General features: G+C 34.8%; 1 protein-coding gene across 2 annotated transcripts; it reads right to left on the bottom strand.

Annotated features, from left to right (window-relative positions):
* Window positions 1-24,733: 24,733 nt before the first annotated feature.
* LOC149791796 (cyclin-dependent kinase 6-like) lies at window positions 24,734-59,520 on the bottom strand. Of its 2 annotated transcripts, XM_089970301.1 has the most exons (8): window positions 59,350-59,520; window positions 56,919-57,206; window positions 37,273-37,408; window positions 34,011-34,178; window positions 31,571-31,680; window positions 30,311-30,361; window positions 27,138-27,273; window positions 24,734-25,326 (listed from the first exon to the last, which is right to left on the bottom strand). In XM_089970301.1, the coding sequence occupies exons 2-8, from the start codon at window positions 57,149-57,151 to the stop codon at window positions 25,165-25,167; spliced, it is 996 nt and encodes a 331-aa protein (XP_089826427.1). In that variant the 5' UTR covers window positions 57,152-57,206; window positions 59,350-59,520; the 3' UTR covers window positions 24,734-25,164. The 2 variants fall into 2 exon arrangements, with proteins under 2 accessions (XP_089826427.1, XP_089826426.1); XM_089970300.1 differs by having other exon boundaries at window positions 24,749-25,326; window positions 56,919-59,491.
* Window positions 59,521-72,089: the final 12,569 nt, after the last annotated feature.

Below are 72,089 nucleotides of genomic sequence, written 5' to 3'. Positions count from 1 at the left end.
AGCATATGTTGGCAACTTTATATGGAATAGAAAATAGTTTAGAACTTAGCGCTGTCTTCAGAATAAAAAAGTATTTGAGGTTTTAAATATTCAGTAGAAGTGAAGTAATTCTTCATTTTTCATCTGGATTCTGGAACAAGCCGCTCCTAAATAAATACCTTCTCAGAAGACTATCTCATCTCATTCCGAAGACCATCTCATCTCATTCAGAAGACAATCTCATCTCATTCAGAAGACAATCTCATCTCATTTTGCACTTTATCAATGCATCTATTTCAAACAGTTCATCTGTGTATTATTTAGCTTTTGAATAAACATGCCAGTATGTGTATATAAATTGTATTTGCCTTATAACACACTAAAATGTTATTAGTTAGGTAACATCTATACATTGCTTTGCATTGGTACTATGTTGCTTAGACAAAGCCGAGACACAGTTTGGATTCTTTCGAGTTTCACATATATCTCATATACTTTGTTTCATCATCAGTCCTTTCTTTATCATTCACCGACATCCTAAATACACAATGGTATTCGAGGTATTTCAATCTACTAGCGTATGGCGGGTTTCAGAGAGAGAGAGAGAGAGAGAGAGAGAGAGAGAGAGAGATTTAATTATCACGACTGATCACAGATGTGTTTATACTAAAGTAACTGAGGACTTGGTGTGTCTGTTGGCTGTCGCTGCTAAACGGCCGCTAAGTAAACTCTGATTTATGGTGCATTTTGTATTGAAATGAGCACTTGCAGAAAAGAGAGAATACTACTTTCTGTGCAGATTGTTTGCTGAAGTTGGTTTTGAAAAAGACTATAGTGCAAAGGTAAAATTTCGTTGCTGTAGGAAGGCATTGTTTTCCATCGTTGCGGTCAAGTCATACGCTGTGGTCGATCCAAATCTGTATTACCAGAGATTTCAAGGTTTGCCTTCAAGTGTACTTTACTAAGCAGCTTGTTTATCCTTCTTAGAACCCACAACAACTCTTGCACATAGAAGTAATTTAGAACTTAGAAGTAATTTAATAAAGTTACTTTTCAGGGCGTTATGTTGCGTTAATGGCATTCATTATTGTATTTCCTGTATTTTTTTCAAACTGCATAAATGAATATAGATTTGAGACTGATATGACGCGTCGTCAGTTTATCACAGATATAGTTTCGCCAATGCTTGCCACAGCTCGGTCTTCGGAGAATCTATTAACATGTCCTTCTATTTTATAGCTAAATGGAATCCCAGATTTTGCGGCCAGTCCATTCCGTGACTGACTTAATGAGACGACCTTTAGGATTGTTTTCGTCAGGCCAATTTGAGCATAAATCAACATATCTTCCATCGCAAAGATTCAAGTACATTTAGCTATATAGTCAGGTTTCTGTATAATAATATATGTATTCAATGTGTTTGTTGCGTGGCATTCTTTGCTAATTTTGACTTAATCTTCCAACTCAGTGGATAGCATCGCATGCAAAAATAGGGCATATATGAATCGAAATATATTCCTACTTCTGCTTAGTTGCCATAATGTATCTCTTTTCGGTAGATAAAGGTAAATTTGATGCATTTTTTATACACATGTATTCACTTTGTCGCAACTATTCTTTAAATTGTTATATCTCACAAAGTGAATATTTGGTCTGTACAATGAGATGAGGTACTGCAGTACAAGTATGGTGATTTTTATAATCAGACTATTTACGTTCATATTTCAACCAATCTACTGCTTGTAAAAGATCGAAATTTAGAACATATGTTATAGGTAATCAAGTCAAATTTAAATATTTTTGCAAGTTAAAACCTTTGGCATTTATAAAGGGTTTTACTTTAATCTTTTGTGTTTTTATTTTTTCGACCATTGTGTACTTATATAACCTAAATCTTTAAGTACAGAAACGTTATCCATTTGCAGTTTGATTTTCAAACAGATGAAACATTAACATTATGCAGGGCTGTAAAATGTCATCACCCTTGAAACAAACTACAAGAAAAATGAATTTTGGCTCTCATGAGTTGAAGTGACATTACCACGCTTTTTTCAAACAAAATGTTTTAATTTCCCCAAACCACAATACACTCTAAATCCGTTTCAAACTTCATGGCACTGGTACAAAATGAGATAAGAAATGTATACCTAACAGCATCGTCGAAAATACGGGCTTTTAACACAGAGTCAACGGACAAGAAGGCAAATACACGGCCAGTGTACTTCATCCCTTTAATGGTGTAATAAATAACTTTCTATCAATTTGCTATGAACCTCACGATGGGAATTTTATGAATTTGTTTTTTATCGCAATTACCTTAGGTGCAGGATCTCTCTATCGATGCATTTCAAATGTCTACCAAATTATGCTACCATGCTTTCCTGTGCGATATATATATATATATATATATATATATATATATATATATATATATATATATATATATATATATATATATATATATATATATATATATATATATATATGTGTGTGTGTGTGTGTGTGTGTGTGTGTGTGTGTGTGTATTTTATATCTAGGCCCTGAGTTTCTTACTCAGCCTTTTTAATCAGAGGTGCGTAAATTGTGTGTTTGATTCCATATGATTATTAGGGGTATTATATAATGCTGACAGCGCCTTTTTATGTACATATTATGTTAGAATAAATGCCAACGCAGTGTCAAAACAACGAAGCTGAGAAACAGTCAATTTACAAGACACTAGACAGAAATCCATTCAGAGACGAGTTGATTCACTGGAGGTCAAATGCAATGGCGATGGATGGACGGTTTGAATCAATGGAAATGAAATAAAATGCCATGGATAAACCTAGTAACTCACTATACCCAGGCATGTGAAATTTAAGATATTTTGATGAAGGTGGAAGTTTCACTGAAGATGGTGAATCTACGAGTGATCCCACTTGCTAAATCGTCGGAATGTCTGTTTACGGTAAAACAATGTTTCAAGTGCAAGTTTTTTATGAAACGGTAAGCTTCGTTGGCTCTTCATGGATGGCGACTTCCTCGAGGTACGCTTGAAAAATGGAGGCCTATGGCTGTGTGCACGATACAGTATTGGAAAGTTGGTAAACAAAACTATGGATACAGGACTCCTTCCCCAGACATGGCACCAAGAAAGCCGTCTGTATATGTCTGATGCCGTCTCCATGTATACAATAATGAACACTAACACCCTTCACAAAAGCGCCATAATTATATTGCTTTGGTTCCACCTATACGTGAACTAGAGTGTGCATTAATAGTTTTCTAGAGACGGCTGAATCAGCAAGCATGCAAGAGAGAGGCCCTCGAAATACAGACAGGAATGTTTCGGAGACTGATGAAGTCGATACTCCTGGTAAATTAACAACCAATGTAATAAATAGAGAACAGGCATGTGCAGACTCTGAAATGGGTTGCTGATCAAGATCCATCGTCCGCATAACAAACATCAATTAGAAAACTGATAAAGAGTCACTTTATCGAGACGGTTGGGCGGAAAGAAAGAAAAGGAATTTATAACATATTACATGATTATGTATAATGGAGAGGGAGGGGGCATTAGATAAAGAATGTTAATGATATTTTGATGCAATATTTGTTTTCAACGAGATAAGTGTTTCCTAGGAAATCTGTGTGGAATAATCGTCTTTGAGGGGCTATTGATGCTTGTACATATACTCATCCACGAAACCAAGCGCATATATATATATATATATATATATATATATATATATATATATATATATATATATATATATATCATATGAGATTTATGAAACAAGTAATTTCTCTTTTAGACCTCCAACTCAACAGGTGGCATCACCACCAGCAAACATTCATAAAAATATGTTTTACTTAATGCAACAATCGTTAAGCAGATGTGCTCCTTAATCTAAGAGAAAGAAACAATAAATACAAAATACTAATATAACTGAGGGATATGAAAAATAAACAGAAATTGGAAACAATCAACAATATAAAGTTTGGGTTTTTTAATTTTGCATTGGCTTGCCTTTACGAAGTATCTGACAGTTTAACAATTCTTTTGAAAACAAATGAGGTTAGAGAGAAAAATATTTTTATTATTAATCACTAATGATATTTTTTTTTAAATTAATTGCATATTGCAAAAAATAAAAATGCAAAAAATAGAACTTGATGCCAGCTGATTTCACATTATGAATATAACGTTAGTATCAAATGAAATCTACATGTAGAAATCATGTACAGAATGAGATGGTATAAAGCAAACATAGTCTCAAAATTGGACTCCATGTCTTTTTAAATATCACTTATTTTTCTGCTATTTTCCAGTCTAAAGAACTGGCATGAAGGATATCAAAGATTTGCTCACTGCATTAGCAACATTCTTAACTGCCCAAGATACAAATTTCAAGTGTGGTTATGTGAAAACTACTATTTCTTAACATTCTGAATCCAAGGATATCAGAGCTTAATAGTGTATCTTATTAATAACTATTATTAACAATTAATAATTATTAACTTATTATTATATATGTTAGGTAGATCAACATAAATTCAATGCGTCTTAGATAAAGCTGTATTCAATTTGATTATATCATGCAAGTGTGTTTCCATTTGCATGAAACTGTGTCATAGTCAGAGGTATAAAAAGTGCTGAAAAACTTTGTTCTATTATATACAGTTGACTCTGCAAATGGCGCTGATCTGATCATTGCAGCAACATTTCATGGCACTGATAGAGAATTTTGTAAACATTTGAACATGACTTTTTTAAAAACCTGTTAAAAGTGGTGGTTACTTAAAGGAAGACCCTGGTATGGTATTTTAAGGTATAACGTATTAAGTGTTATCTCATAATATTGTGTTTTATTATTATATTGGTCCTTGTTCCAGAGTTGAAATAAACGATAGCATTTTAAATATGTTCCGGTCCAACCAAAAGGACATTATATCTTAGAAACGATGGATATAGTTTAAATATTCGAATCATTATTTCATCATTGAACTACATGTAGGTTGAAATGATGATGTAGAACAGGAGTGTGCAATAATTTTCGTCACTCCACGAATTTTGGTAATTCGTGACTGGACGCACATTTATACTTCCGAATTAAATTCAAATGTCATTTAAATAATTTTCTATCAATGCAATGAATTTTTGCTAAAATGATCAGATCAGCGTTATTTGCAGGGTCAACTGTATATAATAGAACAAAGTTTTACGGTGCTATTATATATATATATATATATATATATATATATATATATATATATATATATATATATATATATATATATATATATATATATATATATATATATATATATATATTGTAATGACAGATCATTACCACGCACGGTCTTTGATGAGATATCATTCCCTCTCAGAGTCTGCTGATTGACTTTTTAGCTTTGGGACAAAAAAATATAATGTCTGATATATCTTCGTCAAAAATGTACAAATTTTAACTGCTACATGTTTTTTTTTCTTTTCCTACACAGATATAAAATATAATTTGTTCATCTATATCAGGGGTTGGCTATTACGAACTACGGGCCGGATACAACCCGTCTAACATTTCTATTTTGGACGCCATTAATCCCAGCGATTGAGGAAACAACTGGAGTTTTTCTCCATTACGGCTAACATAAGTGTTGGATAATTGTATTTTCAACTACCTGTTATTAAGTGTATTTATTGTGTTGTGGAAAGAACAAAATGGGGTCTTTATACAATCGATTGTGTGTATATATATATATATATATATATATATATATATATATATATATATATATATATATATATATATATATATATATATATATATATATATATATATATATATTTTGCTGTACCTTAAAAGTTGTCCTTGCTATTTAATATTACTTATGTACATAATAGCTTATAATGTAAATATACCGATCGTAACTTGTTATCTGTATGCAATATACACACTCAACTGAGTATGATTACGGTATTTATTATAATGAAAATCAAATGTCTTCCTAGTGGCAGATGAATGTTTAATGTTACTGTTTAATGATTCCTTTATTATATACTCAACTGCAAAAGAAGTATCACTGAACACAACTGAAAGCTTCATACTGTACATTGATTTATCAAGAACATTTTTGATGTACCGTTTAGTTTGCACGTCAGTTAGTAATTAGTAGTAGTAACCAGTCAGTTTTACCATTCCTAAATAACAATAATGTCAAAAGCTAAAATTTTACAAAGTTTCGTACACATAATGTGCATCATAACTATACAAAGCATAAGATGAGAATCGGTAACTGTCTGAGCCTGCGCTGGAGCTCGAGTTTTGATTTGCTGTTTTTTTTTTTAGATTGGTGGTGGATCGGCAAATCAATAATGGTTTTAAAAAAGGTTAAGATTCTTTCGATTGGTTGAAAAAAATCTCAGGCTCAGATTCACGTTTATGACCTTTGTGATCTTCAGGTCATGTGTTATTTCAACTCACTTTCACAGTCAAAGAGACTAGAAAACAACTTGATTTAGTCAAACTTATTTTCTTGGTCCCATTAATTGTTGTAGTAATATCAATCATGTGTTAAGCCACATCATGTTAAGAGGCACGTGCTGTACGCGAATATGTTCATAATATGGTATGTTTTTTATGCATGATACGATTGACTGATTGCATGAAAATGCTAACCGAGTCATAATTTTAACATTTGGGCTACACAGGACTAAACCGACATTTCCAGTATGAAAAAAAATGATTTACTCGTGTCTTACACTTCTTCTTGCCTTAAATTTCTGAAATTCATTTATCATTGAATTTCCGGAAAGTAATCAAGGTAAAAGCAATCCTGAGAATAAATCTCATTGTGTTATTAGCATGAAATATATATATTTCTTAAAGAAAAATGGCAAGTATATAAGGATTTCTTTTACTATCATGTCGATGGCTTAAACTGATTAAAAGTTGAGTCATTCACCTACTCAAATAGTTCTGATAGCTGTTACGATTGACTCAAATTCCAATGGTTTTGCCATGATGAAATTATGAATAACAAAATCTACTCGCATATCCAGAAGACAAAAAGATATATTTTCATATCAAATAAGTGATTTTCTTGTATTAAGTGGCACCGATCTTTTTTTGTTGAGCATAATATTCTGAGCAAAGGCATGTAGTACAGTGTAGGTTTACCCTACAATAGTTGATTGATGAAATTATTCTATTTAACGGTAATATATTTATACCATGTCTGAGGCTATGTTTCTAGAGAAGCGAACTGTATGTTGTTGATGTGTCTTTTGAATACTGGCTGAGGACCTAGTTATCAGTCTTGTATAATGTTTTCCCAGGCGTCTTTTGCCTTTTGCAATTTTATTATTTTATGACAATAAAGCATCCTTAAATTAATCATTGTTTCTTCAGAAACATATATAAAGGGTAACTTAATGTTAATTTGTCCTTGTCCTATAATGCCGCAAATAATTAGAACAAAAATTTCATCATACCTCTCTCTCTCTCTCTCTCTCTCTCTCTCTCTCCAGTAGCCTAAGTGGTTAGAGCGTCCGCCTCGGATGCGAAAGGTCGAGGATTCGAAACCCGGTTAAGTCATACCAAAGACAGACATAAATATGGTACTAGCAACTGCCTCGCAATGCGCTCAGCATTAAGATGTTAGGACTGGTCGGCCTGGTGTTAGGATAATGTGACTGGGTGGAACATGATGCCATATGTCTGCGTCATGATTCCCCAGTGCTAGACATCGCTATAAAATGCCACACTGCAGACATCGTAACGATATGACTAAAATTGTTAAAGCTACATTAAAAATCTTAAAAAACACAAACTAACTCTCTCACACACACACACACACACACACACACACACACACATAAAACACTCGTCTCCAAACAAGAATACCGTCTTTGCCATTATCACTCAAAACAGTAGCGATTTCATCCTTTCTGTGTGTCAAATTTGTTCAATATTTAGCGTGGCGTGAAAAATGTTACAGTAGGCAACAATAAATCTTTAGCTATACATTAAATACGTAATGGCTTTCAATGAATGCCTTGAATCGGGGAAACAAAAAATAACATTTGAAGAATTTGTCAGAATAGACGACTCTTCTTGGGGAAGTCAAAATATACCAATGTATAGCCTAATTTTGTCAGTTGATTTCAAAATGCAGATAGGTCAAGCCTTTTTTTTAATTTTTTTTTATTGTTGTTGTTTTACTGGTCTCATGTCTATGGGGTATAGACAATTTTGTAACATTGTTTGTAATAGTCTCCAGGCGTGTGCAGCTACACGTGATATATCTTAAATTTATGACATACAGCAAATGTTACCACAGTCATTCGACATTGAGTATGACACTACTTTTTTAGAAGTAATGAATGAACAAAAATGGCAATGCATATGTCTGACATAGAATTCATCCTTGTCTCCAGAAGCTCCTAAAAATGGTAACCTCGAGTTAATTTCTCCTTGTCTTAAAATATCTCAAAGTAACAGAACAAAAATGGTGTCTTATTTTCTGTCCTTTACCACCCCTTTGTACCCTCCCCCATATCTCTCTCTCTCTCTCTCTCTCTCTCTCTCTCTCTCTCTCTCTCTCTCTCGTAATGTTAATTCGCTGTCTCCTTTTATATCACAATGTTAATTCCATTTCGCTCTCTTTCTCTCTTCGAAAATATATATCGTTCTCATCATGAAATAATAATAATAATAATAATAATAATAATAATGTTTGTACGATCTGTAGCCACCCTCTCTTAAAAACTCATTATAGGGGTAACTTCTTTTCAACCAAACCATATAATATGGGCTTTATGTACTGTATTCATTTGATAATAATTACTTTTTAGCACTTTGTTCACAGTAGTTAAAAACTCCATTCATATGGCTATGTCAATCAATAGGGAATGATCTGTGCTACTAGGGAGAGTAAACTCTGTCCACTACTCGCCTTTAGTATGTATATGTGTTTATCTGTATTATTATGAAGTGATGATAACTTTTGTACAATATGCTTGCAGTGGAAGATAAAAATAGTCCAGAGTCAGAATAAAGGTCAATAGAAAAGAGGATTTTTGAATGTTATGAGTATATATTTTCTTTAGCTCGGAAATGAGGTGTGCATCGATGACCAAATGACACTGCACCATTTATTTGGTGGGGGGAACAGCTTGATTTTCGTTGAACCGATAGATTTTGTTTTCTCCTACCTCATTATAAAGTTTGTTATTTAATACTTTTGGATATAACATGGTAATAAGTATGCTTTAAATCAGAGCAAAATATTTTTCTAGCAATTTGACAGTCGGAATTGTAAAACAAACAAAAAATCGAGGTCTCTGCCCCTGAAAATGTGTTGGTCCCTAATATAATTACGGTATGCCGTGGTACGCATAGTCCGTTCTTCCGCACCCCAAGTGCCAGTCGTCTTCAAAGTTGTGTAACTGTAGATGCCGGAGAACTCCAGTTACTGTGAAGAAACCATTTTTATCGTTTCAGCTAGTGATCTTGGCTTTCGACATTTTATAAACAATATCGACAGGGTTATACGCAAGTTATGCACATTGTTTGGTAACTGTGGCAGGTAGAAACACGAAATTATTGATCAGAAATAATTTCTTTCTTTCAGTCCCAGCCATATTTTTTCTACAAATAATGGTTCTTGCTTATTCAAAGTGCAAGCCATCTGCAATGTTTGGTTATTGTGGATGGTGGAAAACAAATTATTTGTGCAGAATCCATTTTTGTAACAGACAAATGGGTGGATGGACAACATCAGAATATGTTGCCATATTCAGCAGACCAGCCTACATAATCATGTGAAGAAAATGGCATGCATAATAGTAGAGAAATAGACATATGTACACATCAGCTATACCAATAAATGTCACAGAACGAAAGAGAAGGCAAGCATACGATACAAATACAAAATGGTTACGGTGATCTGGAAATTTTGCCAGTACGTTTCTTTGACGTACAGAACCAAATGGTCGCACACATCGAAAATTTAAGATCAGTGAGTCAGTATTTTTTTTCTTCTTTATATCATTGGATATATTTCGAAAAATTTAGACAAAGCGTAAGATCGGAAACTTCTATTTGCAAATTTATTCTTTTTCACATACGTTTACAACAGTACACAGAAGCTAAGGAAAACCACGGTAGTTTACATTTTATCCGATCGATGGCGTTCTGTTTTACAACGGATTCTCCTATGTTATTTTATGAAAATAATAGTGCAACTGTCCTTTCTTTCCGTTCATATATTTCTAAAAATGATCAATTGTATCTGTTGGCAAAAAAAGACTGATAAAATCTACCTGACTTAACACTCAATATTTCACTATTTAGAGTTTACATTGGCATCCTTAAAAACGACGACTGCCGTCTCTCTAAACACGATAAACATACAACGTGCCCGTGCCTATCAAGCTACAGACATATAGTATCGATGAAAAAAATAATAATTTACAATTCGTATTACAGAAATTAAATTCACCGGAACTCAGATACAGTCAAGATTTTACTCCACACCTTACGTAAACTGAAGTAAGTTAGTTTATAAAAATAAGCTCCAGCCCTAACATATCTTAGATTTGTGATGAATAAAAATTAAAAAAACGTCTGCCTCTACGAGACAGAGTTCAATACTTTCACACAAATAGATACAATTGCATAGATCGGCCTGCCTGCTATCCCTCACTCATCGAAGAGTACCATTTAGGATCCTCGACCTACAAGCATCCCGAAGAGCTTATTCCGAGTTATGCAAGTTGACCTAAAATGTATGGCTACCAGTACAAGGAGAATTTTATACCATGTGTACAGTAACAGGACTGAAACTGAACTGTAAAGAGTAGGTCTAAATTTTCTGGAGGTTATTTCTGGCTGAATGGTGAAAATCTTCATGTTCTACCGAAGAGCTTTATGACTGACCTTGACTCTCGCTCCAGTGGATTAAATGACACTGATTGGCCCACTATCACCCACGTCATCTTTAAAATGGCTAACGTCAACTTCTGCTAAAAATCCTCCTTTCGTACGAGGCAGCACGAGATTCTCTAGAATGGAATGATCGTTTCATGACGTTAGATTAGTTGTATTTGACTTGTCCACGACACACGCACCCTGTGGAAACTGTTTACAATGTGATATAGCAATAATTTATTTCTGCAGAAATCATTTTCTTCTGTCAGTTTCAATGACCTCGAACTCTGACTTTTTTATAGGCGAAAATATATAAATTTCTTCAATACCCAATCGCAAGCTATCCATTTTTGTTTTGTTTTTGTTATACAGAACTAACGTTATTGTGTACAAAATATGTTTCATTTCAATTACAATGACCTTGACGTTTCATACATGATTTCATTTTAGGAAAAAAAATTGAGAACCCCAGTACACTGAAAATCCTTCAAAACAGAAACTTGAAAATGGTATAATCACTGTTCTGTCTTGAAAGGTTTTGCTTTACACTGTTGTTCCACCTGTCTGCGTGGGTTCGAGTCGAGGATTCGGCCAATGTGGATATGTGAGAAAGCTTGCCAGTAGCTTCTCGTGGGTCGGTGGTTCTTCCCGGGCTTTTTCCAGGTTCTTCCTCCACCATTAATACTGGCCGCCATGCATAGCCTATCGTGTACTGAAAATTGGCGTTAAACCCCACAACAACAACAACATTGTTGTTCTCACAGGTGCCATCTAAGGGAAAGAACTAGACAGGCAAATGAAGATGTTGCTGCTTTGGCTTGTGGAAACAAAATTAAAGAAAATACAAAAGACAAGATACAAAGTTACAGTTTATTTACAAATTGTAAATGTATATGTAAAGCATACAAATAAAATGAACGCAGTTCTGAGAAAGATTCCTTATGGAAAGTTACAAAATTTTATTAAAAAAAGTAAGACACTGCACCTATTCTTGGTAAAACAGTGCAATACACAATATTAATGCATGTATCAAACTTCAATACATTTCTAAGCATTAAAATAGTACTTTATGGCATTTTTAACTAAATTCATAAATGACGGAGTCCTCAGGACTCTTCAGTTTTCTAAAAGAGGTTTCTGGACCTTGAATCCAAAGTTCCTGGATTAGAAAATGTAGCAAGAAATTTTTTTAAGTGCCAGGTCCCTAGGACCCTTAAGACATCTTAAAGGGGGTGTGGGTGGCTCTCTTGAAAGAGACTTTAGTAGAGGACACAAGATTCTTGCCTCAAACAAACCCTGGTTAAGAGTTCTAAAACAGGGTCTCTAAATTCAATATTGTGTGCTGATGACAAACGCTTGTACAAGGTACAAGTTACTTTCATCTTTAGCAACATTCATGGATACAAAAACATCCAAGATTTTAACTAAATTGGACCTTGCTAAAAATACAAGTTGTGTGTGCGGTCCATTGGTGAGCCTAATGAAAGTACATGTACAGGACTCACCAATATGATACCAAATGTACCAGGGAAAAATCTGAAATATTCATGAAAATTACTGGCCGCATTTTGTAGCAGGAGTCTCGTTTATTTTAGTCTATATTTTACTTGTGTTTGTTTCTTCGCAGTAAAGTCAGTACTAAACTTTATTCAAATTTTAAAGGTCAACATGTAGAATTAGCATATGCACTGTGGAAGCACTGAATATTTGAAGCATATGAAAGAACAAGCAACATAACTGGATTTGAAAACAACAGTCAACAACACTGTCAAACATCTATGATGTTGAAGTGTGGCACAAACATAACTAAAGTGGAAATGAACTGAGATGTGTCTTGCAACACTTTCTAATAATTCAGATGAATGCACTTTTGCATAGTTGCCATATTTGTCCAATAATAAATCCATGCTTGATGATAAAGTCAATCCTATTTGTACAAAATTATGGCAGGTATTTATTATTGATATATTTGTCCGATAAGAACCCACCTTTAACATTTCCAAATTTTGTTAGATTGGCCCCATAAAGATGATCACAGTAGAAAATATGTATGCATAGATATACAAATGAAAACTGAGACAACTAGAAACCTGAAAATTACAATAATTTGAGAAAATGAATAATTTGTGACCAGCTTTCTTTTCTTTCCAAGATCATTTCATTTATTATCTACAATTTTAACACTACACCTATGGCATACTTGAGCAAATTGTTTAACAATCTGGACTAAATTAACGTATTTCATTCCTTGAAAGCTGTACAAAAATAAATTTAATCAAAAAAATTATACACCAGTATCAGGAGCTATTTTTACTCTGTACATTTATCTACAATAGATCATATGTCCAATCAATCATCTTAAAATTTCATGTTTAAACTGTGCAAATGAACAATGTTGCTAATTATATCATTAACAGATGTGTGGAGGGGTGGGGGTATATACTGCTGAATGTTTACTATCACATATTTACCTGGTCCGTTACCATGACCCCTACATGCCAAAAGAAATTTTTAACTTTCTTTTGCAATTCCATACAAATTTACAGCATTAAAAATAACCCTAAAATATGGTCTCATCATATACCATGTTAAAGGGTAAATTCACATACAAGGTCTGAGGGGAACAATCAGCTGTTAACATCTTGAATGACCAGGCCAAGCTGGCTTTGCCACAGGACACTTAGGAAATTTGACCAGGCTTAGCTGGATTTTTTGTCACATGTGACATTCAGGAAACTGACCAGACTGACCTGGCTTTGTCACATGTGACATTCAGGAAACTGAAAAGGCCAAGCTGGCTTTGTCATGTGTGGCATTCAGGAAACTGACCAGACCAAGCTGGCTTTGTCACATTTGATATTCAGGACATTATCAGATAAGCTACCTTAAAAAAGTTGTATAAAATAACCAAATGTATATCATGTCATGACTGAACATCAGAGCTGTGCACTGCATGGTTAGTTGTGATATGATACTTGGGTGGCAATACATTTCAGGATACATATCATATAATTAGAATGCAATACAGGAGTGACAATGATATATGCAATACAGGAATGACAACGATATATGCAATACAGGAGTGACAATGAAATATGGAACACAGGAGTGACAATGAAATATACAATACAGGAGTGACAATAAAATAGGCAATACTGGAGTGAAACTGAAATATGCAATACAGGAGTAACAAATGAAATTTATATCATGAAAAAACTCATCCCCCCATGTCCATTTATCTTTGCATATAATGTCAATATTACTGTGTTGGTGCTATTATTAGTAACACATTATCGCTGTGTAGATTCTGTGTATGGCTTTGTAACTCCCTGAATATCTATATAATTATTTGACCCCTGAAACCCAAACATTTCCAGAAGGGAGCCTTAAAACAGCAAAGTGGTTTATGTTTAAGATTTTGTCCACCATTTTGTTCTTAGCAAAGTATTACTGGAGCAGGGTTTTTGTAAATGTGCAAACTATATTCCATACCTGAATTTATAATAGAATATAGAAATGTTCAACATATAATTCTTTTATCACGTTACATAATATTTTAATGTTTCATCATAGAGACTGATGATTTCTATTGCCAAGTAAGAAAACTAGATAATAATATACAAAACAACAGAGCTAAGTTGTTGTTGTTGTTGTTGTTGTAGGGTTTAACGCCATTTTTCAGCACACGATAGGCTATACATGGCAGCCAGTATTAATGGTGGAGGAAGAACCCAGGAAAACCCAGGAAAGAACCACCGATCCACGAGAAGCTACTGGCTTTCTCACATACCCACATTGGCTGAATCGGAGACTCGAACCCATGCAGACAGAGGTAAGATGGCAGTGATCCGTAACGGAAAGCGCTTTAGACCACTCAGCCACTCGGGGCCCCACAGAGCTAAGTTGTTAATGCCTTGATGAAGATACAAGCTCACCAATTTTTAATTCTTTTCTCAATTTATGTTTATCATGATCCATTACCTTCAAGTGTTACTACATCAGTGTATTGTCACACTTGCAATGTGTACTGCAACAATCCAGTAGTATTATGGATATCAATGTTGACAGACAAGTAGTAGTACAGATATCAATGTTGATAGTCATGTAGCAGTACAGATACCAGTGTTGATAGTCCTGTAGTAGTACAGATATCAATGTTAATGGTCCTGTAATAGTAGATATCAGTGTTGACAGATCAGTATTATGATAAATATCGATGTTAATGATCCTGTAACAGTAAAGGTATCAGTGATGATAGTCCTGTCACACTACTGATATCAATATTGACAGACCAGTAGTATTACAGATATCATTGTTGACAGACCAGTAATATTACAGATATCAATGTATATTTTTTTGTGGTAGTACAGATATCAGTGTTAATAATCCTTTAATAGTAGATATCAGTGCTGATAGTCCTGCTGCAGTACAGATATCAGTGTTGGTAGTCATGTTGCAGTACTGCTATCAGTATTGATAGTCCTGTCACAATACAGATATCAATGTTGACAGACCAGTAAGTATTCTGATAAACTTTTTGAACCGAACAAACTGTGCACATCAGTTATTTTCCAATCCTTTCTATAAACACTGATGTCACATCACCAAGAGTAATCCCAATACTTCCCATACAAGCTGATGCTATATAATCAACAGTAATCCAAATACTTCCCATAAATGCTGATGTCACACAATCAACAGTAATCCAATAATTCCCCTAAATGCTGATGTCACACAATCAACATTAATCCCTATACTTCCCATAATAGCTGATGTTATATGATCAACAGTAATTCCAATACTTCCATAAATGCTGATGTCAAACAACAGTAATCCCTATACTTCCATAAATGCTGATGTCAAACAATCAACAGTAATCCTAATACTTCCCATAAATGCTGATGTCACACAATCAACAGTAATCACAACAGTTGCCATACAAGATGCAATTAACAAATCCAGTCAACCACATGAATGTAACATCTTTGTAGTAATGATTACTGCTGATCAAAATATTGGTAAACAAGCTGATTTCTTTGTTTTGAGACATAAATGAATGACCTTCTACAATGTTATTTAACATTTACAAACATTAAAATTCAGCAAGAAAACATTAAAATCTCTATTGCAAATCAAGATTTGTTTGGGACATGGGCATATATGTGAGCAAAATTTTTATACAAGTAAAATAATTCTGCAAAATGCATATGCCATTCCCCCAAGTAATTTAGAATTGGGTTATTTATTTCTAAAGCCTACAGAAAAATTTATTTATCGTATCTTTTAATGAACGTCTTGTGCAACCTTGGACTGAAGCTAACAGCATCTCTGTTTATATATTGTAAACCAATCTAACAGAAATTAGAAACATGCATACCTTGCAAAATGGCCTACTGTACAGTAGCATTTTTACTGCCAAAAATGATATAAAAATATAAAAGCACAAACTGCCGTAGCTAATTTATGAATCAAAATCATTCCATGATGGCAGTGTTGTGTCTTTGAATACTGTTTGGGAAATATCAGCATGACACTTGGAATCTCAGTGTACAAACTTTAAGCATATAGTACTATTATTGTGACAATGTTAAATGCAGAAACTGATGAAATAAATGACTTTCAAAACATTCAGCACAGGATCTCAAAACTGAAGACAATGCCACTGATAGATGCATCAGAATGACAATATCTATATACATGTCCAGTCACGAACAGCTGTCAGAATGATAGCACATATATGTATGTTTTGTCATACACAGGTGTATTGATGATACCTACATGTCCAGTCACACAGAGTTGTCAGAATGATAACACATATATGTATGTTTTGTCATACACAGATGTATTGATGATAACTACATGTCCAGTCACATACAGCTGTCAGAATGATAACACATATTTGTATGTTTTGTAATATTCAGATGTCTTGATGATAACTACATGTCCAGTCACACACAGCTGTCAGAATGATAACACATATATGTATGTTTTGTCATACACAGGTGTCTTGATGATAACTACATGTCCAGTCACATACAGCTGTCAGAATGATAACACATATATGTACGTTTTGTCATATACAGGTGTCTTGATGATACCTACATGTCCAGTTACACACAGCTGTCAGAATGATACATACATGTCCTGTCATACACAGGTGTCTTAATGATAACACCTACATGTCCTGTCATATACATCTGTCAAAATGATAAAACCTACATGTATGTTTTGTCATAAACAAATAAGATAATAACAATATATATATTGTGTAGATTTTTACACCATTTAAAGTACAGCAGACTTGTGTATATATGAAAGGCACAATAATGAAAAATCTGTTAAAAAAAATCATTATAAAGGATACAAAAGTGGTACCTTATAAAAATGATCACTGTATAAAAAAAAGTTTTAAACTACAACGGTATTCCTATGATTTTTAATTAGTTTCACATGTAGATTGTTCAGTATGGGTAATGTACAAATAGCATACATAACAATGTACTTTATTTTGAAAATATTTTTAAAAAAACATACCCAAACTAGGGCTACTCCAGTTAAATGTATATGGTACCCAAGGAAATAGACTTTTTAAAGATATTTTCCAGGATAATCTTATTTCTCAAAAGGTTCATATGAATGTTTAAAAAAATTATAAATTGCATATAATGGTAACTACTGCACATTACAAGTACCATCCCAAGATCATAAATATGTTTTCCCTGATGATCATTTCATAACGAGATTATTTTATAATGACATTACTGGACATGTTTTGTAATAACAAATTGATGGGGTGTTCTAATAACTGAGAAGATAACTAAAATGGTATATTCATAAGCAATATAAATTTGTATATTCATGAAAATATGACTGTAGCATCAGTCTTCAAGATTCTGTACAAAATTGTATTAACTTTGTTACTTATCACTGAATTCTTATACAAACACAGATTAACTACAGTATATACTTGCTAATGAGTCTGGTACAGCAGCAAACACAGACCATGATTAGGCATTGCATATAATACACCTGTAGATCAGGGTCTATATTGTTTTGTTATACTGATCAGTCCTAATAAACCATATAGACCCAGATCAGCTGGCATATTATGCAATGTCAGATCTGGGTCTGTGCCATTTGCAGCTGGACATGACTTGTAGGCACAGGGTTCCTGCAGACATAACAAAAACAATTTCCATTACTTTTCCAAATCTTTTCCAGGGCCAATTCACATAACTCAAGGACCACAATCCGTTGCATTGTCAAGTAGATTAATATCGTAATTGTGTCAAGCTTTTTCATCAATCTATGAAATTAGCAGTTATCAATTGTGTGAACTCCACTGACAGAAATTCAATGACTTTTCCAAAACATCGCATATTTGTGGAAATTTCATCACTTTTTAAGGCCCTTGAAGTTCATTTGTTAAATTCCAAAAACTTTTCCAAGATTCCAGGACCAATGGGAACCCTGTAAGCAAGTATATACAGTATTTTATTAGGTTCACATTTACTACACAAGAGTAGAGGGTTATTCTCATTATGTAAAACTTTACTGCCTCTTATAATGTCATCATGTTTCAATTTTATGCTGATCTTTAATAATTTTATCAAATTTAATTTAATTTCCACAAATGTTCATTTTCACAAAATACTGATTGATTGTGAATGCCATGACAAACAGACTGCTGCAAAAATAACCCAAATATAAAGTGACAGACTGTACCAATTATAACATAAAAGTACAATGTTACCTAATAATGACCCAATTGCACAAGTTACAGACTGCATCTAATAATGACCCATGTGTACCTAATAATGACCCAAATGCACAATAAATTATAGACTGCACCTAATAATAACCCAAATGTACCTAATAATGACCAAAAGTACCTAATAATGAACCAAAATGTACAATAAGTTATACACTGTCCCTAATGACCCAAAAGTACCTAATAATAACCCAAATGCACCTAACAATGACTCCAAGTATAAGTTACAGACTTTTTTTGCTAATTACCCAAATTTGCATATTAATGACCCAATTGATCCTAGTTGTTACAAACCAAATTTTAATTGATCCTAGTTGTTTCCTCTATGGGGTACTAAATCACTGTTCAACTTCTGTAAGACATAATCATTAGGGTTTACTCTGACTTACATATTCAGAATTAAATTAATGTATCAAAAGTTTTCAAAGATTTTACCAAAACAAACTTTATGATTAAAATACTAATATTTAGGTGAGAAAAAATACACTCCATTACTAAGGCATTGAGACTGCCCTAAACTCTTGTGGTACATTAATCCTCACAGTGTGAGATAAAAAAAATGGGAATCACCTCTTGCTCTCTCTCTCTCTCAAATATATATAATTCAATAATTCAATAATTCAATATAATTCAATGGCATTCTAATGCCACAAGCAAATAATAATAAGAATTGTTAAAAGTTCAGATACAGTAAGGATGTTGTACTGGAATATGGCACGGCAGTGGGGATTTTGAGACAAGTTGTTTTACAGGAATACGGCAACTGGCAGTGGAGATTCGGAGACAAGTTGAGACAACATTACAATAGATGTTATGACATAAAGACTACTTTGTAAAATGTTTACAACAAATTAAAACATTTCCATGGAGTCTCATGTTGGACATGGAAAATACAATATGCCCAAAATGTTTCCATGAAGACTCACACAGGACATAGAAAAGGTACATAATGCCGAAAATGTTTATTACAAAAAATGTATTTCCATCGAGTCTTACATTAAATATGGAAATGGTAAAATATGCCCAAAATGTTTAAAAAAATTTAAGTTTCATGCACTGAGTCAAACATTAGACATGGAAAACATACAATAAGCCCAAAATGTTTCCATGGAGACTCACACAGGACATGGAAAACATACAATATGCCCAAAATGTTAACAACAAAATAAACTTCTTCATAGAGACTTACTTTAAAGATGGAAAAGGTACAATATGCCCAAAAATGTTTATTAAAAAATTTGGTTTCAGCCATTGAATCATACATTAGACTTGGAAAAGGCACAACACTTAATTACAGACTGTTCCTATATCACTGATATGTCTGTTGAACTTCAGAATCAATAAGGGGTTTGATGAGCAGAGTGTCATGCTTTCAAAGCATTAACGTAGCTCTCTACTTTTCTACACGAGAAAAGAAACCATGCAAATCAGTCATCAAACTTTAATTATGTATTAATTTCACTGCAGTGAAACATAGTATGTAATGCAGAAAATATCAAATTTCAGTACATTCTTCCTCATACTAGAAGGTGGGTGACATTGAAAAAATGCATGTCCCAACACTATTCTGCATGGCATATTCTGCATTGTTTTGTCTGATTTTGTTATTTTTAATTTATGACAAAAGAACCCATCAGACCTCTGATCTGTGTATGAACTTTTTGTTATTGGTACTTCACAAATTATCATGCTTACAACAAATTCATTTCATTACCTAAAACTTCTTCCTGAGAAAATTGTACTCCCCCTGAATCAACAGTACTGTAAACTATATATATATATATATATATATATATATATATATATATATATATATATATATATATACACATACACACACACACACAAAAGAGATCATTGCCAAAGTATTATCAAACAGAAAAAACAATCACACTAAAGTCCCATCAAAACAATCTGCAGTCACCTGACAAGAACTCTGCAATGACTTTACTTCTTTCCATGACATCAATGCTTTTGTGTGTTCACTTCAAGAAAATATATGCCAATTTAATAGCATGTGCTACAAATACTTTCAAAGTCATTAATCTTGAAATTTCTTCTCCCAGAAGCATTACCATTTTTTTAAAACAATGAGAATTAAGATTACATCAAAACCATGTTGTCAAAATCAATAATAAAATATGTCTGTGACTAGAATACACAAATTGACCTCTTGAATGATTGCAGCATGTGTCAAACAACTATTACGTAGCCTACATTCCAATGGATAATTATACGTCCGATCACCTATGTAAATGTTTTTGTTTACCGCTGTACTCATAAGACAAGTCCAACTGTGCTGATAGATCTAGATCTGTCCAGTTTTCTAATAGTAATCAGTATAATAAACAACACAGACCCTGATCTGCTGGTGCATTATGCATTGGCAGGCCAGGTCTATGTTGTTTGCAATTGGACTAAACTTATAAATAAGCATATATGATATCTAAGATTTTATATAAAAATAAGTATAACAGTATCTAATTGTGTTTTTACAGGCATAGTGTGGTGGCCAGACAAGTTGTCGAACATAGTGGATTACCTAAATACAATGAACTATTAAAAAAACAATTTGATTCTTTTTGGCTCCAAATTTGTTTTGTTTCAATTTCTGGAAGGAAAATGCCTATTAAAATAAATCACTGTGCTAATTAATGGGCAGAACATTCTCTTAGTGGAAAATTAAAACAAAGTAATGATTTATCAAATGTTAGTGGCCAATTTTCACAAAGTAACAATATATCAAAAATTAGTAGACAATTTTCATGAAGTAATGATTTATCAAACCTTAGGAGACAATTATAACAAAGTAATGATTTATCAAACCTTAGTGGACAATTATAACAAAATAACGATTTATCAAACTTTAGCGGACAATTATAATAAAGTAATGATTTATCAAACATTAGTGGACAATTATAAGTAACAATTCATCAAACCTAAGTGGAAAATTTTCACAAAGTAACAATTTATCAAACCCTAGTGGAAATTTGCCATGAAGAAATGATTTATCAAACATTAGCATAAAGGTATAACAAAGTAACAATTTATGAAACCTTAGTGAACAATTATCACAAAGAAATGATTTTATCAAACCTTTTTGGACAATTTTCCCAGAGTAATGTTTTATCAAACCTTAGTGGACAATTATAACAAAGTAATGTTTTATCAAACCTTAGTGGACAATTATAACAAAGTACCAATTTATCTAAATTTAGTTGACGATTTTCATTAAGTAACGAAAATAACAAAATTTAGTTGAAAATTATCCCAAAGTAGCAAGTTATCAAACCTCAGAGGACAATTATCCCAAAGTAGCAAGTTATCAAACCTCAGAGGACAATTATCCCAGAGTAATGATTTATCAAAATTTAAAGGACAATTATCCCAAAATAATGATTTATCAAAACTAAATTTCCCACGAAAATAACTTTTAGAAATATTAACCTCTTTACTGACAATATGTCTTTTTTGAATGGAAAGATTGGAAATGAGACTCTGAGGAAGTTAATTACACACACACACACACACACACACACATACATACATACATACGTACATACATACTTATAATTTCTCACTGGGGTTTAAGCTTTTAAACATGTACACATTGCTCCACCCAAAACAGGATCTGATCAACATAAGCTATTCAAAAATAAGAGTCTAAGATCCACATATAAGATATACACCTCCAAAATGGTAACTTTATGGTAAAAAATTATCTGATTACACATTCCCTTCCTTGTCATTATTTTTTCTCAACAATTTCAATTTACACAATCTTATTTGGATTTCTTAAAGAATAAGAAAATCAAACAGCAATGTGAGCTCTTATTACAGTGTATATTACATATTGTAAAATGAGCTCTTATTACAATGCATATTACACATCATAAAGTGGGCTCTTGTTACAATGTAGTGTATATTACACATCATAAAGTGGGCACTTATTACAATGCAGTGTATATTACACATCATAAAGTGAGCTCTTATTACAATGTATATTACACATCATAAAGTGAGCTCTTATTACAATGTGCACATCATAAAGTGTGCTGTTATTACAATGTATATTACACATCATAAAGTGTGCTCTTATCACAATGCATATTACACATCATAAAGTGAGTTCTTATTATAATGCAACATATATTACACATCATAAAGTGAGCTCTTTTTACTGTGTATATTACACATCATAAAGTGAGCTCTTATTACAGTGTATATTGTAAAGCAAGCTCTTACTATAATGCATATTACACATTGTGAAGAGAGCTCCTATTACAATGTATATTACACATCATAAAGTGAGCTGTTATGACAATGTACATTGCACATCATAATGTGGGGTCTTATTACAATGTATGTTACACATCATAAAGTGAGCTCTTATTACAATGTATATTACACATCGTAAAGTGAGCTCTTTTTACAATGTACATTGCACATCATAAAGTGAGCTCTTGGTGCAATGTATATTACACATCATGAAGTGAGTTCTTATTACAATGTATATTACACATCATAAGGTGAGCTCTTGGTACAATGTATATTACCCATCATAAAGTGAGCTCTTGGTACAATGTATATTACACATCATGAAGTGAGTTCTTATTACAGTGTATATTACATATTGTAAAGTGAGTTCTTATTACAATGTATACTACATATTGTACATTGAGCTCTTATTACAATGGATATTACTCATTGTATAGTGAGTTCTTATTACAATGTATACTACATATTGTACACTGAGCTCTTATTACAATGGATATTACATATTGTACATTGAGCTCTTATTACAATGTATACTACATATTGTACATTGAGCTCTTATTACAATGGATATTACACATTGTATAGTGAGCTCTTATTACAATGGATATTACATATTGTACATTGAGCTCTTATTACAATGGATATTACATAATGTACATTGAGCTCTTATTACAATGGATATTACACATTGTATAGTGAGCTCTTATTACAAAAAATATTAAAAATCCTGATCTTCCAGTGTATGCTGTGAACAACATTTTATCAACCTAAGCTTATGCTGATTGTAGGAGAGATTTAAGCTATTTCTACAAGTCCAATACCCTCAAAAACCTGATTATAATTTGTCCTCTATGAAGATACCCATGAATATATTTACTTTTAAACCATCCTAGTTGATTACAAAAATATTCTTAATCACATAACCCCAAGTTGTGTTCCAAGCCTAAAAGTTGAGACAAATTGGTGTTAAAGACAAAGAAAAGAAACAAAAAGCTAAAGTTAAGCTCTAGTGTGTATGACCAAACATTGAGACAGATGAGCATGAAATTGGACAACAATGTGTTTGTAATGTGGCACTTTCATTTTGACAATATCAACAAAACACATTAATCTTCACAACAATGAAGACAAATACACAGATGTCTCTACCATAAGAAAGAAACACCGATCATCTGGATATTTTGGTCTTAATGACCTCAGCAATATTCCCCTGAAAGTTTTAATTCCCATAAAATTTAAACCAATTATCTGGACAATAATTTTCCAGGCAAATTTACTGTCCTGATGGATCCATATAACAGAAATTTTTAGCATATCTATCTTTCACTATCTGCTAATAAAAGCTATACAAAATCAGATCTTTTCAACAAAATTGAATATTATAGAATACTTTGGTTCACATCCACTTACTGTGCACAATCTGAACACATAATACAGACAGCCAATGTGAAAAGTAGTTAATTGAGACCTGTTTCTCTTGTTCCCATAAAAATATCAGCATTAACACGGACTGTGACATCAAAGACAAATGTTCCGAAGCCCTCAAAAAAGCTATATCAATGTATACTCTATGCTATGCATGCGAGACAAATATGCAAACTCAAATTTAAAGACAAAGGTAGTTCTCTGGCAAAAATAAATTGTATCATAAATGGCAGTGTGATGTTTGCTGTAGTTTTCCTTATTATTCAAACCTTTCAAAACCATCTCAACCTTACAAACACTCACCATATATATATATATATATATATATATATATATATATATATATATATACATACGCTTATAAGTCATGTCAAATTCCAATAACCCATGATCTGTTGTATCATAATGCACCTGCGGATTAGGTTCTGTCTTGTTCTACTGATTACTCCTAACAAACTGCACAGACCCAGATCTGCTAGTGCATTATGTGAGGGCAGATCTCGGTCTGTGCAGTTTGCAGCTGGACACATAAGCAAGTGTATACAATATGTTCACCCTACTGTATAAACTTTATGTCACTGGTCAACAGGGTTGTCAGTTTTATTCCTCAAATCAACAAATTTCGCCATTCCTGGAAATCACATCGGAATATCTCAGGCATGAGAAAGTTTTGTGAAAATGGCAGAACAGCAGACAAGATTACAACTGTAATTGCTTTCAACATCTGGAACTTGACTCAGTTCCCATGATTCTTCTTTATCACAATTATTCCCGGTCACACTGAGATTCTGTTCATTTGCTGACAGGTGTATCCGATCTTCCATCACTAGAATTACTCTCCAAAACAGACGAGGGACTAGAGGTTCGTATATCATCTATTTCATCACGAAAGTATTGGTGATTCAATGCATTTTTGGCACTAATTCGTTGGTGGGGATTGAATTTCAATAACTTCTGAAAGACAAATGTCAGATTAATCTTACAAATAAATCAGGAATGGTGATGAAAAATGGAATTTTGACTCAAATTTCATTGAAAAGCTAATGATAACTAACTGCAACCTAACTGGACATGAAATGGCTGAAATATAATTCATATTAACAACAATCTGAATGCAAAATTGGAGGTGTGTTCACAGGGTTTACTTTTGATGAAGTGCATTTAAAACAAACAATTAACTAAGGAGAAAAATGATTGCTTTAAATTTAATAAAGGATTTGAGTAATCCTCAAGCTCCACATACTTACCACTATCTGTCAAACTCCAGCTACTTATTACCATATCTCAGTCAAGTTCTACCTACCTATCACCAGCTGTCAGTCAATCTCCGTCAACCTATACCAGCTGTCAGTCAAGCTCCACCTACCATAAGTCAAGCTCCACCTGCCTATCACCAACTGTCATTCAAGCTCCACCTACTGTCAGTCAACCTCAACCTACCTATACCAGCTATGAGTCAAACATTCTGTTATATGTGTCTGTGTGTATGTGTGTGTATATATATAATGAACTCAAACTTTTAGTTTGATTTTGTATGTATCAAAATACTTCCAAACACAAACAATGCCTGATAGAATGATCACACTAGAGTAATGAAGTCACTGAGGCATCAAATATAGTACACACAGACCTAATTTGGTCAAGCTAATGTTGTACTGACAAAACACACAAAGTTGCATGATGCTGTGGCCAACAATGCCCAATTAACTAACCTAATTACAAAACACAAAACAAAGGTGTGATGGGCAGATAATCTGAAATCCAGATGGTGTGTGTGTGTGTGCGACTTTGATTTTTAATTGTAAAGCTTGTAACAGTGATCCTTGTGTTACCTGTCACAGAAAACTAGAAGTGTGTTCATGGAATACCAATGCCCCACCATAGAGGTTGAAAGTGACTTAACTACCAAACTTTAGCTAATGTGTGAACGATGGATGGATAAACAGACAGGGATAACACTAAATGCATGGGAAATACAACATGAAATAAAATATGATGAACAGAGTAATAATCACCCTTAGCAAATCCATGGCAACTGTCCGAGTGGGGGAATAGAAATCAAGATAAAAGGCATCTGGTAAAGATAAAACCTTTAGTCATGATGGAACGAGAGAAAAAAGTTGGAAATATAGATGGAGTATACTTTCCTTAGAAGTGAAAAACTCCTCAAACTTATAGTGTTATATCTTCCACATAGCTTCTGGCTTTTGCAACATCTCTAGTGATGAGAGCATGCTTCTTGGCACAAGCGGAAGTAATAACTGGGATATTCTTACACTGTGCTGTCAAAGTCTTATATCTTGGGGGAGATCATTCTGCCCGACCACCAAATAGGATGGCAGGCAACTTTTAGCTTCCTTAAGCTAAAAGTAATATCTTGGAGGGCTGGATTTCCAAGGTAGTGGTAGTTCTCCTAAGATATCATGATTGGGTAACGTATTCGAAGAGAAAATAGAGTATTTATCACCTCCATGACACCCATGGTTACTGGACCAAAACTGTCAGAGTAGGGAATCATGATAAAATGGGATGAACAGAGCATTACTCACCTTCATTAAGTCCTTAGCTAAGGTCATGGTGTGACATAAAAATAAAGATAAAACTGGATGAGCAGAATTGATCACCAACAGCAAATCGATGGCAACTGTGTAAGTGTGGAATAAAAATCAAGATCAAATGTGATGAGCAGAACTGATCACCCATATCAAGTATATGAAAACTGTCAAAGTGGGGAATACAAATCAAGATAAAACAGGATGAATCACCTCAAGCAAGTCCTTGGCTATTGGATCTATCTCTGGAATGTATTTTGTAAGTTGCTGTGATGGATATGCTTTAAACGAACTCCATGGCAAGGAGACATTTTCTGGCCAATCTACTTCCGGTGGTCTTCCAAGCATTCTGAAATAATCAAAGAAGGGTTCTGTACAACTGTATCTCAATTTCCTTGGAATTACGGATATGGACAAAAACCTTAAACCTTAGTTAAGTTATAAAAATGAAGAAAAAAGTCTAAATTTAAACAGGCAAAAGAAGAAAGATCTTTTAATTTTTTAATTTTGAAATGAATAGCCATTTGCCAAGTTAACCCAAATCTACTGAAACAAAAGAGTAAAATCAACAATGCTTTGATTTATGAACTCCAAATTATTGTGATTTCAGCTGTACTCAAACATCAGATTATTATGACGTCAGCTGTACTCAGATATCAAATTAGTGTGACTTCAACTGAACTAAGATATCAAATTACTGTGACTTCAGCTGTACTCAGACATTAAATTGTGATTTAAGCTGTACTCAAACATATTATGACTTCAGCTGTATTCAGATATCAAATTATTGTGACTTCAGCTGTACTCAAACATCAGATTATGACTTCAGCTGTATTCAGATATCAAATTATTGTGACTTCAGCTGTACTCAAACATCAGATTATGAAATCAGCTGTACTCATATATCAAATTAAGGTGACTTCAGCTGTACTCTGACATCAAATTATTGTGATTTCAGCAGTCCTGAAACATCTGATTATTATGACTTCAGCTGTACTCAAACCAAAATTATTGTGATCCTAGTTACTTAAATTATCACCTCAGTTTAAGCTGGTTTGACACATAATCATGTGATATCAGCTATACACAAAGATCGAATTATTGTGATTTCAACTCCAGATTATCGTGAATTCAGCTGTACTCAAACATCAAATTACTGTAATTCTAGTTATTACATGATCAAGTCAGTTTAACATGGTCTGACTCATGATCATGTAATGTCAGCTCTACTCAAACAACAGAAATGCACACACTGCATTAGTACATTTTTCTTCCTGCTGAGTATTTATGTACTGAACAATTAACCATGTGAAAATAATGATCATGTAAACTTTGCTACATGTCAACTTTTCCTGCACTCAGAAAAAGGCCTTGACCCTTAGGATCAAACCAACCTCTCACACCCTGGCAAACTGTATCTGATTCCAAAATGAATGTGTCCTTTTTTATTTTCTTTGGTTTGGTGCTCTAAAGCACAACAAAACAGGTCTTTTACTGCCAAAGCAACTGGAGTCAACAACACAATTAGGTCTTTTAGTGCCAAGGCAACTGGAGTCAACAACACAATTAGGTCTTTTAGTGCCAAGGCAAATGGAGTCAACAACTCAGGTCTTTTACTGCCAAAGCAACTGGAGTCAACAACACAGGTCTTTTAGTGCCAAGACAACTGGAGTCAACAACAGTTAGGTCTTTTAGTGCCAAGGCAACTGGAGTCAACAACACAGTTAGGTCTTTTAGTGCCAAGGCAACTGGAGTCAACAACACAGGTCTTTTAGTTCCAAGGCAACTGGAGTCAACAACACAGTTCACTCTTTTAGTGCCAAGGCAACTGAAGTCAACAACACAGTTAGGTCTTTTAGTGCCAAGGCATCTGGAGTCAACAACACAGTGGCTGACACAATCTTTATCTTGTGCTATGATTCAAACCCATACCCTTTCAGTTTTCAGTACAGATCGCTATTCCTTGCAACAGCCAAAGCTCCAACTACCATTATCCATATCATAAATCATGCAAGAGACCTATCCCACATTCCCATGACCACTGTGTGTATAATTATTTGTATTCTTTTACCACAAATGCAACACACAGAATGTGCTAGCAGATCTGGGTTTGTGTAGTTTATTAGGAAACAACAGAAGAACAAACAGAATTGACCCTGATCTCAAGGTGCAATATAATATGGCAGCTCAGGATCTTTGCAGTTTGCAGTTGAACTTGACTTATCAGTGAGTATATACACAGTATGCAGGTTTAAATAATTTACATATACAAACAGGAGACATAGCTGCTTTAATCAAAACAACTAGAAAATGAAAGTGTCTGTGTGATTTGGATTTTTAACATAGCTATAACAAATTTTCAATCATATTGCTATGATACATGCAGTGCTGCAGTTTATAGCAATGTCTAGCATTGGGGCATCAGGCCACAGACATGAAGCATCATGTCCCACCCAGTCACATTATCCTGAAACCAGGAAAACCAGTTCTAAAGTGTTCGTGAAATATTATGTGTGTGATTGCAATGTGACAATTTATAGTGATGTCTAGCACTGGGGCATCATGCTGCAGACATCTAGCATCATATCCCATCCAGTCATACTATCCTGACACCAGGCCGACCAGTCCAAACACTAACCTTTTAATGCTGAGCACCTAGCAATGCAGCTGTTTGTACCATTTTTTAAGTCTTTGGTATGACTCTGTTCAAATCCGTGACCTCCCACATTTGGGGCAGATGCTCTAACCACTAGGCCACTGGAGTGGTCAGTGAAATATGTATGAATATTTACAACAGGGCATAAAAAGGCAGCTGTCTTTAAAAACCATACCATATTAGTTTGACAAAAACGTTGTCATTGAGACTATTACATATCCCACCTTATCTTAAGGTTTCTTTATAATATTTCTTACTGAAGTTCACAAAATCTCTTTGAATTCCACAAACAGATTCAATCAAAAATTTTCATTAATAACCAAGCATGCTGTTTTGATACTGAGGCAGAAATCCTATCTTACTATGATCAGTTGGAGATGAAGTTCCATCTCTATTGGCATAAACAACTTAAAATTGATGCAAATGTATTTACATTCATTAATTTTCTGTCATTTTGGTTGACAATTTACAAATTTTAGAAATCACCAGACTTAAGTAATTGAGAAATCTTAAGATTCCATGAGAATTAATCTTAAAACTCCAAGTGAATAAATGAGCTGGAGAGTTATGTATCTCTTAACCTAGATTACTAACAATGTCTGAAAAAAACTAATTCATGCATGTCAAACAACTATGGATTTCAGTCAGTTCTAAATTTATCCAAAAAAACACACATTACAGCCAAATTGCAGATAAAAACTACTCAACTAGTAACCTTACCCTTACTTACTCAAATATCTTTATTAGCTGGTCAATATCAGACTGTCCACAGAAAAGTGGTCTGAAAATACAAAAATAAAATCATATTTTATTTAATCACAACAGTTGATATGAACAAAATAAATTCTGGTCTTCAGTCTATTTCTAGAATGAGTTGCTTCCCCTGCTCTCCAGAATGGGAAGATAGAAAGATTAGTTTTCTACAACACTCAGAGCTAACAGGTAGGCACAACTTTTTAATTTGATATATATGGGGTTTTAATCATTGGGGGAGAAAAAGCATGGGAAGGATAAAGAACTGTTGCCTTCTTTTACTTCTTGTTTGAAATGCAGGCAACTGAGAGATATGATACAATGAAAGCATTTATTCTGAGTGGTATCAAACTTATCATGGATATCTATTTTCAGAGTGTTGCAAAATACTACTACTGTAATTGGTTTTACTGTTTTTCATGGAGTTCATTGCTAATGCACTTGAAAACTAAACAAATAATGATTCTTATTTCATTATGTTATGGTGACATTAATATGGCACATTTTACCAAATACTATTATGGCATTAAGATCCCTGAAAGACATCCGATATAAAATGACATGGCTGAAATATCGTCATCATAAATATTTAAAAAATAATTTTTGTTATTGCAACAGCAATTATGCTAAAGAAAATAATAAAGTTATCATGAGAAGTCAATCAGCTGCACTCATGATATAGGTCATGTCTAATTTCATTTTAGTAATGCATGACTCAGCCTGTATGGTAAACCAGTCAATTATACACTTACCATATTCAAAAGCTATGTGGTACCAGTCCATTAGACACTAATCCCATTCACACACTAAAACAGTTCTAAGTGATATGGTACCATTAGATCACACACTAACACCAATCAAAGTGATGTACCTGTCAATCACACTAACTCCATTTAAAATGATGTGGTACCAATCAATCACACACTAATGCCATTCTAGGTGAATTGGTACCAATCAATCACATACTAACCCAGTTCACTGTGATGCTTGCATATGTTTACTGTTACACAAACACTAGAAATCAGGCTGAAATGCAACCACATCTTGACTGCCAAGTCAAAGAATAAACAGAAGAGTTTATCAAATGTTGTATCCAAGCAGATAAAAAAAATGTCATAATGCAATCAACACTGTAGTCAATCACTAAACTCAAGTGCACAATACCAGAAAAACTTAAACTCAAAACATTCTGATCCTAAGTCCATAATACCTACCATCAGGCCACACATTGACTTACCTTCTGTTGTAGAGTTCAGCAAATATACACCCACAGCTCCACATATCCACTGGGGTGGCATACTGGGCCTGTAGGATGACCTCAGGGGCTCTATACCACAAGGTGACCACCTGAACCAAATACAGGACATGATGGCTAAGTGCAAGGACACTTTAACACTAATGCCCCACCACGTTTAAAAACTGACCTATATGCAAAACCTTAACTAAAGCATGACAGACAGACAGACAGGTGTATTAGGTGGTGCTCTACAGTTTCATATTTTGCATAGGGTTAGAATTTTAAAGAAAAAGAATTTCCTTGGCCTTCCTCACTGGTTATACTGGCTATTTAAAAATAACCTTGTATATCTTATAGACATAATTCAAAGAACCTTTAATTTCCTTTATTTTGGTGTACGATTGATGGGTGTAATATGGTTATAGAGTATACAGCTTGGCCTTACTCCAGATGTGCACCTTTGAAAAAAGTGCTAGCTCCACTTGTCCATTTTCACTTCCTGAACTTCAGAGGTAAATTGTATAAAAAAGAGCCGATAACTTTTTTTTACATATTATATATATCTGGTAATTCATTAATTGCACTTTCAGAAGCTGGAATTGTCTAGTCTGGCAAAATTCATTTTCCCTATTTTAACAGCTGCTATGGAAAGTGTACTTTAGACTAATTCAGGCTGATTTTTTAACACAAGGGAGCAGTCATTTTAGTTAGCAGTGTGCTTAGATCATGTACAATTTCCAAAAGTACAATATCCAAAGAAATATCATCCACATTACATTAATGTAGCAGAGGTATGCCAACATTCTCTCCAATGTGCATGTTTTAAATGCAAAAAACTTCATCTTGCATATGTCACTCTCTCAAAAGTACATAATAACTGGTGAGAGCCCCCTTATTATGCAAGTATGGACAATGATAAAACTGTATGCCCTGCCACATTCATGGTACGACATAAAAAATAACTATTCTAAGGAAATGGCTCTTTGCTCACACAAGTCACTATTTAGGAAAATTAAATATTAAGAATTTGTTCACAAAATAACACACTTAAACCAGTCCTAACTGGTACATCCATGTTAAGCATACAAAGGCCATATATTTAAAAAATGGTAAGACTAGTCATAACTGGCACCTCCATTTTAAGCACACCATGCCCAGTATTTAAAACTTTGTTTGAGCAGGAAACATAAGTTCAGACTCAGAACCCAAATTAGAGATGATATTAAGACTGTCTACTTTTAGTCATGTTATTGCACCATGTTCCAAAAAATCAAAGTTTCGTAATTCTAGCTTCATTTTAAATAAAGTTATGAATAAAACAAAAGTTTTGCACTTTGAGTTTGAGTTCATGTTTCTTGCTCAAAAAGAGTCCAGAATATCGGATATGGTCTAAAAACCATTACACCAGGCCTGGCCTAAAAACCATAATACCAGGCCAGGCCCAAAAACCATACTACCAGGCCTGGCCTGAAAACCATAATACCAGGCCTGGCCTAAAAATCATAATACCAAGTCTGGCCTAAAACCCATAATACCAGGACTGGCCTAAAAATCCATAACACCAGACCATGTTTTGAACTTAAGCCAGATATTTTACACTGACTGACCAACAAAAACTAACCAAACCTATGAATCAACTACACCAACCATTCTAGAAATGTTGTGCATCTCTTAAGCATGCCAATAATTTTATTTAAACATTCATGTAGTTTATATTGTATCAGAAAACAGCAAGAAGAATTTGAAGATAAATTCCATAATGCATCCCCATCTTTCCAACACACAGATGAATTTCATAATGCATCCCTGTCATTTCAACCCAAAAAATTATGTCAATCCATTATAAATTTGAAATTTGAGTAAAATTGTATTTATTTATAAATGCAATGCAATTAAATATAAATGATATTAAAACAAAAAACAATATAATTAGTAACACCAAAATATCTGAATACAAATATACCAATACAAAGATTTTTATGTTAAAATTACCGTATTTCTGGAAGGGAGGATTCCAGATTTTGTTTTAGGATAATTATGAGCATTAATGCCAGTTATCAATATCATTTGCTTATTTGGAATCGTACCCAAAAATGTAAATCCTTAATTGATTAAAATCAATTAATTTTAAGAATGGCCATTTTATAAAATCACTGAATCTCAATAAGTTTATATAACAGGCACTTTACTGTCTTTCTTTAATTAATTATGTATTAAATTTCATTTGAATTTCATATTGATTATTAGCTAGTGATAAATATGATACCCTCATATAACAAATTTATTGTTATTATTATTTTATGAAACAAGGAGATGCTTACTGTAGACTAATAATTTACTTATCACTTAACCATGTCACATTAATCCAAATTTTAAGGTGAGCTGGAAAATCATACAATTTGAAATACTCACTGAAAATCATACGATTTTAAATACTCACAACTTGTGTTAATGCCATCTGAAAGCCATAAACTCTGGCGAGACCAAAATCCGCTAGCTTCAGTCTACCTTGACTTGTGACAAGAATATTTTGTGGCTTGAGATCACGATGGACAATTCGGTTTGAGTGCAGAAAATCCACCCCATTTAGGAGCTGCAACATAAGGTCCTGAAAATAGCAAGAAATAGATACAGTAAAATAGTCCCTCATTATAAAGCTACCATTTATGTAATAAAGGTACCAGCATGGAACCCACTGAATGGACTTTGTGCAATGACGATATATTCATGGTTCCCATACAATGGACATTGTGCAATAAAGATGTATTCATGGTTTCCATTCAATAGACTTTATGCAATATTCATTTAGGACTAGGTAAATCATTGGATGAATATATGTAAAGTTCCATGGCTATTCTCCATTTTAGGAGAAGCTGCAATAACAATCCTTTGCTAAAAGGATGGTCAGATGCTGGATAATAGACCATACCATAAGAATTTCTGTTCTATGACATGTAGAGCTGAAAATCAACATTTAATATAAAACAATTTTATGCAGTTTTATAGTTCTACACATGTAAAGACTTGTAGGGGAGATAACTCAAACATATTACCTTTTCCTGATTCTAATAACATCACCATTGAGAAGTAATAATTTAAAATAATTTAAATTTATTTTAATAATACTTAAACTCAATTTGATTCTTTCATTTTCAATAAAATTCTTTTAAACCAACATTATCTTCAGATAATTAACTCTGTAAATGAAATGGAATAAATATTATTTACATCACTAGAAAAAATGTAAAATTACCTTTAATTTTTTTAAAATGATTTTATAGGTTTCTGGAGTAAAGAATGAGAAAATATACATTTTCAACATTCTTAATTAGTACAAGATTTAAAACATGTATAGTCACATATGAAAAAGATCCATGAGATAGATTTCTGAGAATGAAAAAAAAAATTAATTTCACTCATCTCTTTCAATTTATTGAAATCACGGATTGTGTATCACCATCCACCAAAATATTGCATCAAAATTACATTTTGATTTCTGTTATAGGAGATTACTGAAGAGATTTTAAAAAATCTAGAATTTCTTTTGTCATCATTACAACTCAACAACATTAATACAAATATTGGCCTAAGTTATCTCCCCTTACAGTGTTAAAAATTTGATTATCCAGAGAAGTTCTTTAAAGATTTGACATGCTTTTAACTATTGTCTATGTTACTCTGTCCTCTCTATTTTTATTATATTCTACATTTTAGTGTCACTTTGATGTAGAATTCAAGCATGAATGTGTATTTGTTTGTTTTTACTTCTTTAAAAAATGTTAACCTTATTAATTTATCAGTGTACTTTATTACATGCCACTGTAACATTTTGCATGCAAATGAAGGTCCTACAAACCTCTGACCTGTTAACCTTCAAGTATTACACTTAACAATGTTGTTATTGTTGTCATAGAGTTTAACACCATTTTTTTAGCACAGTATAAATGGTGGTGGAAGAACCTGGGTAAAACCCCAGAAAGAACTACTGACCGACTTACGCTACAGGCAAGCTTTCTCACAGACACACATTGGCCAAGCCCAAGACTTAAACCCACACAGACAGAGGTGAGATGGCAGTGATCGGTAACCAACCAAATTTAATTTGTTGAATGTTAATTCTTTTTCCTTAGTCATCCTAAAAATAAACAAGCCCCTTAATACTGAGTGCCAAGCGAGGCAACTGCTTGTCCATTTTGATAAGTCTTTGGTATGACTAAGGCAGGGGTTGAAACCCACAACATCCTGCATCCAAATTTGATGCTCTAACCTCTTAGGCCACCAGAGTGGTCCTTGGGGGAGAAGGTGAACAGAAGGAAGAACAGACATGACCAAATCATGATGACCCAACACAAAGCAGAACCATATGTCTCACTTGTTCATTACAAGATTCACAAAATATAAACTTTCAAGATAAATTAACCCACAAAGTTTGTCTGCAATACTAGTTTTTGGAGACATAAAACTGATCAAAAATTTTGATGTTGTGTCCTGTCTTGTACAGTTTTTATTGATGTCAGGTTGTAAATCACAAAAAATTGCCCAAGATCTCATACACCTCTCAGTGATTTTTTCATTATCTCTTAGCATGTTGTTATTGTGATGAATAAATTTGTACAAACATTTTTCTTTGGATTATTTAATAAAATAGAGAAGACATGATCAAATCATTTATGACCAATCCGTTCCAGAGTTCACAGAGCTAAATTAAAGAGAGCTAAAAAGTTGAGTTCTACTGAAGACATTATGATGTAATGACTGTCATTTCAGACGTGTCTTTAATTTACACAAACTGACGACCTTAACATTTGCTGCATGTCTAGCTGCCCAGAAAAAGAGTAATTCTCAGAGCTGCCAAACATTGTACCTCATTTGAATTCAAAGTCTTTTTAGCAATGTATAATCTGCATATCGCCCTTGCCACAGTACTGAAACTTCTATGAAGGATTCAGCTATTTGTTTGAACAGTTACTGGCCTGATGTCCAGAAGGTTTTGAAAGATACAATTTTAACATTTTTGCCATTAATGATGGAAAAATAAGATGATAGTGAAGTGATTTCTATGATACAGATATGTACCATTATTTGTCCAATACATTTTATTTACCTGACCTTATCAGGGCCCAGCCCTGGGTTATGACACTTTATTATAGCCATGATTTGTCTAATACATTTTATTTACCCTCACCTGTTCAGGGCCCAGCCCTAGGTTATGACACTTTATGATAGCCATGATGTATCTAAATAAATTTTATTTACGCTGACCTTGTGAAGGCCCAGCCCTGGGTTAGGGCACATTATAATAGCCTTGATTTGTCTAATACATTTGATTTACTCTGACCTTGCCATGGCCCAGTCCTGGGTTAGGGCACTTTGTGATAGCCATGATTTGTCTATTACATCTGATTTACCATGAACAGGTGTAACGTTTGCTCAGCCCCAGTTTGTAAGTCGTGTATAAACTCAATCTGATTTACCCTGACCTTGTCAGGGCCAAGCCCTGGGTTAGGGCAATTTATGATCGCCATGATTTGTCTTATACATTTGATTTACCCTGATTTTGTCAGGGCCCAGCCCTGGGTTGGAGCATGTTATAATAGTCTTGATTTGTCTAATAAATTTGATTTACCCTGACCTTGCCAGGGCCCAATCCTGGGTTAGGGCAATTTATGATCGCCATGATTTGTCTTATACATTTGATTTACCCTGATTTTGTCAGGGCCCAGCCCTGGGTTAGGGCACCTTTCCAAGTATGTGGATAAATCTTGGTCGATGTATTCAAACACCAAAATAAGGCTGATTTCAGATTTTTCTTGGCTGTGTGTTCTTACATCCAGCAGCCTGTAATGAAAAAGATGTTATCATAAGTGGATATGTTCATTACTGCATCATTTATTACGATCTGATGCTTTAAACATACATGAAATGTACTTATTAGACTTAGTTCTATTCAGTCAATGAAATCTTTATAATGCTAACTTCACCTTTAGTCAAATTATGTTCAGGTACTCGACCACATTCCATTACATCGGTCGAATAAATTTATCTATTCCAGTCTTCTAAAAAAATATGATAGTACAAGAGTCCACTGAACTGATGACACTCTACTCGCAGAAAATTTGTTTCCAGGAATCCAGAATCCTTTTCTTTTTGGCTGAGTATTAAAATCATCTCAAATAATGATGAAAAACTCCAAATCTGGTAACAAAACAATTTTTTATGCTTTAGTTAACATGCTTTCAAAAGACCAGGCTGATTGGCATTGTTTTTAATTATAAGACCTCTTATAGAGAAAACCCAAGTGTCCAGAAAAAGTAGCGATAAAACGATTTTTAAGATGGCCAGTGTGGCAGCTGTATGCATGGCAGACAGACATAAGTTTTATGCAGTACCAACTACATATGATATCATAAGACATCTTTTAGCAAAAACCCCATCTCAGTATAGCCATCCATCCTTCTGGAGATGAGATGAAAAGATCTGCAAGCACTATTTTCCTATAGAACTAACTAGAGATCACAAATCTTGTTGCAGAAAACTCCATGTTGATATCATGGTTGTACCTGTTTTTGTTTTTGTTTGATATCGCAGTCACCAATGGATTCATACTAATGAGAGAATCAGAACATCATGTCAAGCGGAGCAAGCACAGATGGATAAAAGCACATACTTTAGTTGATTTCAATACGAATCTGGCAAAATTGCTTATTGGAGACTACCAGGAAAATAATATAGCAGCACTAGCTATAAACACAGGAGGCCACTATCCTAAGAATGGTAAAAAGAGGACAATGACATAAACAAAAGCAACGCCAGAAGTTAATATGTGTATTCAGTGTAACATTTATTTGTGTGTGGATTGTTTTAAACCATATCATGTAGATCATATGAAGAATCGTTAAATAAATGCTTGGGAAATAAATTTTGTTAGCATGAGCGTTCATAATTCAAGGTTTGTTAAGTGTTTTATTAGTTTTTAAATTTTCACGTAGAATGCTATGGAAGAAAGGTAAGTAAAGAGCAAGGAAAATATGTCCATCTGTGTACAGTATTCACAGTATGTTAAGTTTACAAGACAGATGACAAGTGGAATTTCTGTGTACATAAAATAGAATTATTTCATGTGATGATGGTGTTAATAATTCAGTGTGAATTCATAATGGATTTTATGGATTACACTGGTCAACAGTGAAATCATTACTGACTTGAAAAGGCCCTAATCTGTAGTATTTTGGTGTGCCGAACACGAATATAACCGTGAAAAATTTGTATTGGCTCTCGTTTTGAAGATATTCATATACCTCATTTTCTATGTTTCACTGTGTAAATTTCTCCAGTAGGACTGCAGCAACATCCGGAATAATGATGTAACATTGCATAATACCATCATGCTCACATCATCCACAGTTGATTGCATCATTTTCTGATGCAATGCAATACTAATGCCATGCGGCTGCTGAAGTAAGTTGACGTCAGCAGTGTACTATACATGTGTAGGCCTATTATACTAATGCCAGGCGGCTGCTGAAGCTGACGTAAGCAGTGTACTATATAAAGCCCAATCAGATAGGTTCAGCATTTAAAATATTTTAGACGTTGTGTGAGACAGTTCAAGCTACTGTTACATAAAACTTATTATTTTATCCATTTACGTACAATAAAGAACAGTAATGCCTCGAAAGTGTGTTAATACCACGGACAATTTTTGCTATATTTGTGGGGAAGTGACATTTGCCAACCAGAAGAAAAGTATCAATTCTCAAGTGAAGAAGGCATATCATCTTTACTTCGGATGCAAGGTTGGTGACCAAGACAAGCCTTGGGCTCCGCATATATGCTGTGCTACATGTACAACACAGCTTTCACAGTGGTTGAATTGCAAAAGGTCATCAATGCCGTTTGCAGTCCCAATGGTGTGGAGAGAGCCAAGCAACCACCTAAATGACTGTTACTTCTGCTTGGTTCCTCCTCTTTCCGGCGGAATAACGAAGCGAAAGAAGTCGAGAATAGTCTACCCAAACATTCCGTCTGCATTGAGACCAGTTCCACATGGTGAGGAACTTCCTATTCCAGAACCTCCAGCAGAATATTCTCTTGATTCATCTGACGAAGACAAAGGTGAGTCGACCTGTTCTTCTCCTGGTCCATCAGCATGCAGTGATCCAGATTTTCACTGGTGCATCATCAACCCCACACAGAATAACACAGGAAGAACTAAATGACCTGATTCGTGATTTGGACTTATCAAAGAACAAGGCAGAATTGCTAGGATCAAGACTCCAACAATGGAATCTTCTAGAAGAAGATGTCACAATTACTGCATATCGAAAGCGCCACCAGCAATTGGAGCCTTTCTTCAGAAAGGAAAGTAATCTGATATTCTGTTCCGATATTGAGGGCCTCATGAATGCTTTAAAAATCACTCATGACCCACAAGAATGGAGACTATTTGTGGACTCTTCGAAACTGAGTCTCAAGGCTGTGCTTTTGCACAATGGAAACATTCTTCCATCTATTCCAGTAGCGTATGCTGTCCACATGAAAGAGACATACGATAACTTAAGGCAGCTACTGAATTCCATTGAGTATAACAAGTACAGCTGGCACCTCTGTGGTGATTTGAAGGTAGTTGCCCTTTTAATGGGACTGCAGCAAAGATATACAAAATACATGTGTTTCTTATGCGAGTGGGATAGCCGAGCAAGGGAAATGCACTACATGAGGAAGGAATGGACTCACAGGCAGAATGTAGCCATTGGAGAGAAGAATATCCAACACCCAGCTCTGGTTGAGGCTCAGAAAATCTTGCTACCACCCCTTCACATCAAACTAGGTTTGATGAAGAACTTCGTGAAAGCCATTGACCGGACTTTGCCAGCATTCCGATACCTGCATGAAAAATTCCCTCGACTCAGCGAAGCAAAGATTAAAGAGGGAGTTTTTGTGGGTCCTCAGATTCGAGAGCTTTTCAAAGATGACCGGTTCAACAACTTGCTGGAAGGTGACGCGAAACAAGCATGGAATGCTTTTCGCCTAGTTTCTACAAACTTCCTCGGAAATGTTAGGGCAGAAAACTATAAGGAACTAGTAGAAGACATGTTGATGAAGTATAAGAAACTTGGCTGCAATATGTCTCTAAAGATTCACTTCCTTCATTCCCATTTGGATTTCTTTCCTAGCAACTGTGGTATTGTTAGTGATGAACACGGCGAACGTTTTCATCAAGATATCGCAACAATGGAACAAAGATACCAGGGAAAATGGTCCACTACAATGCTGGCTGACTACTGCTGGACACTCCTCAGAGATGCTTCCAAACAGCTGTACAAGAGACAGGCGAAGAAATCTAAGATGTAGTCAATGACTTGATTTTTTATAGGTAGGCTATTACAGTTGACCTTTTACTATTGGAATGCATTTCGTTATGTAAACATTAATTTCTTGCAGATTACAAAAAAACTAGAGCCAATTTTGCAATTTGACTGTCATATTCGTGTTCAGCACATAAAAACTGATAAGAATTGACTAATTTTATTTCAGTAACATGACTTTTGTAAAAATTTGTTGTCCAGTGTTATTCATGGCAAGAGAAGCAAATTGGCAAGTACATCATTTGTTTTCACCTTCATGCATTAGTATTTCTGCATGTAGCATGAAATTTATACCATTATGTATATAATTTTATTGAGAACTGTTGTGCCAAATTTCAGCTTAATTAAATGAATACAAATAAAATGATAAATTTATTGCAAGTAGCCCCCACCCCACCCCCACTATAAAAATCTGCAAGCCAAGTGCTGTCAACAAGTCTCAGGGATACAGGCACTGGTAAGGCTAACACTGCTCTAGGTGATCTTTGCAAGTATGCTGTAGGGGACTGCCTAGCTGTTTGGCTCAGGGGTTAATGTGTTAACTGGATATTAGAAAAGATTTAAGTGAAAACTACATGTTGATTTGACATGCCAGAACAGCCATATTGGATGTCTGAAGATTGCCTTTTTCTTTCAGGACCAGCTAGACATTGGGGTTTTTGTAGATTTTCATGGCAACCATCCCAAGGGATGATGAGTACTAAGAAACTTGTGCTAACTACTAACAAACTTGTGCTAACTACTAACAAACTTGTGCTAACTACTAAGAAACTTGTGCTAACTGCTAACAAACTTGTGCTAACTACTAACAAACTTGTGCTAACTACTAAGAAACTTGTGCTAACTACTAACAAACTTGTGCTAACAGACACTGGATGAAATGCCACTGCAAATGTCCTTCTGGTCTATGACCAGTAGAGCCAAACAAAATGATAATTATAAACCTTGACACCACGAGAGCTCTGTTATTTGCTGCAAGAAAATGAATGTACATTTAAGTTAGAAATATAATTTTTAGCAGAGAACAGAAGATGCTGAAATTCCTGTACAACTTTTGCAAGTCATTGGTTAATATTTTGCCAAGTTTTATGGGTATGACTTGTAATTAGGTTCTTCTTTGCAACAATGTTTATTGATATGGGGGGAGTAAATTAGTAAATGTATACCACTGTACCAGTTAGTTATACCCACCATGCCAAGCACAATCTTTGCCACAATGTTGTTGGCTAATAATATAGGAATTAATGCATCTATCTTCATCTGCTATAAATTGTACTTCAAACTGAAACTTATACTAATTTACTTGAACAGAATAAATGAGCTTTCATGCTGATAAGCTTTGTTCTTATCATTTTTGGGCAGTAAGAGAGGGGCTGATACCTATAAGGCCATGTTGAAATAAACATTAAGTACATCTATGCCCAAACTGCAGTTTATACTGTACCAAGTAAATACCATGGAAATATCTACATATGAAAACCTTTCTGTGGCCCCCATACCAAGTTTTCTGATTTGTTTTCATGTAAAAATACTGCAAAGTGATCATTCATATTACACACATTCAAAAATAAATATTAAAACACAAACACTGAACATAACTAGTGCTGCCTATTCCAACAATAAATTTCGGATTCAGAAGGAAAGTTCTACTTTAACATGCATCATTTTTTTAAGATAGTGTTTTACTTAAATGACATGTGATCATCACACCTTACATTCTTTATTTTATTTGTCAGACTGATAAAATCAACAAATACTGGCACAGTTGATAAATTTGCCTGAAATAAAGCAAACCCTCTCTTGCCTATAGCATCTTTCAACTACACATAACAAAAACTTCCATGGCCTGTTGATTTCTATCTTAATGGAGCTCTGACACTGACCCCGTTACATAAAGATATCGTTTATTATTCCAACACTTTATACAAAAAGATGATTTTATCTGTCTGTGCATGCACATATTCATTATGTCACATATTTCTCATGTGGTTCCACCTGACTGAATACATGTGTTCATCATGACATGTAACTCTCCTTGATTCCACCTGCTTATGCATCTACGTTTATCATGTCATACAAGTCTGCTTAATTTTACCTAGCTGTGCATGCATGTGTTTATCATATTATATAACTCCTTTGTTTCCACATGACTCATAGTGAATACAACGTTTCATCATGTCACAGAGCACTCCTGTGATTCTACATGCTCATGTCATACAAGTCTGCTTAATTTTATCTACCTATGCATGCATGTGTTCATCATATTATGTAACTCGTGTTTCCAATTGACTCACAGTGAATACAACGTTCATCATGTCACACACCACTCCTGTGATTCTACTGGTCTCTGCATGCTATGTTTATCATGTCACAAAACCAGTATGTAATTTTACCTGTGATTGTATGTATTAATCTACTCTCTGGTGATTATACATGTCTGTGGATACATGTGTTCATCAGGTAACTCTCCAGTGATTCTACCTGTATATGCTGCATATATTTATGTCACACAACTCTTGTGATTCATCCTGTCTGTGTAATGTAAGTGTTCATTAAGTGTCTGTGTATACATATGTTCATAATCTTACACTAATCTCCTGTGATTCTACCTGTCTGTGCATGTATGTTTTTCATGTCACACAATTCTGTGATTTTACCTGTCTGTTCATGGATGTGTTCCTCATGTCATACAACTTTCATGTGATTCCATCTGTTTGCATAGATCACTTCATCATGTTACATAACTCTGATGTGATTCTACATATCCGTGCATGTACATGTTCATCATGTAACACAACTCATTTATTTATCTGTCTGCTCATATGTGTTCATTATGTCACACAACTCTCCTGTGATTCTATCTGTCTGTGCATGTATGTATTCATCATGTCACATAACTCCTTTGATTCTGCCTATCTTGGTACAAACATGTTTACCAAGGCACACAACTCTCCTGTGATTCGATCTGTGCATACATGTATTCATCATGTCACATAACTCCTTTGATTCTGCCTATCTTGGTACAAACATGTTTATCATGGCACACAACTCTCATGTGATTATATCTGTCTGTGCATGCATGTGTTCATCACGTCACATAACTCCTTTGATTTTGCCTATGTCTGTATGTACACAATGTATCATGTCACAAACCCTACTTACACTGTTTAAGACAGAATATAAACTGAGACACAACCATGGATAGCTTGTTATGTATGGCACCTGGAACACAAATTTAGAGGGTGGCACAAACTGATGAGCATGGGCATGTGTGTTTAGCGACAAAATCTGAGTCTTTTGGTGCTCGGTGAACTGAGTTAACACAAATGCAAAGCTCCCACATCTTCCATTCAAACCATGTTTACAAGCTTTTGAGAGCACCTATTGATACACGGGCCACAGGTAATATTGATATAATGCACACTGTACTACTAGCTCATAGACAATGCCATGGCAAACACTTCCAATTCATGCACAATGCATACTAATTAATCCCAAAGCAAATAGTTAACATTAAGATAATAAGAAAATTTCAAACTGGTATTATATGGGTGGTATGAAATTTATATCACCTTGTAAAATATTGTCTCCACTACCTAGAGCAGTGTAAAATATTACACACAAACAGATAGGCAGATAGATGATGAGCATGATATGACAGATGGACAGACATGATGAGCAAGGTATGCCAGAGATGGACAGCTGGGCAGACAAATGATGAGCAAGGTATGACAAAGATGGATAGATGGACAGAGAGATGATGAGCATGATATGACAGAGATGGACAAATTGGCAGACAGATGATGAGCATGATATGACAGATGGACACATAGGCAGAAAGATGATGAGCATGATATGACAGAGATGGACAAATTGGCAGACAGATGATGACAGATGGACACATGGGCAGACAGATGATGAGGTTGATACTATATGCCTCTTTCACATTTATTTTGTGGATAAGACAACCTGGTGAGAATGCATCTTCATGACTACTACTACATCCTTATCCATATCATAAAGGTTTGTCACTGTGTCCTATATTTGATCCGTAACAGAGAGCGCTTTAGACCACTCGGCCACCCCACCTACCTTTGTGATACAGATGTAGTACTCATCAAGATACATCCTGTCACCAAGTTTCACGATTCCTGGTGTAACAGTATTTATAGTGCGCAAACAACCTGGGCTAAATGCGAACACTAAGCAAAGAATTTACAACTAAGGTACATGGATATACAAATTAATCTCCCTCCAATCGGGGTAGGTGCTATGAGGCCCCCTCCCAACTGTTGCCTGGGACCTATGTCAAAAATACAATAGCCTATCTCTACATTGTAATGGGGAGTTAAAGAGGGTAAGAAAATGCATAGCAATAAATAATCTATGCTATGTACATAACCAAAACCTTAAACAGACACTTTAACCTGCTGTTTTCTGATAACAAACTGTAAATGCAAACTTTACCATCACAAATTGTGAAAAGCAATCAGTAAACTGGATCAAATCAAGTATGAAACATGGTTAGGCACATGCTGTTTAATAAGTACACAAAAAATTAAACACATACTATAATCTTAAACTATTCCTCATAAATTTTATATTTAAAAAAAACTATTGCATAACAGACATTTGCCCTTCCCATATAAAGAACTTCTGGCCATTTTACGTTTTAATGATTTTACCCACTTTTTGCTCTTTTCTTTATTTGTATCTTTTCCTACCAAGATTTTGCAACATCTTTCGGTTTGATCTTTTGTCACAAGGTGTATATTTACTTTGTTCAGATCTTGGTACTATTTTGGCTTTTACCATTTCTACTACCTAGCTTTTACTCAGTGCTGCATTACAGGATTGTGCTGATATGCTGTTAAACTCAATATATACATACAAAATTTCTTTCTATTTCTAAAGGTCCTGCAACTATAAAAAAAACTGGGGGGTCCTCCAGAACATCTTCACTGGTCTTCCAGATTTGCTTTTTATAAGCGTAAAACATTGTGGGTTAGCAGCAAGGACAATCTGCTTAGATTTTTTGTTGACCTGACAATTATTAGAGTCTGACCAGTGGTCAGGAACTAAATTAAAATACTGTTCCAACGGTCTGCTAGCTAATATTAACAGTGTTGCAAATAGATGGGAATGCTGACCTTTCCTATTCATACTATGCATGTAGGGGTTGGTCAAGTGGTCAAACAATGACCCACATGGTCATCTAGAATGCTAATAATCTATGACAGATAATGTTAAATCTCAATAACTTCAAGACATCTTAATATCCAACTTTCATCAACTTTTACCAGCAAACTTAAAAGTCTTCTGTGGGTCACAAGGAATTTTTCAAGACAAATACCAATTTAAACACTAAACAAATTCTGTAAGGTTTTGTCCTCTGCCTATAATGGCAAAGCCATCATCACACAATCTCAAATGGCTATAAAATTATGAAATGGAAAGAAATGTAAAATATTAAACTGTAACCTTGAGCCTAAAGATAGAATTCCCAATACAGACACCAAGTAACAATCTACAAGTATCCGAAGACTATTCATTAATCTGAATCTGTTGTAGTTATTGAGTAGATGGAAAGATATGAAAACATAATAACAGAACAGTGACCTTGGCCTTGAAGACAACACTCCATCTTGAACGAGTGATGAAATAAAATTACACCAAGTTTCATCCATTAATCTCAGAAACCTTTAAATTTATACAGTACAAGCGAAAGTGTAATGACCTTGAACTTGAAGATGGACACACACCCTTATGGTATGTGACAAGCCTTCTAATGATGACATAAAAGTATCCCGAGTTTTGTCCCTTAATCGCAAATGGTTTCAAAGTTTTGGAATAGAAGGAAAAGTGCGATGAAAAAATTAATAACAGTGCCATGACCTTGACAAACATGGTGTGTGACTCGCAATCTAATAATGCTTTATATCAAGTTTTATCCTTTAATCTGAAACAATGGCTGAAAGTTCCTAAAGTCTGAGGTTCAAAACTTACCCAAAGTTTTGGCCACAAAAAGGTTCAGCTTACTCATTATAACTGAATCAGTGAAATTTGGAGACAAAGATGTAGATAGAAATGAAACTGGGATTTAACAGGCCTTTTGAACCATGCAGATGAAAACGTAGACAGAACTGAGAAATTGGTTAGTGGGATTTAACAGTAAAATATATTCACCATTGTTACCGAAGTACTGCATAGAATAATGTCTTGTATTAAATGCTGAGCACAAGAATATTTTCTTCTTCAAAAGCTAGGGATCAAGAAAAAAATGTTTAGCCCTTACATTAAAGTTACTGAGGGGAAAGGAAATGATGATGGATAAGTAAAATATTGTAATGTGACCTTGACCTTGAAGATAGCACCACCACCACCACCCCAACATGATGCTTGACAGATGTTGTAATGATAATGTACAGGTGTACCAAGTTTCATTCCATAATCTCAAATGATTTCAAAGTTATTGAGCAGAATGGATAAGTCTGATGGATAGATGGACAGGAAGAAATGCATATACTATACCCCACCCCACCCCCAGCTTTCCTTCAAAAGTTAAATACAACTGCACTGTAGAATAAACCCTTGCATGAAATTTAAATTAGCAATAACTGTCACAGAATTGTAGAGCTGATAATGTCAATAACAGGATATTTCTGTATATCAATTGATGAATTCCCCCCAAAAAATAAACAGGATGTTCATAATGGAAAATGTAAATGGAAATGTCAAAATCTTGGCAGTACTGTAAACACCTCAACTTGAGTAGGGTTGTCCCTGTTACCTTTGCACATAGTATGGGGTACTATATGGATTTTGGCACCTGTTTCTTGTCCCACTATTAAGAGTCCCTTAAATGTCTCTTACTATTGGAACTATAAATAGCTACATAATAATAATATTGCAGTTATTCTGAGACCTGCAAATATTTATTGATTGGGGTTCCTTGAGTGAAATATTATCTGGGTACAGTTCATTAAGTTTATTAACTGCTTCAAAGAAGGCCCAGTTCCAAACTTAAATGTACCCTTTGGCAGCCCCATGTCTTACCTTGTACAGAGCTGATAGTACTATTGCCAATAGATCAATACACAACTGTAGGTGTTCGCCATAGCAACATGTCAACATGTTGTTCACCTGTCACAGTTTAATTACCTTATTGTTGAATTCATACCTACATATCATTTTCTCCAATAAGGAAGGTACAAGATCATATGGGTGCTTGGTTTAATAAGAAAAGAACATTTTTCATGTACTTGCAAATTTGCATAAATTTTAAAAGAGGTGTAAACTGGATATTTAATTTCTTAATGACGTAGTTTATATAGGATGGCATACGCTACATTCCTGTGGTCAGTTAGCCTGTAAAACTGAAATCTATAATAAGTTTTTTTTAGTGCTGTGCATATGTCCTTAAGCAATATCCTTTCATTTGCTGGTTATATTGCAGTTTATACATTGGGAAAAAAGACATGTATTCATATATACATTTAGCAGGGTTCTCAACATAGATTCTGGATGTGAAGTCCTGGACTCTGCTAATGAACTCAAGAGTCCCCAGCTTATTTCTGAAAGCCCTTGGCATAAAATAAATAGTCCATCACTTTCAAAAGTATAGAAAGGAAATTCTTTTTAAAAAGTATATAATCTTTATTTTATTTAATGTCTGGATTGAATTCTAAGTCATTCATATAAAAAAAAATGAAAATATTATTCAGTAAATCGAATGTTAACTTAAAACATTCAAAATGTAAAATGTATCAATCTTACTGTACTCAAAAACACTAAAACAAAAAAATATACCAAAACAACAAAAAATCTACAAGAGGTTTCAATCCTAATAAATATTGATCATTTAGAACATCACAGTTTTCTTGGCAAGTAAATAGTATCTACATTCACAGCAGAGACTTACATGAGTAAACACCTGGCATTATGCTGTATTATATATATATATATATATATATATATATATATATATATATATATATATATATATATATATATATATATATATATTCCTTTCACAAGATAATTACAGGATATGAGGATCAATTCCACAGATCGCCACTGCTGACCAAAACATAAAAATGGGGAGAGTCCACATGGAAAATGAGGTACATCACAGGTATGCATTAAAAGCAGAAATGGTACATACTTTGAGAATTTCATGTGTATTTGACCCAGAAGCTTGGAAAATGAGGTGTGTCAAAGGTATGCATTAAAAGCAGAATGGGAATTTCACGTGTATTTGACCCAGAAGCTCATGTCCCTGAAAACCCTAATGTAGCACTTTCATTAAAACACCAGTTTCAAACACATAGTTAGTAAGAACTGGCTCAGTTTGGTGTTTTATGACACAGCAACACAGGTAGGCTATTCAGAGCCAGGCAAAAGTAATAAAGTGCCTTGCTCAGTACACACCGAGTAGCCAACCAGGTTCACCTGATAGGATTCAAAACCCATGCCCTCTCAGTCATAAATTCAGCATGCTAACCCTTAATGACACATGAGAGTGCATCATGCAAATTACTCCCATAGAGAAATGCATGCACAAAAGCAGAAACAGCTGTGAAAACTGCCCATGGTATTATAATAATAATAATGAGGTCTTTGTATTGCACCTAACAACATTAGACAACACCTAAAACATAAAAAATATATGATATGATTACACAAAAAAAACACACCATGAAATTAGAAAACATAAAAAACATGCTGAAAATATTTAAGGTAGGAAACATTATTAGGTCTTTAAGTTTGTTCTTGCAGTCGAAATAGGTGAGTTTTAAGAATACTCTTTGATGGGATCACTGTCTTTGTTTCTAAGTTCTGTGAGCAATTCGTTCCACATTAATGGGAACTGGTATGCAAAAGAACGTTCTCCATATGACTTTGTTTTCATAGTGGGAATAATGAGTATATGATTGTAAGAAGAGGAGCATAAATATCTTGCTGGTGTATACACATGGGTGAGGTCGGATACATATGTTGGACTGGAGCCCGTCAGTGAAACGTATCACAGAGAACAAATTTTGTGTTTGATTCTGGATTGAATGGACAGCCAGTGTAGGGTACAGATCAAAGGGGATGTGTGCTCTGATTGTGGTACTCTAAGGATGATCCGAGTAGCTGTGTTTTGAACTTTTTGAAGTATCTGGAGTAGATATTGAGATGAAGCAGACATAATCGAGTTACAATAGTCCAATCTTGAAAGTACTAATGAACAAACAAGTGTTTTAGTGGGATCAACTCAAAGATAACTGCAAATGGAGCTGATGCATCTCAGCTCAAGATATGCAGCCTTGCATCTTGTATATGTTCATGACATGTTGGTGCAATGTGAGAGTAATGTCCAAAGTAACACCTTGGTTTCGTACTGATTGTGTGAATTTAATGTTGGTGTTGCTGATATTTATTGTTTGAGGTAAAGGATGTGAATGAGAAAATCTTTGTGTTGTGATCAGAACGGCCTCAGTTTTATCATCATTCATCTACAGCTTGTTACATGTCATCCATGATTTCACATCAGAAATGCACCTCTCTATACCTTGGATGGCAGCATCAACTTCAGTTGGGTGGCTAGATTTGTATATTTGGGTGTCATCAGCGTACAACTGGTGAGACACTGAATGATGATCTATGACACTTGAGAGCAGCTGGGTGTACAGAATGAAGAGAACAGGTCCAAGAACAGACCTCTGTGGAACACCACAACATAGATCAACTGGCCTGGAGTCTATTCTATTTGCAGACACAATTTGTGTCCTGTTGACCAAGTAAGACTTGAACCACAGTAAGGCTGAATCATGAATGCCAAATACATGCTGGAGTCGGTGAAGTAATATATCACAGTCTATTGTTTCAAATACTGCAGACAAATCAAGGACAGTGAAGACTGTAATCTTTCCAAAAGTGGAGAGAACGTCATTAACTACTTTTAAAAGAGTAGTTTCAGTACTGTGTTAAGTGCAATATGCAGATTGTACATTGCTAGAAAGGCTGTTTGCATTCAGATGAGATACAAGTTGGGGTAGAACAAATTTTTGTAAGATTTTTTTATATGATTGGGAGATTAGAAACTGGGTAGTAGTTCTTTAAATAATTTTGGTGGAGTGTTGGTTTCATCAGCTGAGGCTTTACAATGGCAGTTTTGAAAAATGATGGTAATTCCCTGGTTGAGAGAAAGGTATTAATAAAATATGTTAATGAAGGCAATACTGGATCTAAGCACTCAAGCAGCAGTGATGTTGGAATTGGATCAAGTTCACATGACTTTGGTGCACTCTTCATCACGACTGTATGTACTAAATCCATAGAGACAGGTTCAATTGCTGCTAATGGTTGCCACTGAAATTCTGTATCCCAACTGTATGTGATGACGAGTCAACTGAAATTGTGTTGTCAAGCTTTTCTCTAATGGTTTGTACTTTGTCATCGAAGAAATTTGCAATCAGGTCTGGAAGGTCGACTAGAGAGAAGGTAGTTGGAAGTGATGTACATTTGTTCCTTGACATTAGCTTGTTAGTAATTTCGAAGTGCTCTTTGCAGCTGGAACTTTCCATGATCTTAGTACTATAGTGGGCTGATTTCACTGCACGGATTATGTTTGTGATGTTCTTAGTGGCTTTATAGATTTGCTTATGAATAGTGAGTCTGGTGGAAAGCCAAAGCCTCTCAGCTTTACAGCAGTCTCTTCTACCAGTGCAAAGCTGGTCCCTAACTCTGCTATACCATGAAGAACACTTCTGAACTGATACTCTGCACTTGGTGGCTGGGGCATGTCTGTCGAGCAATGAACGCAGGCAGTTATCGAGTTGTTCTGCTGTAGGAGGTAAGCAAGATTTTAGGTTTGCTTGGATGTCATACATTAGTTTGGTTTTATTTGGTAATATCATGGAATTTCAAAAGCAAAGTCTGAGAAAACTGTCCTATATACAAGCTTAATGCAAATGACTGGAAAAATAAATACAGATCATAGTAACCTAATCTTGTTTGAAATTTCTCATGATAAATATATAGATTATGCTACATTTCCATTGGTTATTGAGTGTTTAGAGTTTGAACTACTGCAGAACTTATCACAGATCAAGGGAGCATAAAATATAGGTCTAAGTAACCCACCATCACAATTCTGTAGTACTCACAATGAAACATACATGTACCATATTACATGATTCTGCAAGACATAGTGTGTAATAAAGTAAGGACAAATATTAAATTAAATGAAATATTAGTCACACTGACCTTCTCTTGTCAGTTCTATAGGACTCCTGATAATGCATCTAAACCAGAGGTGGGCAAACTTTCCAGTGCAAGTGCCGTATACACAAATTTACACATTGTCGCGGGCCGCATAGCTCAATAAGTAAAATAATTAATATTTGAAATAGCAAAAACAAAAGGTTTTTCTAAATAACATCTAATTAATTTTCAGTTGTTAATAAGTTGTTAATATTTGAAGACTTAAAAAACTTCAAAAGAAGCACATTTATTTGATAAACATAGTAACATAAACAGAGTCAGTGCGAATGATGACTTGTTCCTAGGCCGCATGAAAACCCTTTGCAGGCCGCATGCGGCCCACGGGCCGGAGTTTGCCCACCCCTGATCTAAACCCTAAGATACATTACTTACAGTTTTGTTTCTAGCCTGTTTTAGGAGTGTGAGGACACCCTTCCCTGCTATGTAGCGCTATGCCCTGTCTTTGTGACTGCTATTTATGTATGTATGTATGTATGTATGTATGTATGTTGTAGGGTTTACCACCATTTTTCAGTACATGATAGGCTATTCATGGCAGCCAGTAATAAGGGTGGAGGAAGAACACCGGAAAACTACAGAAAGAACCACTGACTTACGAGAAGCTACTGGCAAGCTTTCTCACACACCCACATTAGCCGAATCCATGACTCAAACCCACGCAGACATAGGTTAGACGGCAGTGATCCATAACAGACAGCGCTTTAGACCATTCGGCCGCTCGGGGACCCATGTTTCTATGTATGTATGTATGTGTACGTGTGATTTGGATTTTTAACGTAGCTTTAACAATTTTTCAGTCATATCGCTACGATGTCCGCAGTGTGGCAGTTTATAGTGATGTCTAGCACTGAGACATCATGCTGCAGACACGTAGCATGATGTCCCACCCAGTCACATTATCCTGACACCAGGCTGACCAGTCCTAACACTAACCTCTTAATGCTGAATGCCAAGCGAGGAAGCTGTAAGTACCATTTTTGTAAGTCTTTGGTATTACTCTGCTGGGGATCAAACCCATGACCTCCCGCATCCAAAGTGGACACTCTAACCACCAGGCTACCGGAGCGGTCATGTATGAATGTACTGAATTTAATGACACATATATAGCTATAAAATGCAGATTAAAAGTTATGTTATAAACATCTTATAAACTTTAAAATCTACAGAAAGAAAAATCCTTCCCAAAAAATGTAAATATTTACTCCTATAAGCTAAACAAAAAAGGTGCTCAAATTCTCTAAAATATATAAAATAAAAGATAAATGTAAAAGTATAAAATCCTTCGAATATATGGTCACAATTTGTCATATAAAGCACATATTTTTAAGTCCAGGATGTCCTCTTATGGTACATCATCTAAATGCTTTTTCATGGCACTTAGATTAACAAAACAAAAAAGTTCTATCCCATACAGTGGATGCTCTGTCTCTGATCTCATGAGGTATAAATATATATTATATGCTAAAAATGATTCTAACATGCATTTTGGACCTCATCAGGTATAAATACATATTATGTGTATATGGTAACAATGATTCTAACATGCTTTGTGAACATCATTCAAGAGTAAATTATACTTTATTTTCAATACATATGAGGAATGCATACAAAATGTTCTCTCACAAAGACAGGATGCCATCAGATGGAACTGTAACCAGACATAAAATACCAACTGGCAGCCAGCATCCAGTTTTACCTACTGGTGATTGCAGTACATATCCTAACTACAGCACTGGGCCAAAATGAATGGAATGACAATTATCGGTCCAACTTACTGTGAAAAATCAAAACTATGGTCCAATTCTGAACCATGCATAAAGCAATACCTGCATTAATTAATATATGCATATAATTTTCCACCTCTGCATGAAAGCAGGTTTGCATTATGAAATATAGCTTTCATGGAAAGGTGGTCTTTGTATATGTGTGGTTGCTATAAAAGGTTTGTTTGTTCTCACCTAAGTAAGTTGTTAAACTCAAACCTGTGTTTAAAGAACCCCATAAAAAAAAAATGAAGTGTTGTCCTTTCCAGAGAGGTGTCTATTTAGGAAATGGTTGTCAGACAGAATCTTTACCAACCAAAGAGTTGCTGCTCACATCATACACAGAAACTGACTTTAAATTCATATACAGATCTGTAACCCAAGAAATGAACTCTTCCAATCACCATCCCATGTCTAAATGAATTGAACAAATGAACTCTTCCAATCTCCATCCAAAGTCTAAATGAAGTGAACAAACGAATTCTTCCAATTACCAAACACTTGTCTGCATTAATAATTAGACTGACTAGCTCTCAGCCAGATTCATCCATTCTGTTGTTGTTGTTGTTGTAGTGTTTAACGCCATTTTTTCAGCACACGATAGGCTATACATGGCAGCCAGTATTAATGGTAGAGGAAGAACCCGAGAGAACGCCAGAAAGAACCACCGACCCACGAGAAGCTACTGGTAAGCATTCTCACATACCCACAATGGCTGAATCCTAGACTCGAACCCACGCAGACAGAGGTGAGCATCTCAGCCAGATTCATCCATTGTTCTGTAACAATGCACACTCTAAATACTGTTATTAAATATAATTGATTTTAAATTTAATTGATCAATTTTATAAAGGATGAGAACTTCTTTCCTTTATTATCAATTACTATTTCCCTTAAATTCTACAAAAATAATATTTTAGTATATGACTGTACTTTAAAAAACACAGAGTTTGTTACAACATATACTGATTAAAAGTCATGTAAATTGTAAATGAATACACAGACCACCTGAGCAAGGCAGTTCACCTCTGGCAATGTAGTTGGAAGAAATATTTTAAGAACTTCGTCACATAATGTTCATCAACAAAAAAGCAAAATTAACTGAAATTATTTTTTATGCTAAAAATTCCATGTAATATTATTTTACTCTTTGTATGCAGGAAGTTTTTATCTCATGATTTGCTAAATAATGGCAGATAAAGAAAGACAGATTTTTAAAAATAAAAAAAAATCATCATAATTTTAAAATTATTTTGGGCAAACATTTTCTTTATTTAGAATTTGTAAAAATAATATCCTCTAAATACAGCAAAAGCAGACTCATGGAAAATACTCAACTGTGTCCTCCATTCTCTTAACAAAAATAACCTCCACTTATAAAATATACATTCAAGAAGCAGTCTCCTATGTATGTCCTAATGTTTATCATTTAGATCAAAACTTTGAAAACTCAAATTAACTGTGGCCAAAATTTAACTTCAAGTTTTCTGTTACTTTGAGTATTTGAGGTCCCTCACAAAATGTTTATGCAACTTAGGCCATCCTGAACCGACTTCAAGATAAGTTCAAAGGTCAATAGGAAATGCTATTCACTGCTGAAATTGTTTGATCAATAAAAAGAAAGACAGAAAAATTATGAGAAAAGAAAACCCAGTTCCCTAACGCCGTTCCCCCCCCCCCTTTACGATTTTCTCGATGTCTAAGCAATTATTTTTCAATTTTTGGAGGTCCCTCAGTAACTCGCACCTCGCTTATAGTGCGGTCTTAGTTTGTGGACCCCGTTGTGCATGAGTTATCAAGGAAGAGGAATACTCATGATTTGCCATCTTCAACTCTAACCTAGTCATCCTCTGGCATCAATTGGCTGCTTGATGGTTGAGGATAAAACTTGTCTGTTCATCAGTGTTAAAAAATATGGTAATTGGGTGCATTCTGCATAGTTGAGGAATTCTGTACATGAGGAATATTTGCACCTTTCATTATACATAGATGAGAATTGTGTGTATTTGGTTAGAGTTTCATGTCTGAAAAGGTATTTTCATGGTCAGGACCAACTTCTGACTTTGAATAATATATAGTATTCAACTGACTGATGCCTTCTGACTTTGAATAGTATATAGTATTCAACTGACTGGTGCCTTCTGACTTTGAATAATATATAGTATTCAACTGACTGATGCCTTCTGACTTTGAATAATATATAGTATTCAACTGACTGATGCCTTCTGACTTTGAATAATATATAGTATTCAACTGTCTGATGCCTTCTGACTTTGAATAATATATAGTATTCAACTGACTGATGCCTTCTGACTTTGAATAATACATAATATTCAGCTGACTGATGCCTTCTGACTTTGAATAATACATAATATTCAGCTGACTGATGCCTTCTGACTTTGAAGTGAAAAATCTGAAAATGTGGAGGATTCTAGTCAAGGTGGAGACAGACTACAAAAAACACAATGATGTCAAACTGATTGAAATATCTAGCTTCTACTATGGTGTGTTGGAGAAAAAATAACGAATTTTAAACAAAATTGTTTGAGGTATATGATGTTGTTGTGGGTTTTAATGCCATTTTTTCGCACAAGATAGGTGGCCAGTATTAATGGTGGAGGAAGAACCTGGGAAAACCCCGGAAAGAACCATCGACCCACAAGAATCTACTGGCAAGCTTTTTCACATACCCATGGCTGAATCTGAGACTCGAACCCATGCAGACAGCTGTGAGATGGCAGTGATTCATAATTGAGAACGCTTTAGACCACTCAGCCACTCAAGGCATATGATGGTGAAATTTATAGACGAACAAAGTTATGTCTGCAATATTTAAAGTCTCACCATCTGTTGTTAATAAAGGGAAAAAACAGTTCCATCATTTAATTTTATCTAATACCAATTTTCTTTTATTTTCCATGTTTGGATTTCAAATTGGATTTTTACCTCACAATATTGGGATGTTCATGACCTTCAAGTTGCCGAAGTAGTGCAATTTCTCGAATTGCACTCATAGGCATGCCTTCCTCCGTGTTCTGAATTCTGATTTTTTTCATGGCCACAAACTGGCCATCATTCTTAAGGTCTCTGGCCTTCCACACAGTTCCATATGCTCCATTTCCAATCACTGCTACCTCCTCATATGGATTTTCTCCTGAATCGTGGCAAAGTCGGCTCATGATATGTGCATTGAAATGACATCACAAGTGTTTCCAAAAGTGTGTAAGATTTGCGCTGAAAAGCAGAAGTATAGAGGTATAAGCATTCTATTACCTTCTCTATCAATTTCTCGCACAAATTCTACAACAAAGTGCTGTACATCTTCAATCAATATATTATAAAGCACTTTACAACTTCTATCAATTTATCATAAAAAATCTGTTAGAAAGCGCTTTAGAACTTCTATCAATTTATCATAAAAAAATCTGTTACAAAGTGCTTTACAACTTCTATCAATTTATCATACAAATTCTCTACATCTCATGTAATAAAATAAATCTTACATATGTTTTCTAATAAACATAACTAAATTGAATTGATACCATATGTATAAAAAATGTTCATGGTTATACAACAGGATATGATCCTATTTTCACTGGTTATTGAATTCATGGATTGAGGACATGGTCCAATTTTCATTGGTTATTGAATTAATGGATTGAGGACATGATCCTATTTTCATTGGTTATTGAATTCATGGATTGAGGACATGGTCCAATTTTCATTGGTTATTGAATTAATGGATTGAGGACATGATCCTATTTTCATTGGTTATTGAATTCATGGATTGAGGACATGGTCCAATTTTCATTGGTTACTGAATTAATGGATTGAGGACATGATCCTATTTTCATTGGTTACTGAATTCATGGATTGAGGACATGGTCCAATTATCATTGGTAACTAAGTCGTGAATTAAGGACATGGTTATTAAATTCATGGATTCAGGATCTAGTCCTATTTTCATTCACAATTAAATTCATAGAATTATGACATGGACCTATTTTCATTGGTAAATGAATTCATGGATTGATGACATGGTCCTAACTTTGGTGAATAATCATTGTTTATTGTGTCTGTTAGTTCGCAGTTTCTAGCAACCATTAACTCAACAAAAACTGGTACCCCATGAAAACTAACAACTTCACAAAATGAAAAGGCTTTTTGATTGGTGCATCAACTCCTATGGACCATTTCCTATGCAATATTCAGAACTGACTAAGTTATGTATGTTGGCATGAAACATAAAGAATTGTAATCAGTGACATAAGGAGATATCTCAGCTGCATAGAACTATTTGGGATGCATGTCACTTTGTACATATCATCACTGATACTAGTCCAGTTTCAGTTGTTGCCAACACTGCTTTATAGGTAGAAAGAGTGAAGATTCAGCAAGTAGGGGAATACCAGCCTGGATGGATTGTTTTAAAAGATGTATGTAAAGGATTTAATGGCACATCGCCACAAACCTGGTTTCATAGTGCCATGTAAAAGATTCTAAATGTGATAGAGGTATGAATAATTATTAAATCTTTTGGACAAATGCCTGAGAAACATTATTTTGTATGTTTTCTACTATTTTCGTTAATCTTTTAGTCAATGTATTTATCCATTGACTTATATATTTATTTATCTAGTTATTTATTTACTTTGAAGGACTTACACAGTTGCCCCACAAGAGTGCTTGCACATGGGGTTGAAACACTGAAGAATATAATCAAGTGCCTTTTTGTTTTTTATTTTGTTTTTGCTTTTGTTATTTTTGTTTGTATTTTTTGTAATTTGCAAAATATGCAATAGTAGGCATGCATGCTGGCAACGTCATTGTTCCTTTCCACAAGCAGTTCAGTTCCTGTCCTGTTCTGAACAATGGCCATACTGCCCTCAGCCAAGAAGGAATGTCCTTACTAGGATAATTAGTGAAGTGAAATGCTAATTTGCGACGAAAATAAAATATAAACGAATCAGAATATTACCTTCTAATAATAATAATAACAGTCATTACCAAGCTATCCTCACATTACTCCTTTGTGTTCACACACCTACCACGCTAACGTTCTGGTTTTTTTTTTTTTTTTTTTTTTTTTCTTTTGCTTCTTTCTATTTTTAGATCCGCATCCAGTTAAAACATTATCCAAAATCAAGCAAACAACCCTGCAACTTTTCAGATATCAATTTTGGCATAAAAATAAATTTTAGTTTAACAGCGTCAGGAAAATCAAGTAAGAAATAAAGCAAAAATAATGCGACCTATTCCAACTTTGCAAAAGTGGCCCACGAGTGAATGAATGGGCCCACACAATGAATGTCAAGATGAAATGTGAAATGTTTCAGCGATTTTTTTGTAAAATAAAATCATATTTCTCAATACCCACCTGTTCAATATGTGCATCGAGTTTCTACAAAAATGATCAACCCATATTTGAACGAATTCAATATTTCCACGATTTTTTCTGAATTTTTCTTCACACAACATTACGTTCTTCCCAAACAAGTTGATTCCTAGTTTACGCGTGTAGGCTACCACTGGTGGTACACAGAAATCTAATTGGCTGTCGAGTTAATTATGCATACTTTCACGGAAGATCAAAGGTCGTTTGGATTAGTCCATTTCATAAAGTAGGGGAGATTAGTTTACAACCTTATATTAAACTATATCTTTTCAAACTGTTTGTAAAATTTCTCCATATCAAAACAAGTAAAATCTTAGTTCACACTTATGGACATTAAAATATATATATCGCAGAGAGGGATATCCGATTGGTCTCCAAGTTATGAAACCGACAATACTGAGTTGACCTACGTTAGGAGCGATAAATATTTTATATAAAAAAAAGAATCCAAGGGAAATCACTCCTCGAATATTATTTTGATGAATGAATACTATCTAAGAGATTGTTGTTGAAGGTGTAATTACCCTGAATAGCAAGCATTCTCCATTTCGAAAAGAAAAATACTCAATAAGCATTTCTTTGACTATACAAGGTTTTGTAACTTTCGTTGGCTTCATAAATACTGTAAATCATCCATCGTAATGCGAAAGCAGCAGGAAGGGTGAACAGAGTAAATTTTCAATCCGAAAATAAGCTTTCTACGAAAAACGAAACATACAAACGTAAATAACGTCAAACCGAAGTTTCTAACTGACCGAGATTTCTCTAATTGGCTTATCTCATGTTTTGACGTTTGCGTTTACGTGTTTGTTTACCCGTCGGACACTCAATGTTTGTCTCCCCCCCCCCCCCCCCGCTGCCGTGACTCTCTACCAAAATTTGTATCGAGACCTATTCGATATAGCACCAAGGATCATGCAAATTTATCGTGATAAATCCCCGATCATAGCCATGTCCCCTGAACACCAAGTCTGGTGGATGTTTCCACATGAGTCTGACGTTTTATCGAAAGTACGGCAAAAACCCTGACAACATGAAATCACCTTATCGGTAATATTTTTTCCGATAAGGTGATTTCATGACAGAGATTTCGCCGTACTTTATTGATAACACGTCAGACACCTGTGATGTTTCTTAGTGTGTGGAAAAAGACAACCATCAAAGACAACCAGACGATTGCAGTCATCTCTGATCACTTTAGGTATTTGCGTGTATCGCTGAGTAACACACACACACACACACACACACACACACACACACACATAATAATAATAATAATAATAATGAGGACTTTGTATAGCGCCTAATCTTTAGAAGCTCTAAGCGCTTTACAACATTAGACAACAACTATAAGATAAAAAAAAAACATATAATGATATGATTACAAAAACAAAAACCATGTAGAAAACATTAAAAAAAAAACATGCTGAGAATATTTCAGGTAGGAAACATTATTAGGTATTAGGTCTTTAAGTTTGTTCTTGCAGTCGAAATAAGTGAGTTTTGACTATACAAGGTTTTGTAACTTTCGTTGGCTTCATAAATAATGTAAATCAGCCACATGAATAAATCATATATATATATATATATATATATATATATATATATATATATATATATATATATATATATATATATCGGTGTTTTTATATCTGCCTCTGGAAAATATACGAGCTGGATTTGAGTGTCTAGTATCACATCATCGTATACTACGAGATTATTAATAAATCCATCGAGATCATTTACAGATGGGGCTTCATCAATATCGGTTATAAAATCAATAATATCATTACCGTCCACGTCCGACAACTTCGCTTCTTCATTAAAATATTTTAGCACATCGTAGCATCGCTGATCATCTACATATGGTGCCACTAAATACAATTTATCCCATCTGAGCCATCTCATTTTCATATTAAGGAACAATTGCGTCGTACTAGACCCATATGGACCTATGATAATTGCTCTGGTAGAATTTAGTAGCGCTGGATGATGCCTGACTTGCTCTGCCGCTGAGAAGTCAATGACGTTCATGTTGTAGAAATATAATAAAGAATATGGATTTATATTGTGTTCGATGCAGAGCACCTACCAACACCAGTGGATTAACAACAATAACAACGAGAAATAAAAAGCGTGCACTTACAGGCAAGTGTATAAAAAGTGGTGCAAGCAAATACAAATTTATCTCTAATAAAACAGGTGGAGATATCGCTGCTTCAATGGGAAAATTGCCAGAGGTTCCGTGGGCTAAGTATCCTTGCGAAATGCATCTTCATCGATATAATTATTGTGGTCCTGGAACCCAACTTGATATCCGACTTGGCGAACGCGACCAACCAAGACCTGGGGAGTATCCAATAAATGCGATTGATCAAGCATGTCATGTTCATGATGTTGCGTATAAAAATAAAGATTTACAACGACATATTGCAGATGTTAAGTTGATTCGTTCATTTAATTCCATGAAAAAATAAATCTCTCACAGAAAATCTTGCTAGCTTCCGAGTAAAATCTGCAATGAAAGGTAAACTAGTACAAGGTGCTGCCAATTAATCAACCGATTATTATTATTATTATTATTATTATTATTACTCTGGAATCTATTATTTTAGACCAAGAGGACATTCTAGGCGTAGAGCAGCGATTAGTAAACTTGCTAAAGCAGCAGGTGTCTCACGTTCTGTTTTTGCATATTGATTAGAAGGACAGGCAATATGGCAAATTTGTATACCACCACCTAAAAAAATCAGCAAGCACATCTTGATGTCAGTACTCGCAATGAAGTTCATCAAGCAGATATTTTGCTTTTACCGCATACGCTATTAAAACACGTAGACATCAATCACGCACATACAAATACGCGTTAACTGTCGCTGACGTTGCAAGTAGATATAAAGAAGCAGAGGCAATATCAGCTAAAACAGCCACTGAAGTTGCATCTGCGTTTGAACGAATTTATCGACGTGGTGGTCAACGATGGCCAGAGTTGATACAGGTTGATCCTGGCAAAAAATTTCTTGGTGCAGTAAAGTCGATGATGAAACAACGTCAAAATCAGACGACGGCGAACCGCAATTCATCGCGGCCAGACAATCTTTGAACGATTTCATCGAACACTTGCTGAGCAATTGTTTGGATATAAATATGCGCAGGAAATATCCCTGCACAAAGTTCAAAAAAGACATGAGATCTGTAAATGGGTTGCAAGACTACAAAGTGAAATAGCTGCTTTAAATAATGAAATTACTCGTGCAATTTCTATGAAATTCATCAGCGCAATCATAAAAAAACAACATAAACCAGTACAACGAAATTACTCTTTCTCAAAACAGCCAGTACTAGGTAATGTGACCGTCAGATAATTGTACTAACATGGTGAACTTGAAGGGAGAAATAAAAGAGCGGCTGACCCAATCTGGAGTGTGAATACACATAACATTTCCAGTATGGTAGAATCCACGGGTAGAAATGCAATCTACAAATTAGATTCAACTGCTCTTCAACGTGGTTTTGTACTTGAAGAATTACAACTAATTCCTGAGGATACACAATTGCTACCGCCTTCACTTTTGTGAAAGTAGTGCACCAGCGCCCCGACGTCGACTCCATTCAAGACAGATCAGCGTCACATTTTCGCGTGTGTGGTAAGGACTACTATTAATTCTACCCACGGTGAATTGTATTGGATTATTATTCGAATACTGCCACAAAAATATTGTGTTACAGCTCGCACAATGATTATTTTGTCGCTGTTTCATTGTCATGATAAATTCAGCATCGAGATCAAAGTTGTGTTTGTTTTTGTCTTCTGTCACATAGCTTATAACCAGTTATTTCTTTAATACATTATCACCATTATCGGTAGTTTAATTATTATTTACTGTGATGTCTATGATAAAACTTCGCATCTGATATATTCTTCTGTCTCGAGACACCGCAAGCTAAACTAAATCAGACCACTCAATACGATCATCGGCAATCCAGATATTTGTATCTGAAATAGTTAATACTTGTAATGAGTGAATAGCGTATCCTTGAGTCCAAATATTTGTATCGAAAAATAGTTAATCCTTGTAATGAGTGAATAGTGTATCCTAGCGTCCATGGAGTTTTCTCTATCGTTAACACGCTCTCAACAGATTAGTGCATGATTTTGTTTGTCATTAATTCCAGGAATTTCAACATCGATATTTTGCAGTTGAACATTTTTTGGGTGATAACACAATGGTACGTTTATATTTTAATTTTTTTCATTATGTAATAGAAATAATTTCTGCTTAAGTGTATCACGAAATATATTTCTACTTGCAACTATCAAATCAGCAGGACTCAACATATTCCAAAAAACATTGATAGGAGTTTCTGGAATTACCTTACGCATTATTTCACCCCATGGTGTATCATCGCCGATATTTAATTGTTTTAGCAATCCTGTGTGTTTTTTATCGATATAAAATGAATCTGTAGCAACTCTAACAGCGGTATAAGGAAATCTGTTTTTCGTCGACAAAACTTTATCGAAACATACGCTAATATCGAAGATCTTAAATGAGTAAACTGCGGTGATTCTCCATAAATGATAGCATCCAGTTTTACCTAATACAGTTCCTTCCGACAAATAAGCATTATTCCGACTAATAAATGTGTTTCTTTCTCTCTGAGATACTTAATCTTTCACGACGTCTTTTATGATAATATGATCGTCCTTGTGTAAATTTACCGATTACTTTCCTACCAAGATCCTTATTTTCATCAGGATTTTCATCATCAGAATAATTCTTCTATGGAGGTAGCCAAACTTAGGTCTGACGACGACATGATATTATTGCTTCTGTCACGCTTGATCATCCAGTTCGTAAGTCGTGTATAAACTAAGGTATTAGTACAAGCCATGGTTGGTGTCTAAACATGCCGCAGGCTATAGTTAATCTCTTACGCAGGGATACCGTCACCAGAGAGAAGTTCCGGCATCTTGAATCGGCATAGGAGTTAGATCAAGCGACTTCCCACCTATGTGTTGCAATGATCAGAGGAGCCCGCGAGGAACGGGGTGTGTTCTAAAACCATTCCCACGGGGACATAGAGCGAGAAGGACATTGTCCGCTAAGTTTGATTGGATCAGATCAAAGAGACATCCAATCGGAACTGAGACGGAGGGTGTGGTAACAATTTCGATCCGAATTATAATTTCTAACTAGCAAGCGAAAATTTAGTTCTCCTGAGAAGATTGCTGAACAAAAAGGATATATATATATATATATATATATATATATATATATATATATATATATATATATATATATATATATATATATATATATATACGACTAGAATGTCGTTTGCAATCTAGGGGTTCAAGTGGGGTTTGTGCCGCCCATAAAATTAAGTTAGTTAAGATTATAAATATGTGTTGAATAAATATTTCGCATTACCCTCTGTACCTGCTAGAATGTTCTTTGGCAATATAGTGATTCAACTGGGGTTGTGCCGTCCATAGAATTAAGATGATATATGTGGGGTTTTTAATACATTTTTAAATATAAATTTATTATATAATGAATTTTCAAAAATTATTAATACTGCTATTATTTACGCGATTAAAAATTACATGATAAAGGTATACACAATCCTGATAAACTTGATCCTGAAAAAAATAATTTTAAATTTTCATTCTTGTCAAGACTATGTAGATTTCCCATTATTTCAGGATGCCTTTCACCATCGGATGTAACAAGATATTCTCTGTGTATTCAAATACATCCATGGGTAACTTCTTTGATATTCTGAAAGCTTTACAAGTATTTGTTTAAATGTAAGGAAGTCATTAGATTGATGTTCTGACAGCGCTTGATAAACTGGTGAAACTTCTGGCCATCCTAACACACTTCGGATCGAAGACTGATATATATCGACAGCATAATCTGGAGTTGATATTTCTATCGCGGCTGATAATGTTGGTTCGTGAACAGTGATAGCTACTTTGGAAATTTGATTCTGCGCTTCATCGTTGATCTCTTCGATTTGAATACCAACAACTTGCCATTCGTGCTTTCCATCGGATTCATTTTTATATGCAAATACCAGTAAATTATTTGCTTGCAACCCACTGAATGAATTTGATCTAATATTGGGCCAGCTATGTTATACTCGCAATTGTGCTAATGCTATTTCCTTCGCTGGAATCGCAGTTGGAAACTAACGCTGAACTATGGATTGGTTGAGCCTTTTGATATTATCGTGGTTTTCAAAGGTGTTGTATTAGTGACGATCTGTTGTTATTTAAACCCTGATTCTAAATCACGATTTTTTTTTTAAAACCGGTTTTTCAAACCCGGACATTAATATCGTTTTTCGCACATTCTGACACAGTCATTGCCTCATGGTCAATCTTAATCATTTATATGATCTCCTGATCTGATATTATTCCATCGCTGAGACCTGTTGATATCAACGAAGATAATCTGGTGTAGGCTAGCGTTGCTGTATGTAACTTTAGTGTATAATCATATAATTTATCAACCGCGCACGTGGATATTTTTTGCGATAGTAGTAAGAATACCAGCAATTCCTGTTGAAAATGAAAAACCAATTCGTATTTCTGGTGCTATCACGTATGACAGAAACAATGCGCCGACGACCGTCACTGTTTCAGCGATGACCTCAGATGTAGAGTATACAATTATATCAGTAACAACGACACGTCTGCTGTATCTTTTTTACTGTACACTCATCGATGATATTTTTCAGTCGGGTATGCCACGAACACACTTGCCCGTATCTGAAATGCTGAACGTCGATTGGGGAGTTCATTATATTTTAAGTAGTTAAGCGATTAATTCAAGACAACAATAGTTCAACAAACCTAAAGTCTTTTTCTTCGGGTTCCACCACAAATGTTTTATTGTCGTTTTGCTCCAATATCACTAACATAGATCCATAGGATCCATTTAGTGGATAACGCCGTAAAATTGTGGCAGATGTTGTAAATGTTGTAACGCCGAGTACTGAGAACCTGTATAACCCTGTAACCTCAGCGAGATGTTTAATGGATTTATTGAGTGGTGTCCATAATACTGATCCAGACGCTATTGTAAATACTACGCTGTCGGTATTTGTTTCAATGTTAGAGAGTTTAATATCAATAACCGCTAGCTTTCCCAAAAATTCACGAACGGTTTTATTTGTGTTTTTACGAAAATTTGTAAACACGGTTACATAATTAAAATATTCAGATCTAAACGTGGTCAATCCATCATTGATTGTCATTAACGTTGTCATGATTGGGATGTTGCTATCGTCGACGTATTTATTCGTTGCAGCGTCATCGTTTGATTCTAGTTCTCCAAGACCAGTAATTTTATTATTAGTCATATTGAGAGAACCAGCCATTGTATCACCGGCGGTTAGTAAACGATCATTGATTTGAGTTCTGATCGTGTTGTTGTTGCTGTCTACGTATATGTTTGTTGCCACATCATCGTCTGATTTTGGTTCTCACATTAATAATTGTATTTTTACTCATGTTGAGATCACCATACATGCTATCTCCTTTTCTTCTGATGCGTCCAGTAATCTCTCCCATGAGTATTAAAATTGATTCATCGGAGTTTTAATTTTACCGTGTTACTATTTTCAGTAAATATGGCTAAGTTATCTTCGGTCGCATCTGGAACCCGCAGAATAATATCTGTCAACGGGATATTGTTCGTTTTTAATCGTCCTTGCCCTTTATCCTGAAAACAATGACTACATTTTGGCCCACATTTGCGAGACTCAAAAGATCAGCGAGCTCATTTTTGACCTAGTCAAGGGTTGCATATTTGGATAAGTCGTCTTGAGGTTTGCCCTGAGTCTTACCCAGACTAGATTTTCCTTAAATATCTTCCATTGTATATTACACTAAAGCTTGTTTAAAATGACGAACCGTCCGGTGGTATAATCGTGCAGAGTTTTATGAGGTGGTATTAGGGACCTTGAAACAGTGTCGAGCACCGAGAGTACTTCACGTCCACATATCGGCGAATCAGTTATTGTCTGTGTTGGTAATGTTGAATACCAGATTGGAATTCTTTTGGTGGCGCCAGGTCAAAAGAATAACATTAATCAACTCCACCTGGATCAATCGCGTATGCAATTAAATGAGTACCTGGACCAGATCATCCATGAAGGATTAACGATACCAGTTTCCTGTATGTTTGGTTGTTTTGGTAATTTATCACGCATAAAAAGCACCTCTGAAGTTTTTATGTTTAATGTTTTAGTGGCATTAAGTAAATAAAAATTGGACATGGGAAGATCGAACCGCATATCGTTTAGCGAAGTGTCCCGGGAAGTCTTAGACCTTTCCTCGTGGACTGACCGTACCAAGTTCCTGGTAATCTTAGACCGCGTCCATATCGTGGGCCTGGCAATTTTAGATAATCGGGCCGCGGCACGTTTGGTGCTGTTAGACGTCTTACGTGTTCTGACCGTGATCCTTTATTTAAGCTTTCTGCATGCATGAATTCTTGTCCTGTTGCTTTCTTTAGTGCCCTCCCAGCAGCAGTTCCAACAGCGCCAAGAGCAGCTGCTTTTCAGCAGCAAAGGCCTCAGCGGCTATCAACGCTGGTATAGCTGCAAGAATGGAACCCGCAGACAGATCAAGTCGTACATTGGCTTTAGTTGATGGCTTCACTGAAGTGCTTGAGTTGACGTTCTGTCAGTGACAGTTTATTTGGACCACCTGTGATCTGTTCTAATTTCAGCAATATTTTTATTTCACAGTTGCTTTTTGATGCTGAATGTAGCTTTTTAATCTGACCAGGAGTCAGAGTAAAACTAACATGATGATATGACGTGCTTGGAAAACATTTACATGCTTTCTACTGCGGCATCAATAAGTCTCATTCGTTCCCTAACACCTTCAAGTAAGATTGTTTTCTTTGAGAGCATAACAGCGACTGCTCTGTAACCAGATCAAGTATGGCAGCAGGTATTCGTGCTACACGAGCTCGGAAATGTATATCAACGACTGATTGTCTGAACAACTCCAACTGTTCCAGTGAGAAATAATAGACCGGGTATAATGTTGTCAAATCCTGGATTTTCGTTTCTTTCTCAGACCTCCATATAGGCTGTGTACAGGATCTACTTTACCAAAAAGTAGAGGTAATTTTGAGAGAAAAAAATCATTTAATGTTTTAGTAATTCTTCATTTTTAAGTCTTTAGGACACACTTTCAAAATACGTTTGTAAGACAGCAGTTGTCAATTTGCAACGCTTTTCTTGAAAAGAACAAACGGAGCACATATTCAACTTTACGGAATAAAATAAATATCACAGGGAGTTTCCGCTTGGCATTTACGAAACGATTGAATTTTAAGCGAAGAAACATACCATAGATTGTACTCGTCAAAGCATTTTATATGCTATATTGGGGCACTTGAATAAATATAATACTTTGAAAGATAAATAAGCAGCAGTTTTTGATATATTTTGTGAAAACGCAAATTTACAATAGCTCGCTGATGAGAACATGATTAACAATCGCGATGACGCTACGTTGACACCGGGGAAAAGATCTATAATTTAGAGATAAAATAATGTTATCACAAAGCAGTGTTAAAGTTGTCACCTTTTGGAAATTTGATGTTAAGATTCAACATGTGAGGGACAGAAATGCTACTGTGTCTGATCAAGATCTCAAAAAGATAACTAAAAAATACTAAGTAAAAAGAATGTGGTGTTACGCAAAATCTAAAAGAAGTATTTGATTTTATAACGTTGAGGAGACTTTAGTGGAACAATTACCAGAGTCATTATAAAGTAACTGCGTTTCGTTCCATGTAAGAGCAATTCGAATTAATATACATAGCAGTGTAGCATGTAATTTGAAATCAAAGTGAGCCGCACACTGTCCCGAATGAAACACTGTTAACCATATATGTTGGAGGACTAAAACAGGTTGTGCACACAGTTTGAAGCAATTATCGAAGAAGGTTTGGAAGACAAAATTACAACAGAAGTAATACGAAAATCTGAATAACTGTTTTACTATGATAGGGACAGAATTCAAGTGCATGTGTTTGTTACACTCAGGTTTACTTACGACACTTTATAAATAAGGATGTCAAGGACAATGCTATGCTACTAAGCGAAGACATAAGACGATGCTACTGTCGCTATTACGTTAACCTTAACTGTGAACAACTATACTTGCCACATGAGTAACAAGCATGAGTTTAATAGTAATGCTCACCTTTGTTCGTGTCATTGTTTATTCTGAAAGATTGCCCTGTAACTTTCGAAAGTACAAGTGACTGATAATTGCATTTCGTTGCAACGGACAGCATTAATTCTCTTAATGTTGTATATTTAACGTCATCAACAAGCTTTTATCAAATAAATTTTTTTTAAAAATGGTGTTTTAAGATTTATTTGATTGAAACTGGGGACATATTTTAACCGATAAGCGTTCAAAATCGATTTATGAACGGAAACATTTTTATGAAATGCTCAAAATCCATATTTAGGTTTGTAAAGCTTGTACGAACATAAAAATAAAGGAAGTAAAAGAGCTATATATTGTAAAGGTTAGCAGCATGGGTGATTTAAATATTAAAGGATCAAGCAGTAAGAAAAAACATGGCAAATACTATAGTATACGAATTAAGGAATAATATGAATTTTAGTTAAATTATATAGGGGTGTTTTCCCCATACATTAAGTCTTATTGTTGAAATGAATCTTAACAACTGCTACAATCGAAGGAATATTAAAACGTTCTGATACACAATACTTGTTACTAACCAAACAAAATTTCAAAATAATCTTAAATTAACATCTGAAATTGATTATTTTATATGAATGAGAAAGCTTATACTGTTTGGAAGTTCAGTGGCTGAATATATTTACAAAAAGGTTTTTGCTGTTGAACTTTATATCTAAAACACTCGTGATCTCACTTTACCACCTCATTACTCGAGCTACAGTGTGCAATATAAAAAAACGTAGGTGCACCTATGAACCAATAAATGTAGACATATGTACTGTAATCAATCTGTCGAAAATATCTTTTTCTAAATGAGGCAAACGTTGTTTTAAATTTGCAATTCAAGTAGATCCGTTTAAGTTATGGGGGATATCTGATCGTGGAATTTATTCCGCCATACAATTGGAGTTTAAAAAACGTTACAGAAAGGATTAAATCACCCTTTCGTTTGAATGCATCGTACAGACGTTTCAAAGGGGCAAAAGAGATGTTAAAATTGTTGACTTGTTCTAGGTTTAAAGACGTGATACTGGATCAGTATATACAACCATTGACTTGGGAATGGCGGATTATAGGTGAGTTATAAAGGGAAGGGATCTCAATTAAAACCAGAAATGACTAAAATACATCTTTGACTGGAGCAATGAATTGTGTAACATGAAGCTGGTATTGCGTCATACATTATATAAATTGCATCGTGTTATTCCTAGAAGCCATGGATAATGCAATATAACTAAGCTTAAATCACTTTGCTGAACAAATTGTCCTATTATACAAAGTCGTGATCTCTTATTTGTCAGTGTTTGATTTTGAAAAGGGACGTATTTCTGTTTAACCAAGGTGAGCAGAGAAGCCTCGTATTTTGATTGAATAATGCGGATAACTTCTGCTATTTTGTGGTGAAGTGACTTTTGCATCAAAAAAGCGTAGTAAAACCATAGTTGTAAAGAAAGCCTATCACCTTTATTTTGGCTGCAAAATGGAAGATCATGACAAAAAGTGGGGCGGTACCGCATGGTACCTTCAGTTGGGAAAGGTGTGTCAAAGTAGAAAAAGTGGACTATGCATTATCCAAAACGTCCATCAGCTATACGTCCAGTACCTCACGGAAAAAACTGTCTGTTACTGATGCGCCAGAATCATTCTCACTTGAGTTGATGAAACGTCTAGTCCTGAACCATCAATGACACATGACCCATAGTTTCTCTCATCCTCCTCCTTTGAACCACACCTCATAACACAAGGTGAACTGGATGAACCTATCAGGGATTTGGAACTATCCAAGAGCAAGGCAGAGCTGTTTGGCTGCAGACTACAACAGTGGAATCTCCGGCAGGTTATGTTAGGGTTTCCGTGTTCCGTGGCCGTCTAAAGGATCTTATTCCATTCTTCTTCATGAAATGTGATCTTGTAGTCTTCAACAACATCGATAGTGCGATGGCAGCCCTCAACGTCGTTTATGATTCAGATGAGTGGAAACTGTTAATTGATTCATCGAAGATGTCTTAAATCTGTTTTGCTGCATAATGGCAATGTTTTGCCATCAATTCCAGTTGGTCCTGCAGTCCATATGAAGAAAACATATGAAAGCATGAAACAACTTTTGAGGTACATAAACTATAATCAACATCAGATGCAGTTGTTTGGCGATTTGAAGGTTCTTGCTCTCTTGCTTGATCTCCTGACTGGAATCACAAAGTACCGCTGTTTTCTCTGCGAATGGGATAGTCGTGCAAGAGAAAGAGATTCCTGCTACATCAAGAGAGATTGGCCACTACGACAGTTATTGGAGACTGGGAGAAAAAGTGTTCAGCATCCACCACTTATTGAATCGAGGAAGGTTTTGTTACCAACCTTGCACATCAGGCTTGGTCTGATGAAGAATTTTGTCAAGGCCATGGACAAAATACAAGCAGCTTTCAAGTACCTCCGGGGAAAATGTCCACGGTTAATTGAAGCTAAGATAAAG

The sequence above is a fragment of the Sinohyriopsis cumingii genome, chromosome 9 (genome assembly GCF_028554795.1).
Source record: "Sinohyriopsis cumingii isolate HCF-2022 chromosome 9, ASM2855479v2, whole genome shotgun sequence".
Classification (NCBI taxonomy): Eukaryota; Metazoa; Mollusca; class Bivalvia; order Unionida; family Unionidae; genus Sinohyriopsis; species Sinohyriopsis cumingii.
Note: the sequence above shows the minus strand (reverse complement) of the source record. Positions and strands in the feature narration are given on the sequence as shown.

Bases quoted from the DNA above. Each gene is read 5' to 3' on its own strand.
- LOC149791796 (XM_089970301.1), bottom strand. From the start codon at position 57,151: ATGAGCCGACTTTGCCACGATTCAGGAGAAAATCCATATGAGGAGGTA. The intron at 30,362-31,570 runs GTAAGTCAATGT...TTGTATTTTCAG, and splicing joins GCTGAACTCTACAACAGAAG to ACCACTTTTCTGTGGACAGT. The intron at 25,327-27,137 runs GTGATTCATCCT...TTTGTCTTTCAG, and splicing joins TAGCCAAGGACTTGCTTGAG to AAGTTATTGAAATTCAATCC.